Source organism: Spinacia oleracea, chromosome 4 (assembly GCF_020520425.1).
Source record: "Spinacia oleracea cultivar Varoflay chromosome 4, BTI_SOV_V1, whole genome shotgun sequence".
NCBI lineage: Eukaryota > Viridiplantae > Streptophyta > Magnoliopsida > Caryophyllales > Amaranthaceae > Spinacia > Spinacia oleracea.
In genome coordinates, this window is record NC_079490.1 from 69,151,972 (window position 1) to 69,224,060 (window position 72,089).

Sequence of the window (72,089 nt, forward strand, 5' to 3'; positions counted from 1 at the left end):
AATAGAGAGATATGTGTGTAATACACATAGGACCAATTAAGTTTTAAGTACTCCCACTAAACTTCTTATATATCTATAAGAATCATGTATATTTTATGAAACTAAAATGCTTATTAGCTTCACTTAAAATACAGTTCCAATTCCCAATTGCTTGCTTAAATCTGTACTTAGATTTTATAAGCTAGCTTTCCTTTTCAAGCATTTATTTGGATCCACAAATTCTATGACATACCATGTACATATTATATTCCAACATTTGATTGAGGAATACGTTTTGTCATCCAATTGCCATATGTACCAATATGCAATCATTGCTTGAATTATAGACTTAAGCATTACGATTTTGCATGAGGTTTCAACACAATCCATGCCATAAATTTGCTTGTAACCTTTAGCAACTAATCTAGCTTTGTGTGTGAACACAATTCCATGTTTGATGGTTTTTTTCCTTAAAACAAACTTGCAACCAATAGGTGTGAAACTATTCTTGCAAATCAACAAAATTTCAATTTTGTCATCAAAACATTGAGTATGTTTTATGGCCTTTAACCAATTAAACATATAGTCTATATATGGCCTCTAACCATTTTAGGGAATCTGGGTTTCGTCATAGCTTTCTTACAAGTCACTTCTTTTAGTTTGACTGCAAGTTGTAGGTTTCTTTACTATCTAATAGAAGAATTGCATAGTTTCAGTGACCTGAACTCTATGTTTCTTCACTATCTAATAGAAGAATCTCATAGTTCCAGTGACTTGAACTCTATGCCTACTAGGGTATAGAACATCAAACAATAGAATATCAATAGCCACTTGAAAGTCCTTTGAATATTCTGTTCTCCTTGAAGCACTTGTAAAGTCTTCTAAGAGATGTCTATTCTTTAAAAGCCACTTCTAAAGTCCTTAAAGAATACGTTCGGGTTTTCTGAAGCACTTCGAAAAGCCTCCGGAATGTCCGTTTATGTTTGTTGTTCGCCTCGAAGACTTTCGAGGTCTATTTTCTCCCACTTGTCATTTTGGAAACGAATCTCCAAAAGGACATTATTTCGAGCAAACAAACATTATGTTCTCAAAAATTCGTGGTAGAAACAATACCCTTGTGTTTCATTTGAATAAATCATAATGAAACATATATCTATACTTGAGCCTTAGTTTGTCGAATGACAAACACTAAGATCCCACTGAGTTTTGCAACTCTCTAGATATATTTTATGAAAAGTTATTCTGAAATTACTTTTCAATAGCTTTGACGAATTTGGTTTAGTTTGGTGGTAGTTGAGCATTTTGTTTTAGAAATTATAGGAAAAGTCTTTATGATCCATCATTGATCGAATCAAGTACTAATTGACTTCGATTATTCCAACTAAGATGTGCCATATCTTATGGACCTAGATTGTGAAATTACAACACACAATCATTGATGATCATATTTGGTCTCAAGTAATCATCAACATGATCTAACCTAGATCTTTATGATTTCTTGCCAAGTGGATTTTATACTTCTGAATCTTTGAACTAGCCAAACAGATTCAACTTATATCACATTTGAGTAAATAAACCTATATTCACTCAAATCCATGTGAAATAATAAAGTCATAAAATCTTTCTTTAGCTTTGAACTCTATTGTCTAGGCGTTCTAACAATAGTTCATATCTTTTGTTACTTTCAACAAGTAAGACTAGTTGTCTTAAAATGATCTAGAAATCAATCAACTTTCAAAAGTCCATCAAAATAGAGCTTATGAATGTTAACTTGTTGATATGGTCTAAGCAACAATGCCAAAGATTAGTGGAACTCAAATCAAGGGGTTGATTTGAACCTAGTAAAGTTCTTTAAAGAGTTGTTTGTTTTAATCAAGCATATTGACTCATTCCATAAATGACCATTTCATTCAAATAAACAAACAAACAAGCATTGTTTTTGTTCTTCTGAATGTGAGTCTTTCTGTGTTTGAAGCAGAAATTTAGGTATGCTGATTATGGAACAAAATAGCCATTTAGTTCCAGCCTTGAAAGGACTTAAAACAAACTAGATGACCCTACAACTAATGTAGCATTGCCATGCTTCATTTCCCACTTGTAGGTCATTAGTGTAGCCTAGCTTCCATTGTTTGAGTTATTACCGAAGTAAGAACCTCAAGCGGTATATGATACCAAGGAAGTTTGATTGCTAGGTCACTTCTCTTTAAACATAAACTTATAGGTAGAAACGGAATCGTAAATTCCTTTCATTTGTTCCTCGTTTTCCTATTTCTTGTACCCTTTCTTACAGTCTTAAGAATTGAATTCTCTAGTGTTGACTTTTATATTTAGACATGTCCAATGTCACTCCAACAAGGTTCTTACCATTTAATTTATGTTGAATATTAAGTTTCAACTAGATGATCTTACCAGAAGCTTCTAAAGTTCTCTAAGTATCGATCTATTCGAATATCTAGGGACTAGACTCATTCGAGAATTAAATGGACAAAGATATTAGGTTGTTAACCATTGGTAAAGCTGAGCGTATTAAACTCAATGCTTTATGATCTCAAAACTACAGTGTATTTTGAATTCACAAGCACCAATTGGTTTGCCATTCGACTTTGATGTTCGAAAACAACCATAAAAGTCGCTATAAGAAACGTACATTTTAAATTGCTCACTTTCTCTCATTTCCGTGAATCGTTCTTGGATTCACTACCAATCGAGGAAATTTACTGTTACCTTTCTAAAAGGATTTATTGTAGTGCAAGATATTTAAATATAAACAATAATTAAAACATACATTGAAGCATGCAAAGTCTAAACATTTATCATGAATAATAACTTGAAAATTAAAGCAATCATGCAATTTCAACAAGTTATTAGCATTTTATTCGAGTTTATTGTTCCGGCAGGTGTGAATAAAATGATTCCAAGATCCTAAAATCATTGAAGAACTAAGCACGGTTTGTCGACTTAATCCTAAAACATCTTAGGTAAGCAAAAGCCTTTTGCTAATAGTCTAGAAACTATTCTTGGTTGATAGGTACGTCTAAGAACTTATTCGGTAAACCTATCAATTTTGCCACGACATAAAAGGACTCCTTACTTATATCGTTGAGTTTCACCAAAACTAACATGTACTGACAATTATTTGTGTACCTTGCCCCTTTAGGACCAATAAGTAACACCTCGCTGAGCGAAAACTATTACTAGATTGATGTAAAGGATATCCAAGCAAGTGTATATTTTGGCATGGCACCTTTTAACTCAATTTTTAAGTTTGGAACTTAAGGCTCTTACTATGTTGGTTAGATTTTAAGTGAACTAAAGTCCTTAATCATGCAACATAATCAAGCCGCAATCTTATGCATAATTAAGACATATTTAAAGCAATAAATAACTTAAAGCATGCATAAGATAAATGTGATCTAGTATGGCCCGACTTCATCTTGAAGCTTTGACTTCAAAGTCCGTCTGGAAAATCTCCGTGGGAGGCACCATTTTCTTCAAATAGGATAAGCTATAATTAAAACTAATTACAACTATTTGATGGTACGCAGAGCATATTTGAATTGAAAAATAACTTTGGTACTTTAGACCAATTACATTCAAATTAATGGTGCGCAGACCATATTTTCTATCCTATTTGGGCCATACTAGTCACTTCATAACCTGCAAAACAGTACATATACAATATATACCATTCACCCATTCATTATCATGAATGGCCCACATAGCTGGTTAGTAAAACACATTATGCATCACGTAAACATTTGCAGCAATTAATCAATGGCACCAATAATCTACCAATTATTCAGTCCTTATTAATTCTAATCAAGTTGTTTTAACCTTAAGGATTTGTAGACCTAATCAAGAGTTTATGACTAAAAGGGCTCCCACTTAAACAAATAAATTTATATGCTTTACTAAATTTTAAACATAAAAATGTATTTCTAGTCTAACCGGAAACATACAAATTTAATTAAAATTTAAAGCTCATATAAATTCATAATTGAATCCAAAAAGTTTAATTTAATTTCAGTCGTATTTAAATTAATTCATGATTTTAATTTTAGTAAAATAATTAGAATAAATAAAATTTATTATAATTACAATATTCAAAATTAAAATCCAAGAAAATAATTTAAATTATTAATTTTAAAATTAATTAAAATTACGTAAACTGAAAATTTCAAATTAAACATTCAAAACGATCTAATCGCAACGCAAACACCCTACGCATCGCACGCCCATGGGCCACACGCACACAGCCATCGCTGGCCATGTGCGCGCAGCCCATGCGCTCGTCGCATAGCTGCTGCATTTTCCCATCGCAAGCCATCGCACAAGTGGTGCTCGCTGCGCGCGCGCCAGCGCTCGACGCACGCGAGCCATCGCTCGCTGTGCGCGCTCGCCAGCGCTTGCTGCGCGCGCTCCAGCGCTTGATGCACGCGAGCCATCACTCGCTGTGCGCGAGCAATTGCGCGCTGCGCGCGATCAGCGCTGGGCGCAGCGCTCGTGGCACGCGAGCTTGCGCTCGCTGCGCGCGAGGCTGCGCGTGCTTGCGCGAGGCAGTGCGCGTTGTGGCGCAGCTCGCTTGCTGCCCACACGCGACTGCCATGCCTTGCCTTCGCCCATGCCCATTCATCCATAGCTCGTGGCCCACGACACAAGGCAGGGCTGCTGCCTTGTGCTCGTGCACCATGCCCCTGCTCATTGCATTCGTGCCGCACGGGCGACGAGCTCCCTTGCTCGTCGTCGCATGCCCGCACTATACAACACCCCTTAAGGGTAACACGAAGCGTCCATTGCTTTGTGCGTGCAAGTTATATGAACGAATCGCATAAAAATTTAAAATTTATATTTAAAATTAATGACAAATTAATAAATTAATATTAATTTCACAATTTTAGGGCGAAAAATCGAAAATTTATTATTCAATTGATTTCCGATTATCATGGATTCAAGCCTAAGTCATAAAAATTTAAAATTTATCATAAATTTACAATTTTTATGGTGGTTTTTAATCATAGGTTTCTAATTAAATTATAATTAATTATGAGAATAAAATTAATTCTAAATTATTCTAATTTTCAACAAATTAATCATAATTACAAATTAGATTGCATAATTAACAAGGCTAGGCATTCAAACTTGTTAAACATATACAGTAGGTCTATCAAAAATTCAAGATTTATCAACAAGAATCGCAAATATTTAATTTAACATCTTAAATTTACGAAATTTTGCATTCGAAAAACTAAAACCTTCGAAAAGTCATAGTTAGGCTTCGAATTTGAGAATTCTGGGTTCGGCAGAAAAATAATATTTTTGTCAAAATTTTAGAATGCCTTTTACATGCGGAATTGACACAAAAATCACTCGATTTGGATGAGTAACGAAGAAACTGCCGAAAAACTGCGTACGTATAATTAAATAAACGCAATTTGCAATTAATTAACAATTACGAAAATTAATCACCCCTTTTAATTCTTGCAAATTTGTAATATTTAACCATGTTCATGCAATTTAGATTATGAAAATAATAAGAGGCTCGTGATACCACTGTTAGGTTATGATACATATGACAATTCATAAATCATGCGGAAAAAACCATTAAGCCAGGAATACATATTATTTACACATAATCATATAGCATAATTTAGATGCATACTCTTTGTTGCGTGCCTTCCCTAGCTGCGCCCGAACCGAACAAGAACAAGTCTTTAGGACTCCAAGTGTCGTCCCTCCGTAGATAGTCCACAGTACGTCCGGATCCGCCTTAAGATTGACCAACTAGAATCGCCCTTAAGGTACTATTATTTTCGGCTAAATGGGCAAGAGTTATGGCTGATTTTTCTGCTTAAAAATCCTAGTTTTGAATACTTGAAAACTTATGTATAAATAATGACCCCTAGGCCCTTATTTATAGAGGTATGGAAAAGGAATTGTAATCCTACTAGGATGTGGATTTGCTAATTAGAACTTTATTAGGACTCTAAATAACAAAGCAATTCTAATAAGATTAGGATTTTAATCTTCGCACGAATCCCAATAGAATTAGGATTTCCGGCATACGCATCGCACAAGCCGTGCACCCGCGCAGGCCTTGCGGCCCACGACAAGCGCACAGCCCATGTGCGGTGCTGCGTGCGCGCGCGCGCCCTTGGCTGGGCCTGGCCTTGCGCTGGGCCTGGTCGAGGCGTGCGTTGCGTGCGGCTCGCTGGGCGATGGCCTGGCTTCGTGCTGGGCCTTCGTCTAGCGGGCCTCGTCCGATGCTAATTCGTACGATACGCTTCCGATTAAATTCCCGATTCCGGAATTCATTTCCGATACGAACAACATTTAATATTTCCGATTCCGGAATTAATTTCCGTTTCGAACAAATATTTAATATTTCCGTTTCCGGAATTATTTTCCGATTCCGATAATATTTCCGTTTCTGACAATATTTCCGTTTCCGGCAATATTTCCGATTCCGGCAATATTTCCATTTCCGATAATATTTTCCGATACGTACCATGTTTCCGTTTCCGGCAACATCTACGACTTGGATAATATTTATATTTCCGATACGATCCATATTTCCGTTTCCGGCAATATCATCGTTTCCGGAGTATTCATTTCTTGCCTGTGACGATCTCAGCTCCCACTGAAACCAAGATCCGTCGATTCCGAATATCCATAGATGGAGTATTTAATGCCATTAAATACTTGATCCGTTTACGTACTATTTGTGTGACCCTACGGGTTCAGTCAAGAGTAAGCTGTGGATTAATATCATTAATTCCACTTGAACTGAAGCGGCCTCTAGCTAGGCATTCAGCTCACTTGATCTCACTGAATTATTAACTTGTTAATTAATACTGAACCGCATTTATTAGACTTAACATAGAATGCATACTTGGACCAAGGGCATTATTTCCTTCACGCCCGTCTCAAAAGTGACGAGGCGTACCTTATCAATCACAAGCCACTTGTGGAAAAGCAGCTCGTCACCTAAGGGACGCCCGTCTTAAAAAGTGACGAGGCGTACCTTAGCAACCACAAGTAAATCACTAAATTAATGGCACGTCATTAAAAAGTGACGAGGCCTACCTTAGCAAACACGAGTCACATGTCAAGATAACGGCTCGTCACTAAAAAAGACGTCCATTGTAAACACTGGACGGGAAAAAGCTTAACTTACAAAAACAACGACCTAAGAGAATACTCACCTTCTCCTCCAACTCGGCCTTGGCTTTCTGCATCTTGGCCTCATAGATGTCGGCCATCCAGTCGGTCATGTCGCCCTTCCCAATATCCGCCGCCGACAATTTTCTCATTCCTTCCTCTGTGAGCAAAAAGAAACCTAAAATTAGAAAATATGAATAGATCAACACGGAACGGCACACAATTTGGCATACAACCTCGAGTCATAGAATATCCTAGGCCTACGGCTGCTAGAAAGGCCTCATTCCGAAACTGGCTAATGTGCGGCAACCACTCGGCCGGCACATGGAAAGTCTTGTCAGTGGTTAAGTGGTGAGTGTTGGCCCTGAACAAGACCATTATTTGATCCCACTCCTCGGCAGTAAGGGGTGTAAGAGGCTCGTCACGGTCCATATAGTTGGCTTTGCGATTCCAGCGGCTCATCCTGTCATACATCTCCTGGTCGTCCGTGTAAAACACGACCCACCTTTTCCTCCACATGTGCCATTTGCTGAGCTTGCCGACCACTGTCTGGTATGTACCACGGCTGCTCAGATTAAACCACCCTTTGGCGGCACTGGGGGAACGAGAGAGGGAGACCAGATGCAGAAAGGCGTTGAACGACGGCTCCACATTGTTCAGCGCACATTTGGCAATATAGCCAAAGATATCAGCCCACGAGTTGGGGGTCAGCTGGGCCACCCCAATGTTGAAACCATCTAACACTTCCACGACGAAGGGGTGTGGAGGGAATCTCATGTCGAGCTTAATGGATGCGGCATACACTGGGAACTCTCCCTCAGCAAGCAGGCTGACGGTTGAGTCCAGACCGGGCGGCACGCGCATCCGGTACCCTTCCCCCACGCAGAGGTCGTCCCTCATCTTGGCCCCATGCCTGTCTAGCCACCGCATCCAGCCTATGTCTGGGTGAATCTCCGACGGAAGCAGCTGGGCCTCCTCCCGTCCTCTGGGCCTAATAGGCTGGGGAGCAACCTCTTGCCCTTCGGCGGCCGACGGCAATGGAGCGACGCTCGACTCCCCCACTGCCTGGCTCGCTGTACCCCCTGACGAGCTTGCCGTTTGTTCCTCCGCCTCGACATATTCGTCGATCTCTTGAAAGAGATCGGCATATTCTTCGTCGGCTGCCGGGGCGGTGGAAGAATATCTCTCCCTAGGGGGTGTGGATGCTTCCTCCCGCAAGCGCAGGCGCGTGGGATCTGCCTTTTGCTTGGTTCTAGCCATGCCTTCTGCATAGTGAACGAAGCACGGCTTAGGAGTGACCAACAATGAAGAAAAAGACGCGATTGGACGTCCGCCCCGACAAAAGGCGAACGGCGAAAAAATCTCAATTAAAACCTTCAAACCCTTACCTAGTACTAGGAGGACGGCCGCCAACAAGGAGAAAAATGACGAGAGGATAACAAAAATAAGAAAGAAAGGCGAAAACTAACCTTGAAAGATCTGCGAAGTACTCGGTGAAGAACAGGATGAGTTTCGCGAAGAACAGGATGAGTTTGACGAAGAACAGGTTGAGTCTCGCGGTGGCCGGAAATCGCCTGATGGTGGTGGGAATACGCCGGAAATCGCCTATAAGACAGCTCTGTGAAAACAAAATGTAATAAATGAAATTTACCCCCCTCTATATATAGGGAGGGGCAAAATGGAGAAAGGTGACACGTGTCACCACCTCAACACCTGTCCCAAAGACGAAGATGCAAATCAAAGGTCAAGAAGCGATACCCGGAAAGTGTTTCCAGAAATGCCCTTCTTGAGGGGCAAATGTTGTGGTCAAAATTACCATGCCTTCGTGTACCAATGAGGATGTGACACATGGCACGTATTACGCCCCCTAAGCAGAAACCGTATGAAGTCTACTCCGGAGCATGGGTATCAATCTATGTATCTAAAATGTATATGTATTTGTATTTAAGTGTGTATAAATGTATGTAATGTACCTATACCTGGAAAAGGGCTTAAGTAGTAAGTATCCCAAGAAGTATGAATAAGCACAATAGGCCCAAATAGCCCACTATTGCCAAAAGGGGCCAGAGAATTGTAAAGAGAAAGGACACATGTCCTCCTCCCATACCCTAACCAATCATGTAAAGGGAATATTAGGTCATTCCCACAAAAACCTAGTACTATAAATAGTCCCACTTCCCTAGAAAAAGGGGTCACAATCAATACAATCAAGAGCAATTGCTGCTCTTCCTTCTCTCTACTTTCTCTTTCTATAAAAATACATTCTTGTTAAATCCTCAGAAGTTACCGGAAAACCTCCAAGGTATCTCACCGGAAAAACCCCACAACACACACTACCATTGATCTCCAAGCAAAGGAGGTGGTTGCTCTAAAATCGAACAAGGCGGAACTTCTTAAGACAATCCTTGAGCAAAACGCCCCGTTAACCAAATTGGCAGCGGAGAACAAGAAGGTGGCGACGAAGGTGGAGGAGTTGCGGCCTTAGCTTGAGGGTTATCCTCAAGCTATGGAGCAGGCAAAACAGGTCGAGCAACTTCAAAGTGAGCTGAATGCAGTCAAGTCCCAAGTCCAAGCTATTGGTGAGCGTTTACAAGAATCATACGCCCAAGGTGAGCAGGTTGTTCGTGACGTCGCCCACCTAGCTTGGGAGACGCACATGGAGGGGTCTGACTTTTCCTAGTTCAAGCGGCGATTGGAGCATAGTGTTGACGTCCTTGCCACAGAACGATTTGGTAACCCTGCTCCTGAGTTTGTGCCATCAGATGACGAGGAGGACTCTCCTGCCACCTGATACTCCAAGCTTGTGTTAGTATATGCGCCGCTGACGCTTTTTAAGAACTTTTTTATTTGCGCTGCTGGTATGTATCTTTATGCATGCTGAGCACTTGAACAACTTTTTCTTTGATTTTGTGTTGTTTAGGCATTGGATGCATTTGTGTCGTTGTGAACTTTTTATTATAACTTTTGTTGCCTCGGCAGTACTTATCTGGATGTGTGTCTTCGTCTATTTTATGTCCTTATAAGTATGTCTTCTATGCCCCAAATCAGTGATTTATTTTAAATTTGGTGCAATACTTTGAGTGCGCATGGTACACAATGCCGCCGACTCACTTAAAAGATGGTAGTCCTGATTTTGTGACCTGTCTATAGCAAGAAATCCTTGCTTTTAAGGATTAATTTTTCCGCGGGTTAATTGAAACGGGCTCGTCACATTTTTGACGGGTGTGTCTATAATGAGATTGATTGACGCAAGTCAATCAATAGGTATGATTGCCGCTAGACACGATCGTCAAAAATGACGGATGACAATAACACGCACGACACCAAATAGTGTTGTGGCGCCCTATAGCAACCAATCCTTGCTTTTAAGAATTAATTTTTCCGCAAGGCATAACTGAATGTCGCCGTGTAATTGAAAACGGGCTCGTCACATTTTTGATAGGTGTGTCTATAATGGGATTGATTGGCGCAAGTCAATCAATACGTATGATTGCTGTTAAACATGATCGTAAAAAATGACGGACAACAATAACACCCACGACACCAAATAGTGTCGTGGCGCCATATAGCAAGAAATCCTTGCTTTTAAGGAATAATTTTTCCACTCCGCCGCTGTCAAGGGAGCAAGCACCTCTTCATGGTCCATATAGTTAGCCATGGTACTCCAGCGACCCATCCTATAATACATCTCTCCGTCTTCGGTGTTAAAAATGACCCACCTCTTTCTCCACTTGTGCCATTTAGAAAGCTTGCCCGTGACTGTCTAATAAGCACCTCGGCTGCTCAAAGTAAACCACCCATCAGCAGCATTGGGAGATCTGGAGATAGATACTACGTGGAGAAAAGCCGAGAAGGATGACTGAACCCCCTTTAATGCATATTTCGCAATATAGCCAAAAACGCTGGCCCAGGAGTTCGAAGTTAGCTGAGCTACCCCAATGTTAAACCAGTTTAGAACATCCACAAGGGATGGATGAGGAGGGAATCTCATACCAAGTTTGATGGCGGCGACATAAATTGGAAAGTCTTCCGCTAGAAGACTCAATGTCTACTCCATGTCCGTCGGCACTCCCAACTCATACCTCTCACCAACGCATAGACCATCCCGGTAGTCAGCGCCGTACTTATCTAGCCACTTCATCCATCCCTGGTCTGGTTAAATTTCTTAGGAAGAAGGTTAGCCTTTTCTTGGCCGCCCGTCTGACCTAGGCTAGAGGAGGGTCCAAAACCTCCTCTAGGTTAGCACAAACCCCTTGGCGTGCCTCATCTACATGAGTACGCTCAAAAGAAATAGCCGCCCCTTCTTCTCCTTTGTCGACATAGTCGTCAATCTCTTGAAAGAGCTCGGAAAAATCGCCATGTAAGCGGGTAGGGTCGTCCATTTGTAGATAAATTTCCCTCAGAAGGAGGCATTAAAGCCTTGTCCCGCAGATGTAAGCGGGTAGGGTCGGTCGTTTGTTTAGTTCTCACCATACCGTCTGCATAATATAACAGAATACAACTTAAGGAGGACCGGTAAAGACAAAAGAAGGAGGTTGGTTGTATAAACACTCGAAAAGTGAAAAAACGACACTCTATTACCCGGTCTCTACCACACCTATCACTCACCTCTCGCCGGCTAGTTACTAAAAATCCATGCATGCAAGAATAGCTAAAGAAAAAGAAAGAAAACATTAAAAGGGGATAGGTTTCATACCTCAAATATCTGAAGCCGAAAGGTGGATGAGTTTAATGAAGAACAAGATGAGTTTGAGGAAGGATAGGTTGAGTCTGGCGAAGAACAGGTTGAGTATTGCGGCTGCCGGAAATCGCCTGTTGGTGTTTCTCTCTCACCGAAAATTGCCTATTTCAAAGAGCTCAATAAATTAAGAAAGTAAAAGTGAAAAAATGAAGAAACTACCTCCATATTTATAAAGGGGCATAATTGAGATTAGTGACACTTGTCACCATCTCTCGAAACGGCTCAAATCACATCAAGAATACCAAGGGTCAAGAAGGGTTATCTAAAATATCATTTCCAGAAATACCCTTCTTGAGGGGCAAATGTTGTGGGCAAAATTACCATGCCACTAGTACCAATTGGAAAGCGACACGTAGCCTGAATTATGCCCAGTAACCTATCCCACGTGGACTATCACCTACTACGTGTCATCGCATCCAAGCATGACAAAGATAAAACGATGTATCTAAATACTGGTCATACGCATGGTCCTAGGTTCAATTAATCTAGGACACCATGATTGATTCAGCCTGCTAAACTTTCCTTTATGCACAAAAGCCCATTTATGTCATCAACTCAATATGGTTGCACAAGACAGATGACACATTTCCTATCCTCCAAGCTCGGCCAATAATATTGTAGAGATTCTAGGTCACTTCTTAGATAACCAAGTACTATATAAAGCTCCGAATCCTAAGGGATAAGGACACATTTGTTGTGGGCAAAATTACCGTGCCTTCGTGTACCAATGAGGACGTGACACATGGCACGTATTGCGCCCCCTAAAGCAGAAATCATACGAAGTCTACTCCGAGGCATGAGTATTAATCTAGGTATCTACAATGTATGTATTTAAGTGTGTATAAATGTATGTATAAAACCTATACCTGGAAAGGGGCTTAATTAGTATGTATCCCAAGTGAATGACTAAGCACAATAGGCCCAAACAGCCCACTATTGCCAAATGAGGCCAGAGAATTGTAAGGAGAAAGGACACGTGTCCTCCTCCCATTCCCCAGCCAATCATGTAAGGGGAATATTAGGTCATTCCCCCAAAAACCTAGTACTATAAATATTCCCACTTCCCTAGAAAAAAGGGTCACAATCAATACATTCTAGAGCAATTGCTGCTCTGCCTTCTCTCTACTTTCTCTCTCTATAAAAATACAATCTTGTTTAATCTGTAAAAGTTACCAAGAAACCTCCCAGGTATCTCACCGGAAAAACCCCACAACATTTGGCGCCGTCTGTGGGGAGGTACGGTAACATGGAAGATCAACGACAGGACAACGATGCTGGGCGGCCTACACGCGTAGAGCGGCCACCCCTCGAAAGAGAAATGCCGACTGAACATCATACGCCGGCCACAAGAATCACTGAAGATGCCGCACGTACATTTGCGGCCGGGCACACCCCTCGTCACACTGCCGAGGTAGAGGTGCTCAGCGAGGAGGACGACCAGGCCAATCGCACCCCTCCTGGAGGACACCTGGATCCTCGGGTGGATACGGTAATAGAGGAGAACCCTGATATGCCTGTCTCTGTGGGTGCTCTTTGGGCTATTTTGGCTGAGTTCCAAGCTGATGTAGGGAAGACAGTTAATGCTGAGGTACAGAAGAGTATGCTGATTTACACCACTGCTGTGGCTGCAAATCATGAGAGGCCGGCAAGCAATAGGCCAACACTTTCTTTGCGCCCCCCAAATGTCTGGACCAGACTGACAGGCGAGGACCTAAGGAGACAGCCGCCAACAAGTCAGCCAAATCAGACCATGTCTTACCTACCACGCCGAATGCCACGGCGGCTGATCGGAGAAACGTCCCGAGGACGTGAGCAGCCACGCGCAGAGCGGTTGCCCGACTCTGAGTCGGAACTTTCTGACACTGGGTCAACCCCCGTCATGCCGGATAGACCTCTCCCTCATCCAACTTATACGCATCTGAGCCAGGCACGTCCAGGGGCCACCCGTCCAACCCGTCAAACTCGCGGACGCGAGTCCTCCCTGCGGCTACCTTACTCCAGGCGCCAAGACCCTGTATATCACATTCAGGAGGGGGTGTCCAACATGGCCCTAGGGCACACCACCCCTTTTGCAGACTCTATCATGAGAGCCCCGAGGGAACCCAAAGTCAAGCCGCCCAACATTGATGCTTACGATGGTACCACAGATCCGGACATGCACCTCTTGGTTTACCGGCATCACATGTATGTCCAAGGAACAACTGACTCAACTTGGTGTAAGTATTTCCCGGGCACACTCAAAGGAGTAGCCTCTAAGTGGTTCGAGAGACTTCCAGCCGGAACTATTCGCTCTTTTTCGGAGCTCGAGCTATTGTTCTCTACTCGGTTCATGGCTCACAAGGAAGAGAAGAAGACGAGCATGCATCTGAGTAGGATTCAGCAAGGGAAGGACGAGTCCCTGAGGAGTTATGTGAAGAGATTCAATCTAGAGGCAGGGCAAATTCCGGATTTGCCAGATGGTGTTGCATTCGATAACTTCATTCGAGGGCTTAAAAAGGGCTCTTTCAAGTTTGATCTGGTAAAGAAAAGCGTCCGAACAATGGCAGAAGTGCTGGATGAGGCGGAGGCCTTCATTCATGCAACAGAGATTTGCAGCGTCCCGAAAGACCCCAGAGGAAGTGATAACGCCGAGCTAGCGGCAAAAAAGGAGAAATTTGAAAAGAAGAACCGGCCTAACGGGACGTGGGCTATTGCAAAAGAATCAGACAGGGCCCCCGGAGCGGCAGGTCAGAAACGGCCCAGAACTTATGATCGGGAGCGTTTCGAGTATAACACAGACATGTACACAATCCTGATGGACGTCGGGTCCAAATATGACATTGATCGTCCATTTCCCATGAAGTCACCACCAGAAAGTAGGGACCCCAAACTGTACTGTCACTTTCACAGTGACATTGGGCATGACACCAATGAATGTAAGAGCTTGAAAAGGGCATTGGATGGCCTAGCCACCAAGGGGTTCTTAAAAAGTTATATCAGCAGGAACACGGGAGGTTCTGGCAAACCCTTCTACAAGAAAAACAAATCCCCTCCCTCGGAGGAAGATGGGAATCGTACCGACCCAGAGTGCGTGGCAGTCATTTCAGGAGGATTGGCCGCCGGCGGGCCGACCATGAGGGGCCAGAAGGATTATGCCAAGCGATTGGGACAAGTGATGCTGTCCGGCAAGGCCACAGTTGACCCGTTTCCAAAAGTTGAAATCGGCGAAGCCGACCGTGGGAAAATCTCCACCCCGCATGACGATCCTTTGGTAATTGAGTTAAAAGTTGCTAACCTAAGGGTTAGGCGTATTTTGGTTGATACAGGAAGTTCGTCGGACATAATTAGTCTAGAGTGCTTGAATCGGCTGCAACATGATCCCTCAAAAATTGAGAAAATCCACTATCCCATTATAGGCTTCGGAGGTAGTGTCATCCACCCAGTCGGCATAATTACCCTTCCTCTGAGGATGGGAAATAAAAAGGAATCTCGGCAAATGGATGTCCGTTTTCTCATAGTGAAAGATCTGACGGCATATAACATCATCTTGGGGCGTCCCACGTTGAACAGGGCAAAGGCTGTCATTGTGACTCATCTGATGCTTCTTAAGATCATTTGTGACGATGGGAGCGTCAGCACTATACATGGTGACCAGCAACAAGCTAGAGATTGCTACCTAACCACCTTGAGTCCAGAAGCATGGGGGACAGGTGAAGAGAAAGGGACGTCGAGCAACAAACGAAAATGTGGCGACACACAACCCAAGGTCGTCAAAGAAACATTAACTATCTCAGCAGGGCACATGGAAGAGAGACGTCCAGAGCCTGTTGGGGCCCATTTCAATGTGGTTTTAAACACAGACAAACCTGACAGAGTAGTGCCCATCGGGATTTCTCCTGACGACCCGCTGGCGGCAGAATTGGTCCACCTTTTGAGAGAATTTGAAGATATCTTTGCTTTCACGGTGGACGAAATGCCGGGTATTGACCCGGCTGTGGCCGTCCATAAGCTGAATGTGGACCCAAACTTTAAACCGGTTCGTCAGAAGAAAAGGAACCATGGGGAAGATAGAAATCAGGCGGCAGCCGCGGAAATACAGAAGTTGATGGAGGCTGGGTTCGTCAGGCCTAGTCAGTACCCCGACTGGGTTGCTAATGTGGTCCTCGTCAAAAAACCTAATGGTACCTGGAGAATGTGTGTTGATTACACCAACCTCAATAGGGCATGTCCAAAGGACAGTTTCCCATTGCCCAAGATTGACCGGCTCGTCGACTCTACAGCGGGGCATGCCATGATGAGCTTTATGGATGCCTACTCAGGGTTTCACCAGATTCCGTTGTGGCCTGACGACCAGGAGAAAACGTCATTTGTTACTGAACAAGGCCTTTACTGCTACAAGGTGATGCCGTTTGGGTTAAAAAATGCACCGGCCACTTTTCAGCGTCTTATTAACACTGTGTTCATTAAGCAGCTCGGCAGGAATATTGAAGCTTACATTGACGATATGATCGTAAAAAGTAAGCTGAGGGCGGCGCATATAACTGATCTCAGAGAGACATTTGAGACTATTCGAGCTTACAACATGAGGTTGAATCCTAAGAAGTGTGTGTTCGGGGTGACGGCAGGCAAATTCTTAGGTTTCTTGATTGATGAAAGAGGAATTGAAGCCAACCCAGACAAAATCCAGGCAGTAATTGATATGAGCTCACCAAAGACAGTGAAGGAGGTCCAGCGGCTCACAGGTTGCTTGGCCGCCCTGGGCAGATTCCTTTCCAGGGCTGGAGACAAGTGCCACTACTTTTTTAGATCTGTCAGAAAGAAGGCCAAGTTTGAATGGTCGGACGAGGCCGAGGCGGCATTGGTCAGATTAAAGGATCACTTACACACCTTGCCTCGTCTTGTTAGTCCCTTGCTAGGAGAGACTTTGTACATGTATCTCGCCGTGTCCGAGCACTCGTTGAGTGCCGTTCTACTGACAGAGAGGGAGGGAATACAGATGCCGGTATACTTTGTCAGTCATGTTCTTCAAAATGCTGAAGTTAGATATCCTACAGTGGAAAAGTTTGGCTTAGCTCTGTTCATGGCCAGCAGAAAGCTCCGTCCTTATTTCTTAGCTCACAAAATAGTGATCTACACCGATCAGCCGCTCAAACTACCCTTCACAAAGCTGGAGGCGTCTGGACGAATGCTGAATTGGGCAATAGAATTGAACGCCTTTGATATCACCTATGAGCCGAGGAAAGCTGTCAAGGGGCAGGCATGTGCCGACTTCATTGTTGAAATGACGAGGCCAGACTTTGCCAAGAATACAAGCACAGTGTGGACAGTGTATGTAGACGGCTCATCCACACAGAATGGATGTGGAGCAGGGATAATCTGTCACTCCCCAGAAGGAGATACTTTTGAATATGCTATGCGATTTAACTTCCAGGCGTCAAATAATGAAGCCGAATATGAAGCCCTGCTTTGTGGCATTAAAATGTGTAAGGCGGCAGGCGCCGAGGAGATTGTAGCACTTTCTGACTCCCAACTGATTGTGAGCCAAGTTAATGGGACCTACGAAGCTAGGGATCCGACTATGGTCAAATACATGCAGGCCGTCCATCAGGAAGTAGAGCCACTGAAAAGCTTTGAAGTAAGGCAAGTCCCTCGCTCGGAAAATAACCAAGCTGATGCCCTGTCAAAGTTGGCAAGTTCCGCGTCTTGTGATACCCCTCGGCACGTGTTCTGGGAGGTAAAAGAGCACAAAAGTGTTGAGCAAATGGAAGTAGAAACTCTTGACAGAACGTCCACATGGATGGATGACATAGTAAACTTCAAAATGAATGGAGTCTTGCCCGAAGACTCAAGGGAAGCGGCAAAACTTCAAAAGAAATGTTCTTGGTTTGAAATGTGGAACGGCACCCTCTACAAAAAGGCCTACTCCCGTCCTTTGTTAAGATGTGTAACACCTGAGAAGGGGCAGGAAATTTTAGAAGACCTTCATCAGGGGTTGTGCAGCTCGCATATTGGTGGAAGGGCTTTGGCTGAAAAGGCACTTCGAACCGGCTATTACTGGCCGACCCTTAAGGAGGACGCAATCTCACTGGTCAAGAAGTGTGACAAATGTCAGCGCTTTTCTCACCTAATACATCAACCGGCACGAGTTCTGACGCCCATTATAAGCCCAATTCCATTTGCTAAATGGGGGATGGATCTCCTAGGCCCATTCACGACCGCACCAGGAGGAAGGCGTTATGTCATCGTTGCCGTAGATTACTTCACCAAATGGGTGGAGGCAGAAGCGCTCAAAAACATAAAAACTGCTGATGTGAGAGCATTCATTTGGAAGAACATCATGACTCGCTTTGGGATTCCACAGGCTATCGTCTTCGATAATGGGCCCCAGTTTGAGACACCTAAGCTGAAAGAGTGGCTGGCAGATCACGGCATACACACCTGTTTTGCATCAGTCGGACGACCCCAAGCCAATGGTCAGGTTGAGGCGTTCAACAAAATTATCTCTGAAGGAATTAAAAAGAAGCTTGACGAAGCCAAAGGCCTATGGGCTGATGAGCTGCCAAATGTCTTATGGTCCATCCGCACCACGGCTAAGAATTCAACCGGTGAAACACCCTTCTTGCTAGCCTATGGCGCCGAGGCTGTCCTACCCATAGAAATGTGTGAGCCAACGTTGAGAGTCATGCTGTATGACGAAAATGCTAACTGGGAGACAATGAAAGCAGCCTTGGACTTTCTGCCCGAGGTTAGAGGAAATGCAGCGCTCAGACAACAGCTGTACAAGATAAGGATGGCAAGAGAATACAACAAGAGAGTCTCTAATAGAGTGCTCAAAGTGGGAGATTTTGTTCTCAGAAAGATGGAGTCCACAGGACGAGCAAATGAACAAGGTAAGCTGACGCCCACTTGGGAGGGACCTTACGAGATCTATGATGAAGTTAGAGATGGAACCTACCGCATTCAAGACATGCAAGGCCGCCCTATTTCACGCACTTGGAATGCCGACAACCTCAAGAAATATTTCTTCTAGATATGTGCTAAGCCTTGTCTTACTTACCACGATCCATTGCCCAAGGGGCGGCCTCTAATGGTCATAGTAGGGTAGTAATTACTTTTGTAACCGGCTAAATTCGCCTTGCAAAGTTATAAATAATACTACTCTATTTGTTTCGTAATATTTATTGTTCGCACAATGAATATAAACATACACACTCCAATGCATAACCAAAGCCTAATTGTATGACGGCCTGAGAAGTGGCCCAGATTAGCAAAAACTCAGCAAGACTAATTGTTTGAAGCCTAAGAAGTGGCCCAGATTAGCACCAAGTTGTAGGCTGATCACCTATCCAACTCCCCTCCTAATATAAGCAAGCCGCTGGCCGACCAGTACAGCATAATACGTGCCAGCGGCACTCACAACTTTGAAACATAGGTTGTTCGCTAAAAAGCCCAGCGGCATGAACAACTTTGAAACATAGGTTGTTCGCTCAACAGCCCAGCGGCATGAACAAACTTTGAAACATAGGTTGTTCACTCAAAAGCCCAGCGGCATGAACAAACTTTGAAACATAGGGTGTTTGCTAAAAAGCGCGGCGGCACGCATGTTTGGCCGGCCAGTCCATTTGACGAGCATGTCTAGCGGCAATCATACCTATTGATTGACTTGCGTCAATCAATATCGTTATAGACACGCTCGCCAAAGAAAGTGACGACCAAAGTAGGGCCTAGCGCATGCTCAGTTGCCAGCGGCACCAACCACTTGGAAACAAAGGTTGTCCGCTCAAAATTTCAGCGGCACGATTAACTTCGAAACGAAGGTTGCTTGCTAAAAAGCGCGGCGGCACGAATGTTTGGCCGGCCAGTCCATTTGACGAGCATGTCTAGCGGCAATCATACCTATTGATTGACTTGCGTCAATCAATATCGTTATAGACACGCTCGCCAAAGAAAGTGACGACCAAAGTAGGGCCTAGCGCATGCTCAGTTGCCAGCGGCACCAACCACTTGGAAACAAAGGTTGTCCGCTCAAAATTTCAGCGGCACGATTAACTTCGAAACGAAGGTTGCTTGCTAAAAAGCGCGGCGGCACGAATGTTTGGCCGGCCAGTCCATTTGACGAGCATGTCTAGCGGCAATCATACCTATTGATTGACTTGCGTCAATCAATATCGTTATAGACACGCTCGCCAAAGAAAGTGACGACCAAAGTAGGGTTTAGGGTACACTCGGATGCACCTTGGCAATCATACCTATTGATTAAGCCTATTAAGCCTATTGATCAAGGAATAATCAAATTATGAAGAGCAAGTAAATGCGAGATAGGAGAAACATCAAAAAACCTATTTACTTATAAAACAACGCCCGTAGAAAGGCGTGTGAAAGTAGCTCAGAATTCCTGATCAGGAAAAAGAAAGAGAATTGTTGTGTGCTCAGCAGGCACAATGATACAGACGCCATCAGCGCCAAAACTTTACAACATAATTGTTTTTGCCCTTAGGCACGGGAGCGCTTGAATAAAATTTTTTAAAAAAATAGGAAAGGAAGCAAATCAGGGGGCGGCCGCATCGTCCTCGTCATCAGATGATACAAACTCAGGGGGCGGCTGACCAAGACGTTCAGCAGCCAACACAGCGGCACTGTGCTCCATTCGCCGCTGGAACCACCCAAGATCATACTCTGACATGTGGCTCTCCCAGGCGTGCTTAACAGCGTCCTTGGTCGCTTGTTCCCCCTGATCATAGGATTCCAGAAGACGCTCACGCAAGGTGCGAACTTGCGATCTGGCCGTCTCTAGCTCCCCACGAAGATGCTCGGCTTCCTCAGCCGCCTCTTTGACCTGAGGGTACTCCCGCAACTGGTCCTGAAGCGCCCGTATTTCCGCCGCCGCTGTCTTGGCCTCCTCGACCATTGCCACCATGTCCTTGTCCTGCGCCAAGATCTTCTTAAGCAGCTCGGCCTTGTCAGATCTCAACGCAGCCACCTCCTTCGCTTGAAGGTCTATGGTCGTCTGCATCTGCAGGCGGACCTCTTCAATGGACTTGAACGCATAGTCACCATGGTGGGTGGACTCAGCCACCTGAGCTTTGAGCTCCTCAGCAGTGCGGGTCTTCCAGCTCTTGCAGAATTCCATGCGGCAGAACAACTGCAGAAGAAGCTACATATTAGTAAATGACTCAAAGGGAAGACAAGTACAAGCAAGTTGGAAATAGACTTACGTCGAGAAGAGTGGCCTGGATCGCACCAAACTGGGCGTCAGTCTTGCGGCCAGGAAGAGAAGCAACATACTCTGCGGGGACGGCCTTAAAAACCTTGCGGCATATAGCCACCCTATCCTTTGACGAATAGTGGGGAGTAGCAGGTACGTTCTCATCCTCGGCAGCAGCTGCATCCTTCCCTTTGTCTTTGGCTATAGGAAAAACAATGGCCTTAGGATGACGCGGAGAGTAAGAAGAACTGCCAGAGGAGGCTCGATACGTCTGAACGACGTTCGAATAATACTTACCGCCCGAAGACCTAGCTCGGCGGGCCACCTCCGCCGGTATCTGAGAGCGGACGTCGGCCGGGATTCCCGAAAGATGGTCCTCCACCAAGTCCACCACCAGAGACGGCTTGTCCACGCCCATCTCTTCGTCATCAGGGCATCCCCCCTCAGCAACCTTCGACTCGTCTTTCTTCACGAGACGGCGAGGTAGGGGTTTTGGCTTCTTGAAGGTACTCGGAGTCTCCGAGCCAGCCGGCACAGCTCTCTTCTTCAGCTGGGACAGAGTCGTCCCCTTCTTCTTCCCTGACGCCCTAGCCGCGTCCTTAGCTTGCTAAAAAAGAAAGGACAGTCAAATATTAGGCCTCGTCATCTATCACAAGTCACTCACAAGACAGTGGCTCGTCATTTAAAAGGACGCCCGTCTTAAAAATAACGAGGCGTACCTCATCTATCACAAGTCACTCACAAGACAGTGGCTCGTCATTTAAAAGGACGCCCGTCTTAAAAATGACGAGGCGTACCTCATCAATCACAAGTCACTCACAAGATAGTGGCTCGTCATTTAAAAGGACGCCCGTCTTAAAAATGACGAGGCGTACCTCATCAATCACAAGTCACTCACAAGATAGTGGCTCGTCATTAAAAAGGACGCCCGTCTTAAAAATGACGAGGCGTACCTTATCAATCACAAGTCACTCACAAGATAGTGGCTCGTCATTAAAAAGGACGCCCGTCTTAAAAATGACGAGGCGTACCTTATCAATCACAAGTCACTCACAAGATAGTGGCTCGTCATTAAAAAGGACGCCCGTCTTAAAAATGACGAGGCGTACCTTATCAATCACAAGTCACTCACAAGATAGTGGCTCGTCATTAAAAAGGACGCCCGTCTTAAAAATGACGAGGCGTACCTTATCAATCACAAGTCACTCAATAAATAGTGGCTCGCCATTAATAAGGACGCCCGTCTTAAAAGTGACGAGGCGTACCTTATCATGTGCAAGTCAATCGCAGAAAAGTGGCTCGTCATTAAAAAGGACGCCCGTCCCAAAAATGACGAGGCATACCCTATCAATCACGAGTCACTTGAAAAAAAAAAAAAAAAAAACACTAACTAAGGGGCCCGTCAATAAAAAGTGACGAGGCCTACCTTAGCAAACACGGGTCAGATATCAGGATATCGGCTCGTCACTAAAAAGTCGTCCACTGTAGACGCTGGACGGGAAAAGTTTAACTTGCAAAAAACAACAACCTAAGAGAGTACTTACCTTCTCCTCCAACTCGGCCTTGGCTTTCTGCATCTTGGCCTCATAGATGTCCGCCATCCAATCGGTCATATCGCCCTTCCCAATATCCGCCGCCGATAGCTTGCTCATTCCTTCCTCTGTGAACAAAAGAAATCCAAAGTTAGAAAAAATGAAGATAAAATAGACCAACGCGGAACGGCACATAAATTGGCATACAACCTCGAGTCATGGAATATCCTAAGCCTACGGCCGCTAGAAAGGCCTCGTTCCGAAACTGGCTAATGTGCGGCAACCACTCGGCCGGCACATGGAAACTCTTATCCACTGTTAAGTGGTAAGTGTTGGCCCTGAACAGGACCATTATCTGATCCCACTCTTCGGCAGTAAGGGGGGGAAGGGGCTCGTCACGATCCATGAAGTTGGCGTCACAGTTCCAACGGCTCATTCTCTCATACATCTCCTGGTCGTCAGTGTAAAACACGACCCACCTCTTCCTCCACATATGCCACTTGCTGAGCTTGCCGACCACTGTCTGGTAGGTACCACGGCTGCTCAGATTAAACCACCCTTTGGCGGCACTGGGGGAACGAGAGAGGGAGACCAGATGCAGAAAGGCATTGAAGGACGGCTCCACGTCGTTCAGTGCACATTTGGCAATGTAGCCAAAGATATCCGCCCATGAGTTGGGGGTCAGCTGGGCCACCCCAATATTGAAACCATCTAACACCTCCACAACGAAGGGGTGTGGAGGGAATCTCATGCCGAGTTTGATTGACGCGGCATACACAGGGAATTCTCCCTCGGCAAGCAGGCTGACGGTCGAGTCCAGACCGGCCGGCACGCGCATTTGGTACCCTTCCCCCACGCAGAGGTCATCCCTCATCTTGGCTCCGTGCCTGTCTAGCCACCGCATCCAGCCCACGTCTGGGTGAATCTCTGACGGAAGCAATTGGGCCTCCTCCCGTCCTCTGGGTCTAATAAGCTGGGGAGCAGCTTCTTGTTCCTCGGCGGCCGATGACAATGGAGCGACGCTTGGCTCCCCCACTGCCTGGCTCGCTGTACCCTCCGACGAGCTTGCCGCCTGCTCCCCCGCCTCGACGTACTCGTCGATCTCTTGAAAGAGTTCGGCAAATTCTTCGTCGACTGCCGAGGCGGTGGAAGAATATCTCTCCCTAGGAGGTGTCGATGCTTCTTCCCGCAAGCGCAGGCGCGTCGGATCTGCCGTTTGCTTGGTTCTAGCCATGCCTTCTACATAGTGAACGAAGCACGGCTTAGGGGTGACCAACAATGAAGAAAAAGACGCGATTGGACGTCCGCCCCGACAAAAGATGAACGGCGGAAAAATCTTAAATAAAACCTTTAAACCCTTACCTAGTACTAAGAGGTCGGCCGCTAACAAAGAGAAAAATGACGAGAGGATAACAAAAACAAGAAAGGCGAAAACTAACCTTGAAAGATCTGCGAAGTACTTGGTGAAGAACAGGATGAGTTTCGCGAAGAACGAGATGAGTTTCGCGAAGAACGGGATGAGTGTGACGAGGAAAAGGATGAGTCTCGTGGTGGCCGGAAATCGCATGATGGTGGTAGGAACACGCCGGAAATCGCCTATGAAAGCTCTGTGAAAATGAAATGTAAAAAATGAAATTTACCCCCCTCACCTCTATATATAGGGAGGGGCAAAATGGAGAAAGGTGACACGTGTCACCATCTCAACACCTGACCCAAAGATGAAGATGCAAAACAAGAGTCAAGAAGCGATACCCGGAATGTGTTTCCAGAAATGCCCTTCTTGAGGGGCAAATGTTGTGGGCAAAATTACCGTGCCTTCGTGTACCAATGAGGACGTGACACATGGCACGTATTGCGCCCCCTAAAGCAGAAATCATACGAAGTCTACTCCGAGGCATGAGTATTAATCTAGGTATCTACAATGTATGTATTTAAGTGTGTATAAATGTATGTATAAAACCTATACCTGGAAAGGGGCTTAATTAGTATGTATCCCAAGTGAATGACTAAGCACAATAGGCCCAAACAGCCCACTATTGCCAAATGAGGCCAGAGAATTGTAAGGAGAAAGGACACGTGTCCTCCTCCCATTCCCCAGCCAATCATGTAAGGGGAATATTAGGTCATTCCCCCAAAAACCTAGTACTATAAATATTCCCACTTCCCTAGAAAAAAGGGTCACAATCAATACATTCTAGAGCAATTGCTGCTCTGCCTTCTCTCTACTTTCTCTCTCTATAAAAATACAATCTTGTTTAATCTGTAAAAGTTACCAAGAAACCTCCCAGGTATCTCACCGGAAAAACCCCACAACAACATTCAATTACAACCACCCTAAAATATTATGCTCTACTTTCTCTGTAATTTATCTCTCTGAATATCCTTACTTACTTAAGCATCGGAGAAAATATTACGAAAGGAATATTCTTGTTTTACAAGTCGGACTAGAAATCGTGCCGTGTCGGACAGGATACCTCCTTGTCATCAGCTCATCGGAAAACCCCATAACTGCTGATAGTCTCCATGAGTTAATAGATACAGTGGGTTAGACTTGTTTTAGAAGGGTGGTTATAGTTTGGATCACTCTTGTTGTTAATATTACAAAAAAAAAGGCACTTGTAGCAAATTAACCCCAAGACTTAATACTCATGTGCAAATTAGTCCCCTTACTCTTAATTAAAGCAAATCAACCCCATATCTTTTGTAATATGTACATTTAACACCCATATGAAATTTTCCGGCCACTTTAACCTAATTTTTCTTGTTTAATCGAAATACCACCATATTTTTTCAACATCAACGGAAAAAAACTACTTCGTACATACTTAATTAGATAAAATAAATCAAATAATAATAATAAAAAAAAAAACCAGAGCAGCAACATAGGAGTCGATTCACGATTCACGGCAAAATTAGAAGTCATGAAAAAAATTCAAACATCAACTTTTCTTTCTCTTTTCGGAATGTAATATGCTCATCTTATAGAGTTTCTTCCCGAATTTCCATCTCCCCTCCCTATTTTTTGATATTTTTTTCCTCAAATTGCAAATTGTTGTTTCATATATTAGCATGTTTATGGCGGAGATGTAGAGCTACAAATTGTAGTATGTAGAGACGAGAGAAGTAACTTTTACCATGTAAATGGAGGAGAGAGATAAGAGGCTTCGCCACTTCGTATACGTGTATTATTTATGGGTATACCGTATATGTTGTTTTCCGGTGAAATTTCGTGTATTCAGATTAAAATTGACCGGAAAATAAGACTAAGGAGTTAAATTGCACAATTTTTAAAGTTATGGGTTTAATTTGCTACACCTAATAGTAAAGGGGCTAATTTGCACATAAGAATCAAGTGTAGGGGCTTATTTGCCACATTTCCAAAAAAAAAAAAAAGGTATTAGGTGTTATACCGGTGATAGGGATTGGGGATTGAGATAGAGAGAAAGAAGAAATGGAGACAAAGTTGAAATTAAAAGCCATAAACAATGTTTTCTGCAAATGCATCCGATTTCAACCGACTTGTGCTCGTCCATCTGCTCTCTCCTTCCCATCGCCTGCTTCGCTCTTCTCGCCACTCTCCACTCACTGTAATAGTCTCCTTTCTTATTCTTCTTGCCATTTCTATGTATGTGACTTTGTATTAATTACTTTTTTTTTTTTTATTGTTTGACATTACAGCTGTTAAGGTTTATGGAAGTGTTGTCGCTCATGGAACGGAACCAATCGCTTATAACAATGACAACAACAAGAACTTGCTTCAAGTAGTTTTGGTGTCTCCTCAGGTACCCATTTTCTTATCCAAATTCTGTACATTGTTGTTCATATTAGGCAAAATTGTCAAAATGTATCTTGTAATAGCTTGAGTTCGTGAACTAGAGTTTTTTTTTTTTCGTCAAAGAATATTTTGAATCAACAAAATTATTAAAAACAGACCTTAATTCAATTTTTTTATTTTTTTCCTAATCAATTCTAGTCCAACTTTGTAGCTTCTTTCTTGTATTCTTGCAACTTCAAATGCCATTAGCTTTTAATTGAATTTTGAATTAAGTGGCATTTTGAGATTGCAAAAGGTCTTGCGGCACAAGTTGTACACCAAGATAACTTTTACCCATATTTTCGTAACTTTAACCTAGTTTTGATTAACTTTAATATTAATAAAAAAAAATGTTGATAGAAATGATTAAATGATTACTGAAATATGTTTTGATAGAAATTTTATACATTATTAGCCCAAGAACGGGTTGTATCCTTTTAAACATTTTGACTATCACTATGCTTCCGAGCCACTATCCTAAAATTGCAAGAACTCTTTGTTTTAAAACAGTGGAGTTAAGAAGTTGACTGCCCACTCGACTAATTCATGCTTAAATGGCGATAAGTAATCACCATCCTCGGCCAAACCTAGGGCATCAACCGCCAATCTTCGTCTTCTGCGGGAACTTCCGGTTTTTCCTCATTGCTGCGGTGCTGCGATGAGTCTTCATCTGCTGACGCTTAGAACCTGACGAGTTGGGGTTCCGGAGAATGTAACTATTCTTAGTCGAGGTGACTTCGAGTGTGGACAACTTAACCTTGAATAGCATAACCAAATAATTGCACCGCAGCAATTACCGCTCTTATTCCGCAGCCTTTAGCCCAAAATAGCATAACCAAATAATTGTTTCGCCAATGACGGATTTCGCGCCACGGAATGGATCGAGGAACTGAGGATTCACTTTATAGTCCGACAAGCGCAGCAGGCAGACCTTCAGGCACGTATCGATGTGCAAATGATGGGCAATTGACTCTTTTCACCAGGCAGTCAATCGGACATTCGGATTACAAGATTGACTTTGTTTACTTTAATGAGTTTGCAGGCTTAGAAGAGACACAAGTAGCACGTCGGCGAATCGGAGGTCTTCGAACCTCGTGCCAATCCAGCCGCGGAAGAGGCAGGGCCATCTAAGCGGACCACTGAATCCCCAATCCTTTGCTTGCTGCGTAGTGGCCGGGGCGGGGGGACGAGAAAAGAAAGGGCTCCGAAGAGAGAAATTAGTGGTTTTGAAGAAATATATTTGTACTGAAGTGAAAAAATTTATCACTAAAAAATAGATAACTTTCACATATATAAGCTTAACTTTTAAACATTCTGAGTTAACTTTTACTCCGGTGTACAATATTTATTGTACACCCTTTGTAAATAAGAATTTGTGTTGAGATTATAGGATGTTAGTTTTGTGATTACGTTCATTGTCGTTAACAGCAATACACCGCAGCCTATAACACCTCATTTATGGTAGAAATACTGCAATTCACTAATTGCTGGAGACATAATTTTATCTATGTGAAAATATCAGAGTCTTTTATGAATCCATCACAATGATAGTCAGAGATTTCGAACTAACAACTTCCAAGTTTGTGCTTTACTCCTAGTGGCCTTTATAAATTCGAATATCAGGAGATGTAATAACTAATAACTATGAAAATAATGTAGCAGTAGAGTAAAAGAAATACTTCATTTAAGTTTCCAAATTGTCATACGATCCGCACCTCTCCGGTTTTTTTTTAAATTGTTCACCCTTATCAAGGAGCAAATGAGAAAGCAAGAGTGATGGCCTCTGATGGGAATATTATAACAATTTCTTTTGGTGCATTCAACACAGATTGACATAATGCAATGATGAAATATTGTATAAATGGAACTTACCACCTGGATCCTTTTCAAAGCCTTTGAGTAAAAATACCCTCTTATCGAAAATGTGTTGACGTGCTGAAAATATCTTTGAAAATATTGACCCCTGTTCCATGATCTGCCCTTCCAGCTTATAGCTTGATGAACCCTCACAACTAAATCAGTAGGAAAAAGAATGGTCAATGGAACAATAACAAAGAAAATATTTAATACTGCCACTACAGATCTTTTATGGAGTTTCAATGGACATTTTTGCTTGTTTTGCTTCCTCAAGTCATAATTTCCCCATGCAAAGCAAGAGTGTATGTTGATTATGAGTTGGTATGAAAACTATTATTCAGTACCTTCTCAATAGACAAAAGTTTTTCTTCCTTTGCTAGCATAGGTTCAGTTTATGGAATAGCATGCTAAATGCCTAAAATTGGCTTGTATATTAATCATGTGAGTTTGAGCTATGATGTGTGGATTTGAAAACTGTGCAACAAAGTCTTGTCGATTTAACCTTATATTGTGGGTGAAGCTTGTTTCACATTGTGGCAATCAACCTTAATTGAGTAGGGTAGTTATCACTAAACAATTGTGTTTTGGCATGTAGATTCCTGGAAATACCGGGTGCATCGCCAGAACATGTGCTGCATCAAGTGTTAAACTACACCTTGTCGAGGTGATGTGTATCATCTTTTTTTGTATACTGATGTTGATGATTCTTTAACTAATTTGTTTCTTTACTATGATCAATTCTTCGATCTTGTGCTGCAGCCATTGGGATTTCCCATCAATGATACCAAACTCAAACGTGCTGGACTGGATTACTGGCCGTATCCACACTAATTTTCACAACATTAATCCTTTTTGTATGCTGTTTTTTATATTTTTTTATGAAAATCATTTTTGTATACTATTTTTTCATATTTGCAAAATTCTAGTCCTGACCCTTGAATGGAGAAGCTATTAAGTTGTACATCATAGTAATTTTCCAGATGTTTTAGTAATTAGTGCCATAATTCAGAATTTTGATCTACAGTTTCCACAATATACTTGACGGAGCTGTTTTTCTTTTATAGTATTAGATCTATAAACACTGTAGCAAACCCTTAACTGTAGCATAAGGTATGTAGTTGTCAAAGTACATTCTTCCTGGGCTGAGTTTCGAGAGTATTTCTCACTTCAAGTAAGTTTATTTTTCCGTATATTTCCCTATCTATTGCCCCATTCCCTTGATTGTCTCTTATACATGGTTGTCCGTTATCTTACACATGAAGGATGGAGAGAAACGACTATTGGCTTTCACAAAGAGGGGGACATCAATACATTCAGTAAGTATGAACTGGTCTGATTTATAAGTTTCTTGATCATTTTGCGGTTTTGAAGTTCATATCTTATTTGTATCGTACTTTCTCTGTTGGGTTGTTTTCAACTTTGTCGCAAGCAATCTATTCTAGATTTATCTGAATAATTTATCACTTTTGAGAGCAATACTTACATGTAAATATTGAATAATACGGAGTACATCATATTTCTACTGTATTGGGAGCTCTATGATATTATATTCTTTGTATGAACTTTGTATATTCCTTTTTTTGTTTCTTGGGGTATGGTTAGATAACCTGGGTCCGGCATATGCCCTAGCTCAGCACATCTCCCTTTGACAAATCCACCTAACCCATCCTGTGGCCATCCATGATGAGGTGAAAAGTAGATTTTGGTGTATGGCCCTGAGAATAGGAAAGTCACTACCAGAGGCGTGTCTATATTAGAACCCCCTCTGAAAAACATTTTGATGCATATATAAACGAAGGTAAAGGTGTGTGTGCAATTTGAATTACTTGCATTGAGGTAGTCTGTTTAGTCTCAGATCGAACCTCACGCCCAGCTTTTTCCCTTTTCACATTGTTTTCTACTCCTTTTTCCTTTTTGGCGCCTTTGCATCACGCATGCTTGATCACCACTAACACTGTAAAGAAAATCATGCTTGATTACACATCAAGTGGTTTCTTTATCATTTCTTTAAATTAAGAGTTGAATTTTGACTAAAATAAAAGTGATGTACTATATATCACCAGAACAAGAAACAGAGAAGTTGTCTTAAAGGGTTTGTTAGTGTGTATTGTCTTATTAAAACCAAGGCCCTGTCCTGTTCCACTTACTTTGATTTTTTTCAGATAAAGTTAATACTTCAGTTTAGACAATATAATTTTTTCCCCCAACAATGTCAGAGAAAATAAGTTTGCACTTTAATGTTTTCACCTCTTGTAAAAAGCTTATCACTTTGATAAAGGAAGATGACACAACCACATTTCATTTTAAAAAGCTATGATCCTTTTTTCAATGTAGCGTTGCTGCGCTGGTGTTTATTCCTCGTGGTCTGAAGAGAGCAACAACTACTTTTTGTTGATAAAAGACTAGGGCTCTGTTTGTTTCAACAGAAAACATTTTCAAAGGAAAAATGGAAAACAATTTGCAAGGGAAAATATTTAGTTTGCTTACAAGAAAAGTTATAAAGAAAAAGCACATAGAAGTAGAAATGAGCGAATGGATATAAGGAGAGAAAAAGAAATGCAAGGGGTTAGAGAGGAAAATGTGGCATTCCTTCTTTTCAAAGGGAAAGTTCGTTTTGTTCACATGAAAGTTGTTTTCCACCTTTGTGAAAATTTGTTTTCCGCCCTTAACAAAATGAACAAAGGAAAATGGGAAAAGCATTTTCCGGGAAAGTGTTTTTTGTCTAACGTAGCCTATGTGTATGTGCTTGCCATTGTGTAGTAGTGTTTCCATAGTAGTTCATCATTATGAAGAGATACTCCCCATAATTTTCTCAAATTTCTCCATTCCAGCATGCTGCATACTGCTGGGCTTTTTTATGATAAATTTTATGGTATTGTTGTTATAGCTTTGGTCACTTATTTATGCAGGACTTTTCATATAGACCTGGTGATTGGCTTGTGTTCGGATCAGAAACTAGCGGGCTGCCCCCTCTTGCACTGGACGACTGTACAAATGAAGCATATGGTGGTGCAACCATTAAAATTCCTATGGTGGATACCTATGTCAGGTGTTTAAATCTTTCTGTCAGTGTAGGCATTGCTGTTTATGAAGCTTCGAGACAACTAAACTACGAGCAACTCCAATCTTCGTGTGAAAATCCATTTATTACAGAAGATATTTTTGCTTAGTCACTGTCACAATATTATTTGGTTTTCTATGGAAGCAACGACCTCATTATATTTGAAAATCCACTTGTTATGTTTGAACATTTATCATTTATGAAATCATATTTCATACATCATTTAATCTTGGTTTAATATTAAATGATGAAATCCAAATGTTTCAAAACATTCAAATGGGATGTCAAGATGGATTCTTTGACAAAGAAACACCCATAAGTGAACTTGAATATTGAAGTCACAAAAGGATCCCTAATCCAGGTCATTGAAAGGTTGGACGACCAGTCGACCAATGACTAATGAAGAATAGATTGCAAGTTGATTTATAGTTCAGTTTCTTGAACTAGATGGACCGGATGTCAGAAATCATTTGCATACATACTTATTGGATCTTGTATCGGATTGACCATGAGAACACTTTAAGAGATTAAAGTCATGTCATAAGTAGTTCTCATTAATGGTGATTGGAACCTATTCCTCAGAACCTGAGTAGTTATGGCTGCTTGTTTGAGAATTAGTTCGCTTTGATGCTCGCTAAACGTCGCACCGTAAAAGGAGACTATAAAAGCAGTTATTAAGCGTACTATGAATCAAAGTAAGGTGTTCATAAGTTACAAAAAGGGATTGCCCTCCTATCTTTGATAGGATATGGTGTTGTTGTTGTTGTACAAGGCCTCTCGAATAGTTAGATACTGTGAAAATGCATGGCCGTGCTCGGAATGGTTAAGGCTTAACCTTCTGTAAAGGTTTAACAGTTGAACTCAGTAATTCGAGAAACACTTCTGGACCTAATAAGAATGGCTTGGATCTTATCTTATGTTCAGTAAGTAACACCAAGAGACAAAGGAATCGGAATGCACACTTGTCTGAATGACAAGTGGGAGACTGAAAGAAATATGTCCTTCACCCAAGGTGCATTAGTCCAATACCAAGGTTCAGATTAATTACGAACAATTAATTCAGTGAGATCAAGTGATCGGAACAGCTAGTTGGAGCAATGCTTCCGATCAGTGAGTTCTAATCTATATTAGGCTCACATCGTACTCTTGACTGAACATATAAGGTCACACCATTGGCATGTAACAGATCACCGGATTAAATGAATCGGAAATTCATTTAATAGCTTTTCGGGAAATTAGTTCAGAAAACATAGTTATACGATTAAACATTGGATCGTGAAATCGTATATCGTATTGCGTATATTCGTATGCTAGGCGAGACGAATAATCGTATCGTACGACATTAGATCGTCAAGTACGAAACGATAAATAAATTGTCGAAGGATAATTTAATCGCAATACGAAAGCAACCCACGAGCAGGAGCGCACAAGCGCAAGGCCCATGGGCGCAGCGTGCATGGCAATGCAGCGCTGGCCCATAGGCCTCGCTGCTGTGTGGCGCGCGCGGACAAGGCACAAGGCAAGCAGCAGCTCGTGGCCCGCGGCTCATGTTGCTGTGCGCGCATAATGCCCCTCTTGGGAATGCTGGCCGGCCAATGGCCTTAGGCCTTGGTCGGTTAGCTAGCTTAAATGTTTAGGTTATTCTAATAACCTAAATACATGCTTTTCCATATACAATTCAGTTTTACATCAAACCCTAAAGAGGAGAGAGAAACCTTAATTCTCTCTTAGCCTCCATGGATCTGTTCTTCCCAAAAGCACAAACTCTTGAGTGACTTCTAAGCTACGAATCTCAAGACGGATTTGAACGTGTCGGTGAACCAAATAGAGGAACGACAATTGGAGTTCTTTGTTCATGTTCCTGAATCGTTGAACTAGGGAAAACACGCTCCGAATGTAAGTTTGCTTAATCTGTGCTTTATACATGCTTCCTAGCTTTGGGGATTGTTCCGCACATGTTAATATGTTTTAACTATATTCCCCTACAGTGGTATCATGAGCCTTATGTATTAAAGTACCTTTTAGCATGAATTATATGTTTTTGCATGCTGTCGAAATTTTTCGGATTTTTATTGAATTTACGTAATATTTTGATTATTGGATGAATCGCGTAATATGTTCCGAATTCATAAAGTGTCGAAATTTCAATTTTTCTAACCCTAATCTGATTGAAAACGATTTTCTAAGATCAACCCATGAGAACAGAATCGCAAAACAGGCCTCGAAGTATGAGTTTTTGGGCGTTTTTCTTAATTAATGAATTAAATTAACAATTCCGGAAAGTATGTCAATTAATTGCACAACCTAAACTACTCGGAATTGATTGAAAATTTTCCCTACTGTTGTTGAGTATATTTTAAAATTATAGTGAAATTTTCGGCCATAAATGTTAAGTATAAACCCTAATTTTATTTTTCCTAAATTTGTAATTTTTAGATCGCAAATTGATTTTAAAATAATTTAGATCTTGAAATTTGGTTAATTGGGAAAGGGAATATAAAGTGGCAGTTTTTAAAAATTATTGGATTAAAATTTTGATTAGATTCGTCAATTTTAATAATCACTTAAAACAAATTGGTAAAAATCTGAAACTTAAATGTTTAGAACGATTTAAAATTTTGGATTCGATTATCAAAATGTTCAAATTTTGGTTGACATTGTTCGTTCGTTAAATTTGAATATTGTCTTAGATTTAATATATTTTGCAAAATAGGATTTATGTAAAAATTAATTAAATCACCAACTTGTTATTTTTCGAAAATAAAAACGATTAATTTTTTTAATTTTATGAAAAATAACTAATGAAAATATGGTTTCGTGAAATTAAAAATTATTATTTTTTAATTAGTTGGTTCGTATGGCACGAACCAAAGACACGAGACGAGGGGTGTGCGGTGCGTGTGGCTCGTTGTAGCCCATGCGCGCTGCCTCCCCGCAACGCTGGCGCAGCAACGTGGGCAGCGAGCGAGCGAGCTGGTGTGCCAGCGTGCGCTGGCCAGCAGCGAGCAAGGCATGCTGCTGCCTTGGCTTGCGAGCTGCGAGCAAGCAAGGGGCATCGCTGCCTTGCCTTGTGCGCAGCGACGAGCAGCACGAGCACAACGACGAGCCATCATCAGAGATGGGGCTGCAGTACGTGCGATGGGCTTTGCGAGGGAGGGGCTCTGCTCCTCGTGGCCTCGTACGGCCACATCGTACTTGGCAGTGCTGGGCTGGGAGAAAGCCTAGCCCGTATTGCACAAAATTTGACACTTTTGTTCGTTTGGACTTTAAAATTAATATTTGCATTAAATGGCTAACGTTGGATAATTAATTGATTATTTTATTTAACTTGGGTCGGGCCATGAGTTTAATTAAATATTTAATATTAAATTATCTGAAATAAAATATTGGTTTGAGTGGGAGCCGCTTAATAAAATTAAAATGAAATAATTATTTTAATTATTTTCGTAGGGCACTTTTATTTTAATTAACTTAAATTTTGATTAGAATAAATTCTAAGGATAAATAATTCGGAATTGATTAATCTTTTAGGACGTGTTTTATGTGAACGTGATTTTTAAATAAATCATGTAAATACTTTCATATTTATTTGGGTCATTCGTTTTAGGATACCAATGGATGAATGCATAGAATGTATATTTTATGTAATGCAGGTACTGAGGTAACTAGTATAGCCAATCTAGGATAGTTAAGTACGGTATGCGAACCGTTTTATCTTTGAATGTAAAGTTTTGAATATGGTCTGTGTACCATTGAAATTTTGATGTAAGTTTTAATTATTTCAAGTATTTCTAGTTTAGAACTTTAAGTTAGCATATTGAATGAAATTCAAGACGATGTCAAGCTAACAAGGTGAAGAAGATTGGATGCTTCAAGACAAAGTTTTTGACCATAATAGTTCACCAAGTTTATGCACTATATATATTGTGAATGAATGTATATTATGCATGAATGTTGTTTGTATGCTCGATTAGATTTAGTTCACTAAATAATCGAATCGACATAGAAACAACTAGGTCCAAAGTAATATTGAGTTTATAATTGCCTTCCAAATCAAGCACTTACAAAAATCTAAGGATCTAAGGTAGTAGATTTCTAAAGGAAATAATTCCCTTGGTCCAAGTATGCATTCAATGCTAAGTCTAATAAATGCGGTTCAGTATTAATTAATTATGCAAGTTAATAAATCAGTGAGATCAAGTGAGCTGAATGCCTAGTTAGAGTCCGCTTCAGTTCGAGTGGAATTAATAATATTAATCCACAGCTTACTCTTGACTGAACCCGTAGGGTCACACAAATAGTACGTGAACGGATCAAGTATTTAAGTGAATTAAATACTCTAATTATGAATATTCGGAATTGACGGATCTCGGTTCCAGTGGGAGCTGAAATCGTCAAAAGGCAAAATATGAATACTCCGGAAATGATGATATTGCTGGAAACGGAAATATGGATCATAACGGAAATATAAATATTATCCAAGTCGTAGATGTTGCCGGAAACGGAAACATGGTACGTATCGGAAAATATTATTGGAAATAGAAATATTGCCAGAATCGGAAATATTGCCGGAAACGAAAATATTACCGGAATCGGAAATATTGCCGGAATCTGAAATAAATTCCGGAATCGAAAATATTAAATATTTGTTCGAACCGTAAATAAATTTCGGAATCGGAAATATTAAATATTGTTTGAATCAGAAATGAATTCCGAAATCGGAAAACAAATCGGAAGCGCGACGTACGAAACGATCGTCGGACGAGCTTGCTAGACGCAAGGCCCAGCACGAAGTCAAGCCCGCACCTAGAGAAGCCCGCGCGCAGCGAGCAGCAAGGCCAGCGAAGTCCGTGAGCAACGAGCAAGGCAAAGCCAAGCCCGCAGCAAGCGAGCCAGGCAAGGCCCAGGAGCAGCGCCCACGGATGGGCCGCGTGCTGCCAGCGCCTACCTTGGGCCGAGCCGCGCACCACGCCCATGTGGGCTGTGTGTGTGTGTGTGTGTGTGTGCGCGCGCGCAATGCTACGAATCCTTGGTCGCTTAGGATTTCTTGATTAATCGTTTTCCTAATTCCACAAGAATTAAATGTTTTTGTGTTTGATTAAACATTAAATTCTAATGGATTAATTTAACTAGAATTCTGATATAATTAGTTAATTGAAACCTAGTGGAAATTTAAGTCCGATATTTCCTCCCTATAAATAGGTGATTCATAATCACAATTGATACACCACAATCAATAAGTATTTATATAGTTTAAGTTTAAGAACGGATTTAATAATTTGCCTAAAACTAATAACTAAACTTTCGAATAAACATATATAATACCTTAGATAATATTCTAGTTAATTGAATCTAAGACGGATCCGAACGTGCTGTGGACTATCTACGGAGGGGCGACATTTGGAGTCATAAACTTGTTCTTGTTCGGTTCGGGAGCAGCTAGGGAAGGCACGCATCACATTTATGTACCTAAATTAAGCTAATTGACTATGTGGCAATTAATTTGGATTCCTCGCTTTATGGTTTTTCCGCATGAAATGTATGTTTTATATTTGTCATAACCTAACAGTTTTGGGTTTGGTTTTTCCCCTAAAATTTAAATTTTTGTTGAGTTAATTAGATTTGGTTTTAATTTCATTTTTCCGTCAATGTTGATAGTACGCATCTACGACTACCGCTTTATATGTTATGGGTCATATATATGTATTTATTAATTTTAATTATTTTTTTATTATGGTAAAAAATACGAAATGGTTAATAAAGTCAAGCGCTCTATATGCTATTTCCCATGCAACTGTTATCCGGGAAAGGCGTTCTATATTTTCCTAGGAAACGCCTACCACACTTAAGCGTTCTCTATCCATGGTGTAACTTATTCCGACTTTTGTAGTAGTGCTAATAAATTCTTAGACGTACCTATCAACCAAGAGTAGTTTCTAGACTATTAGCAAAGGATTTGCTTACCTAAAATATATAAGAATTAAGTCTAAATACATAATGTGCTTAATTCTTCATGATTTAAGGATCTTGGATTCATTTTATTCGCACCTGCCGGAACAATAAATTCGAATAAAATGCTAATGACTTGTTTAAATTGCATGATTGCTTTAATTTTCAAGTTATTACTCATGATAAATGTTTAGACTTTGCATGCTTCAATGTATGTTTTAATTATTGTTTACAATAATTAAATATCTTGTACTGCAGTACATCCTTTTAGAAAGGAAATTCCCTCGATTAGTAGTGAATCCAAGAATGATTCACGGAAATGAGAGAAAGTGAGCAATTTAAAATGTATGTTTCTTTTAGAGACTTTTATGGTTGTTTTCGAGTATCAAAGTCGAATGGCAAACCGATTGGTGCTTGTGAATTCAAAATACAATGTAGTTTTGAGATCATAAAGCATTGAGTTTAACACTCATCTTTACCAATGGTTAACAACCTAATATCTTTGTCCATTTAATTCTCGAATGAGTTTAGTTCCTAGACATTCGAATAGATCGATGCTTAGAGAACTTTAGAAGCTTCTGGTAAGATCATCTAGTTGAAACAGAATATTCAACATAAATAAAATGGTAAGAACTTTGTTGGAGTGACATTGGACATGTCTAACAAAGTATAAAAGTCAACACTAAAGAATTCAATTTTTAAGACTATAAGAACGGGTACAAGAAATAGGAAAACAAGGAACAAATGAAAGGAATTTACGATTCCGTTTCTACCTATAAGTTTATGTTTAAAGAGAAGTGACCTAGCAATCAAACTTCTTTGGTATCATATACCGCTTGAGGTTCTTACTTCGGTAATAACTCAAATAATGGAAGCTAGACTACACTAATGACCTACAAGTGGTAAATGAAGCATGGCATTGCTACATTAGTTGTAGGGTCATCCACTACTACAAAAATAGTCTAAGAAACCGGGCAAAATCAGGCAAAGAAACCTCACTTTATACGGTGCCTAGGTAGTAGGTCTCTTAGCATAAGAGACCGGAATTTTCGTCTGGTTTCTTTGATATATGTAAGAAATCGATTTTGATAGAAAACTGGTTTCTTAGATTCTTTTCTGTGAATTTAAATACAAAGAATAAGGCACCGAATTGATGAAATATGCGGTTTCTTTGACTGCACTAAGAAACCACTTCCTTACAAAGTGCGGTTCCTTTGATTTTTTTTTAAGAGACTGTATTTTAAGCATCTACTGTTTCTTTGATACTCCTGGGTTAAGAACGTGTACAGTCTAAGAAACCAGATTTATTAAATATCTGGTTTCTTTGATTTTTAAAATTGTTTTTAATTAAATTTTAGATGGATGCTAACAACCAATAAATTATTGGCAAATAAGATATTTTCAAATTACATGGTACCTGTTAGATTCCATCCAATATCTTGTGGTATAATAATAAATTAATAATCCATCAACTCTTATATATGCATAAAAATTCTCCAAACTGTCCAATGTAGCAACTTCTTGTTTTCCAAAGCAATAAACTAAATAAAACTAATGTAACATCACATTCTCCAAACTCCAATCACAAGTTCAAGTTGACAGAACACAGACTCTCTTATGTACATCGGTATGTTGCCTCAGCCACATTCTCTACTACCATGATGACAGGATAACTATCACCACATGCCCCTACGCAAGCTGCAACCATCAGGATCTGAGCAAATATTACTTCTACGATATCTCCTGTAGTCTTGAAAAATCTTCATGAAATTCGTAATAATGTGTGAGAAAAGACCTCAAAAATTCAATGCAAGCTTCAAACAAAAAGGAGAGTACATACACAATTTTTTAAATACAAAAAGAAATATTTTAGCAAACAATGCCCTTAATCCAGTGGAATTTAAGGCTGCAAGATGAATTGGCATTCAGAACGCAAGAAAGATGAAGATATTGTCAAGCCCATTGGTTCGCTTGATATTATATGAGGCAAAATATGCATGCTTCATTGCTGGAATATAATCAGAATCAACGAACCTTGATAGAGTAAATTGTTACATATTAATGTCTATCTGTTATTAGCAACACGACCAACAATACAATGAGTTTAAAAGACTGTAAAATGTAACATTGCAGCATAGGCATCGATTTTCCCATGATGTGTAGATTTGTTGTCACCCTTGAAGGAGTTGAAGCAGTATCAACCAATACATATGAATCATGTGGATCGGATCATAAACTTATTCAAAATCCATAGGCATTGACCTTTCTTGGTGTTTGGATGAAAACAGAAATGTTTAATCTACAGAAAGGAACTCGACACTAAGGAAGAACACAAAATGAATTGAGGAACAAATAATATAACAACTTGATCCTTAACTAAAGAAGAACAACTCCTTACTCAAGTCAGAACGCCATTTTCAATGTCGAAATCAGTAAATCACATATTCCAACAGACCTCTGCTATAACTTCTGATTCATCAACATAGAATGTGGAATGAAATTCAAAAGATAAGCTCAAACACTAGTCCTTTAATTGATATGCATTCAATCTGTTTGCGAAAGAAGAAGTTGGTATAGCCATTGTGACAAAATCTTCTTCAGCACACTCCTTTTTTGATCAGTAAGCAAGAAATTTAATAGCTCCAAAGTCATACAATGTTGAAAACCACCTAAACAAACAGGAAGAACCCGACACCCCTCCTTATCCTAGGAGCTCCGATCTCAATTTTTCTAACCACTCAATCTCCCTAGAAGGCACCTTCATAGGCAAACAAAAAAAAACTCTACTGTTATAATTTTTTGAACTACATTAAGGAGGACCAATAGCTAAATTCCAGATGGCGTTACAGTTTTGTCCTTCATGAAGAGTTTAGTAACAGTACAACAATGGAAAACAACTAGTTTTTTTGCCCGTGCAATGCACGGTTTTTTTCCCCCTTAAAACTCCGCAGGACCATTTGTAATCATATTTTATATATTTTTTTTAAATGTACAATGATGTTTGTGATTCCATGTTTTCAAGTTATTCCCAAAATTTTCTTTTGACCCTTTGCTACAATAGGATTTCCAATTTCAAGTTATATGATCAACAATTCAGCATCGAGCCTTTTTTTTGTGCTCCTCAAATACTCATGCCATGGACATTGTGCCTTCATATCTGATATAGACTCATTAAAATCTTAATTAAATTTAAAAATCTCTACAACGAAAAGTTCCTTTCAAATTACACATAACTTTGAAATGAATTCAATGAATTGATTGGAATGGTTTGGTTGAAATAATTAGCCGATACAAAACAACTTTATTTATGTGTAATATTTTAGAAAATTGAGACCTGGAAAGGGTTTATCCATATTTGTTTGATTGTAGTTGAATAGATTTATCATTTATCAGAACAAAACAGCATGTATACAATGGACAATTTTACAATAGCTACATCAATTTTGCAGCCATTATAAACTTTTAATCTTGACTTTTTATTTAAATTATTAAATCTACACCATTCATTTTCTGTTGACTTGACTTTTAAAATAATTTATTTTTCTTTATAAAAATAGACTAATTAATAAAAATATAACTTTTCTTTTAGGGTAAATAAAAATATAAATTAACAATGAATAACTTAACCGATCTATGCATTTATTTTTATACAAGTATTAACTTGTGCAAATTTCTTTTTTTAATGTAATTGCATACTCTGCTGACTACTCATGAATAGAAGAACACCATGATATTCATTCACAATAAATCGGAACACCATGGAAAGGAATTCAATATAATTATATAAAACTCAAAAAATCCCTAAAAAAAATATGAAACTCAAAAAATGATTTCAAGGGTTGTGCAACTGTTATTAGATGTTACTTTGCAGTTTTTAAGTGGGATAACCAATACTTCTTATTTTGCCAGGTTCTTAATGTTGATCATAATCTAATTCGCTACTGATTGTAACTTGGGTGACAGATGACGACAATGATAATTATGTTTTGCTTTGATGTAAAACTATAAAACTGTTTTTTTTATTTGATAAATTATAAACCGTTTTTTGTAAAATAATTTAGTTTCTTTTACATTTTTGAAAAATGGTGGTCAAACAATTAAACGGATAAGATTAAGTTCATAAAATTAAACGGTTGAGATGGTAGCCATTGAAAAACCGTCCGTTATACAATACATCAATGAAGTAACTGCAAAGAAAAATAGAGGCTATATACCTTTGAATTCGATATCATGTACTCCATATATAGTACACTTCTTGTCCAAAATTCTTCTATTATAAACTCTGAATTCATTAATGACAACTAAATCAAACCAACAAAAACAATCGCCGCTCACAAATCAGTTGGAAAAAGAACATAAAATCAGAAATTATATCAAGATATTTGTATCATGAGGTAATGCAATTGTAGAAGTATTTAAGGCAATATAAAACTACTTGTGAAGAATCACGAGATTCTTCCCTAAAATACAAAATTGATTGACGTAGAAAATAAAAAGAAGTATTAACGGAGAAATAAAAAGGGGGAAAAGAATGCAACAGGAAGACTCAAGAGAGTACGTTTCACTAAAATGGCCTTCAATTGTAGTGCTTGAGATAAAAAGGGGAGAATATCAAAAGACACAATTCATAAGACACGTTTGATGTTTGTAAGAGTAACTGGGAAAAAAACCGGAAAAAAAACAGATACGTAGTATAGAGATTTTAAGATAAATTTTTTATTCTAAAAAATAAAATAAAATGTGGAAATTTAAAGAGAGGACATGTGGCAATTAAACTGGTCTGTTATTAAATAGTAGTATAGATGACAAAAGAGGAGTCATGAACACCCTATCTAATAGATACATTATCATCCAATATCAGGGGATTTCTTCCAAAATGAACCTCTATTTGAGTCAGGAAAGTCCCAATGACTAAAGTGTACTATTGTTTTATGCTGCCAACATCATAAGAGTAACAGAAAGAATATTTCTAACCTACAAAAATACCAATTCCACCCTACCCCCTCCGTCCCTATGAGCATTTATAATAATGGGACAATACCTTAGGCACCAGACTAAAATGGAAAATGGGACAAACAATAAGGGACAGAGGGAGTGTCTATGAATCATAGTCAAAAGGACAAGCAACCAATATATGTAGAGAACTAACAAAAAGGAACAACATCAATAAAATAACAAACCTGCATGTCATAAGTAGAGAACAATTTCCTTATAGCGGGACGAGACTTCCTAAAATCTGCTACAAACTCTTTCATCTAGGTAGAAACTAAAGACATCTTGATCATGCGTTGATTCTGCCCAAATACAATATACTTAGTTGATTTACAAAACAAGAAACTTAAGACCATAACTCAAGAAATTAAAAGAATCAGGAGAAATAAATGAAGTGCATAGACTGCAAACATACCATCTCCAAATCCTTAACATGGGGATATTGCTTGTTCGTAGGGATTTTTTCCATGGCAAGTATGATGCAAATTTCTAATGTTGAATGATATTTTACCTGTTGCGAGTCACAGTACAATCGAATAAGAGATAAGTAACCTATTCTAGGAAGCCAGAACATAGTTGAATCAAAATTTACTCTTGCACTGATTGCTTTTTGAAAAAAATACATACAATGGTTGAGGTTAGAGGATTCAAGGCCAGCACCGACCAAAGCTTGAGTCACCTGCAAGATTAAGTAAAAAACAATGTTATTGTATTAGGAATTACTTTTAATTTAACTCTGCTCAACAAACCTCTTATATTAATCAAATGGCGTAATTAAGAAATTCATTTACATGCAATCAAGATAAATAATCGCACAACTAGATTGTTACTACCATATTCTCAAATTAATTATCACTATCCACCAACCACGCACCACAGGGAACACATACCATACAAAAATACAAGTCTATAACAACATGTAGCCCGGATCTCCGCACACACTTTTGAACACCATAAATATCATAAATCATCTTTTAATCAACAGAACCGTGCAAAATAACATAAAATTAACAAATCAAGCAATCTGCACAACTCAATTATAGTAAGCATAACTTCAAGCACATGTATACAATCTGTATTAGTCAAGACCATAAGCTTATGAGGTCCCCTTATTCTTGTTGAGTAATATAGAGGACGGTAATAGGAAAACTGAACAAGATCAACATCAAACCCCACTGAATTTCACTATTAATCAATAATCACTTAAATCCATACACGTGAAGATACATTGAAACGAATTAAGATTTTAAGAAAAAAAAAAAGATAAGCACAAATTAACGCTATATAATATATACTCAATCTATACAAATCAAAAACTAATTTAAAGAGTGAAATAAAAATTGAACAGATCTAAACCAATAATATAAAAAGAACGAAAGTCAAACGAAAAAATTAAATTGCAAAGAAATTTTTAAAAACCCTAGACATTCAGAATATGAAAAAAAGAACGAAAATTATAAAATTGGAGAGGAGAGACAAAGGAACAAAATTGCAAGGGAAGACAAACGAGAAGCTAGGTGAAAGATCTTACAATATCACTGAGAGGATACATTGAAATTCAAATTGAAAAATTTGTCGTGAGAAGGGAAGCGCCCGCCAGTCAAGGAAAGCGCCGTCGAGTGAGGGGCACCGTCGCCGTGTGAATGTTTTGGTAGGATGGTTTCGCCGCTCTGGTTATTGAGAGTCTTGACAGTAGACTCAAAGGGTTTTGAAGCCAGGGAAGGACGAAAAGATAATCTTAGGAGTAGGCGGTTTTCTTAATTTTTTTATCTTATTTTTTTTTAAAAATAAATTACTGCTTTATTGCTTTTTAAGGGTTACGCTATGAGTAAGAAACTAGTTTTGGAAGATCTTCGGTCCCTTTGATACTTTCTTAAATATAATATTATCTAAGAAACCATATATTTAGGTATGCGATTTCTTATATTTTACCAAAGAAATCACACTTCTAAGATAATTGGTTTCTTTATATAAGAAACCCAATAAGTGACTTATGCGGTGTCCTATTAATGGTTCCTTAGGCCATTTTTGTAGTAGTGATCTAGTTTGTCTTAAGTCCTTTCAAGGCTGGAACTTAATGGCTATTTTGTTCCATAATCATCATACCTAAATTTGTGCTTCAAACACATAAAGACTCACATTCAAGAAAAATAAAAACAATGTTTGTTTGTTTATTTGAATGAAATGGTCATTTACGGGTTGACTCATGTGTGCTTGATTAAAACAAACAACTCTTTAACAATAAGAACTTTACTAGGTTCAAATAAATCTCATGCTTTGAGTTCCACAAACTTTAGCATTGTTGCTTAGACCATGTCACCAAGTTAACATTCAAAAGCTCTATTTTGATGGAATTTTGAAAGTTGATTGATTTCTAGATCATTCAAGACAAAGCAAGTCTTACTTGTTGAAAGTAACAAAAGATATGAACTATTGTTAGAACGCCTAGACAATAGAGTTTAAAGCTAAAGAAAGATTTTATGACTTTATTATTTAAAATGGTTTTGAGTGAATATTGGTTTATTTACTCAATGTGATATAAGTTTGAATTTGTTTGGCTAGTTCAAAGATTCAGAAGTATAAAATCCACATGGCAAGAAATCATAAAGATCTAGGTTAGATCATGACGATGATTACTTTAAGACCAAAAATGATCATCAATGATTGTGTGTTTTAATTTCACGATCCAGCTCCATAAGAAATGGCATATCTAAGTTGGAATGATCAAAGTCAATTATACTTGATTTGATCAATGATGAATCATAAAGACTTTTCCTATAATTTCTAAAACAAAATGCTAAACTACCACCAAACTAAACCAAATTCGCCAAAGCTATTGAAAAGTAATTTCATAATATCTTTTCATAATATATATCTAAAGAGTTCCTAAACTCAGTGAGAGCTTAGTGTTTGTTATTCGACAAACTAAGGCCCAAGTTTAGATATATTTTTCATTGTGATTTATTCAGATAAGACACAAGGGTATTGTTTCTACCACGAATTTTGAGAACATAATGTTTGTTTGCTCGAAATAGTGTCCTATTGGAGATTCGTTTCCAAAATGACAAGTGGGAGAAAATAGACCTCGAAAGTCTTCGAGGCGAACAACAAACATAAACGGACATTTCGGAGGCTTTTAGAAGTTCTTCGGAAAATCCGAACACTTATTCTTTAAGGACTTTAGAAGTGGCTTTAAAGAATAGACATCTCTTAGAAGACTTTACAAGTGCTTCAAGGAGAACAGAATGTTCAAAAGACTTTCAAGTGTCTGTTGATATTCTATTGTTTGATGTTCTATACCCAAGCAGGCACGGAGTTCAAGTCACTGAAACAATGAGATTCTTCTATTAGATAGTGAAGAAACATAGAGTTCAGGTCACTGAAACTATGAGATTCTTCTATTAGATAGTGAAGAAACCTACAACTTGCAGTCAAACTATTATCATGTAGATTAATGAGTTTGTGACTTGTAAGAAAGCTATGACGAAACCCAGATTCCCTAAAATGGTTAGAGGCCACATATAGACTCAAATGTTTTAAATGGTTAGAGGCCATAAAACATACTTAATGTTTGATGAAAAAATTGAAATTTAATTTGTTGATTTGCAAGAATGGTTTATGTTGTGGGGTTTTTCCGGTGAGATACCTTGGAGGTTTTCCGGTAACTTTTAAGGATTTCACAAGATTGTATTTTTATAGAGAGAGAAAGTAGAGAGAAGGCAGAGCAGCAATTGCTCTTGAATGTATTGATTGTGTCCCCTTTTTCTAGGGAAGTGGGATTATTTATAGTACTAGGTTTTTGTGGGAATGACCTAATATTCCCTTTACATGATTGGCTAGGGTATGGGAGGAGGACATGTGTCCTTTCTCCTTACAATTCCCTGGCCCTTTTGGCAATAGTGGGCTTTTTGGGCCTATTGTGCTAATTCATACCACTTGGAATACCTACTACCTAGGCCCCTTTTCAGGTATAGGTACATTACATACATTTATACATTCTTAAATACAAATACTTATACATTGTAAATACGTAGATTGATACCCATGCTGTGGTCTAGTCTTCGTATGGTTTCTGCTTAGGGGGCGTAATACGTGTCATGTGTCGCATCCTCATTGGTACACGAAGGCATGGTAATTTTGCCCACAACATTTGCCCCTCAAGAAGGGCATTTCTGGAAACACTTTCCGGGTATCGCTTCTTGACCTTTGATTTGCATCTTCGTCTTTGGGACAGGCGTTGAGGGGGTGACACGTGTCACCTTTCTCCATTTTGCCCCTCCCTATATATAGAGGGGGGTGAAATTCATTTATTACATTTCGTTTTCACAGAGCTATTCACAGGCGATTTCCGGCGAACTCCCACCACCAGCAGGCGATTTCCGGCCACCGCGAGACCCAACCTGTTCTTCACCAAACTCAACCTGTTCTTCACCAAACTCAACCTGTTCTTCACCAAGTACTTCACAGATCCTTCAAGGTTAGTTTTCGCCTTTCTTCCTTGTTTTTGTTATCCCCTCGTCATTTTTTCTAATTTTGGATTTATTTTGTTCACAGCGGAAGGGATGAGCAAGTTATCGGCGGCGGATATTGGGAAGGGCGACATGACCGATTGGATGGCCGACATCTATGAGGCCAAGATGCAGAAGGCCAAGGCCGAGTTGGAGGAGAAGGTGAGTATTCTCTTAGGTTGTAGTCTTTGCAAGTTAAGCTTTTCCCGTCCAGTGTCTACAGTGGGCGTCTTTTTTAGTGACGAGCCGTTATCTTGGCGTGTGACCCGTGTTTGCTAAGGTAGGCCTCGTCACTTTTTAATGAAGGGCCCCTAAGTTAGTGTTTTTCTTGCAATTGCCAAGGTGTGCCTCGTCACCTTTTAAGACGGGCGTCCCTTTGGTGACGAGCCATTTTTTTTTTCCGCAAGTGACTCGTGATTGATAGGGTACGCCTTGTCATTTTTGAGACGGGCGTCCTTTTTAATGACGAGCCACTATTCTGTGAGTGACTTGCACTTGGTAAGGTACGCCTCGTCATTTTCGAGACGGGCGTCCTTCTTAATGACGAGCCACTATTCTGTGAGTGACTTGCACTTGATAAGGTACGCCTCGTCATTTTCGAGACGGGCGTCCTTTTTAATGACGAGTCACTATTCAGTGAGTGACTTGTGATTGATAAGGTACGCCTCGTCGTTTTCGGGACGGGCGTCCTTTTTAATGACGAGCCACTATCTTGTGAGTGACATGTGATTGAAAGGGTACACCTCGTCATTTTTGAGACGGGCGTCCTTTTGAATGACGAGCCACTATCTTGTGAGTGACTTGTGATTGAAAGGGTACGCCTCGTCATTTTTGGGGCGGGCGTCCTTTTGAATGACGAGCCACTATCTTGTGAGTGACTTGTGATTGAAAGGGTACGCCTTGTCATTTTTGAGACGGGCGTCCTTTTGAATGACGAGCCACTATCTTGTGAGTGACTTGTGATTGAAAGGGTACGCCTTGTCATTTTTGAGACGGGCGTCCTTTTGAATGACGAGCCACTATCTTGTGAGTGACTTGTGATTGATAAGGTACGCCTCGTCATTTTTGAGATGGGCGTCCTTTTGAATGACGAGCCACTATCTTGTGAGTGACTTGTGATTGATGACGAGCCACTATTCAGTGAATGACTTGTAATTCATCACGAGGCCCAATATCTGACTGTCCTTTACGCTCTTTTTCTTTTTAGCAAGCTAAGGACGCGGCTAAGGCGTCAGGGAAGAAAAAGGGGACGACTCTGTCCCAATTGAAGAAAAGGGCCGTGCCAGCTGGCTCGGAGACTCCGAGTACCTTCAAAAAGCCCAAACCTATACCCCGCCGTCTGGTGAAGAAGGGCGAGTCAAAGGTTGCTGAGGGGGGTCGCCCTGATGACGATGAGATTGGCGTGGACAAGCCATCTCTGGTTGTGGACTTGGTGTCCAAATCAAAGTCTGGTGGGCATCCTGACGAGTTGGAGGACCCTCTTTCGGGAATTCCGACCGACGTCCGTTCCCAGATTCCTGCGGAGGTGGCCTGCCGAGCTAGGTCATCAGGCGGTAAGTATTATTCGAACGTCGTTCAGACGTATCGAGCCTCCTCTGGCAGTTCTTCTTACTCTCCGCGTCATCCTAAGGCCGTTGTTTTTCCTATAGCTAAAGACAAAGGGAAGGACGCAGCTGATGCAGAGGACGAGAACGTACCCGCAACTCCTCACTATTCGTCAAAGGATAGGGTGGCTATATGCCGTAAGGTATTTAAGGCCGTCCCCGTAGAGTATGTTGCTTCTCTTCCTGGCCGCAAGACTGACGCCCAATTTGGTGCAATCCAGGCCACCCTACTCGACGTGAGTCTATTTCCCACTTTGCTTGTACTTGTTTTTCTTTTCTTGTACTTGTTTTTTCTTTTCTTGTACTTGTTTTTTCTTTTCAAGTCATTTAGTAACATGTAGCTCCTTTTGCAGTTGTTCTGCCGCATGGAATTCTGCAAGAGTTGGAAGACGCGCACTGCTGAGGAGCTCAAAGCTCAGGTGGCTGAGTCCACCCACCATGGCGACTATGCATTCAAATCCATTGAAGAGGTCCGCCTGCAGATGCAGACGACCATAGACCTTCAAGTAAAGGAGGTAGCTTCATTGAGGTCTGACAAGGCCGAGCTGCTTAAGAAGATTTTGGCGCAGGACAAAGACATGGTGACAATGGTCGAGGAAGCCAAGACAGCGGCGGCGGAAATACGGACGCTTCAGGACCAGTTGCGGGAGTATCCTCAGGTCAAAGAGGCGGCTGAGGAAGCCGAGCATCTTCGGGGGGAGCTGGAGACGGCCAGGTCGCAAGTTCGCACCTTGCGTGAGCGTCTTCTGGAATCCTATGATCAGGGGGAGCAAGCGGCCAAGGACGCTGTGAAGCACGCCTGGGAGAGCCACATGCCAGAGTATGATCTCGCGTGGTTCCAGCGGCGATTGGAACACAGTGCCGCTGTGTTGGCTGTTGAGCGTCTCGGTCAGCCGCCCCCTGAGTTTGTACCTTCTGATGATGAGGACGATGCGGCTGCTCCCTGATTTGCTTCCTTCCAAGTTCTTCAAAATTTTATTCAAGTGTTCCCATGCCTAAGGGCAAAAACAATTATTTTGTTAAGTTTTGGCGCTGCTGGCGTCTGTACCATTGTGCCTGCTGAGCACACAACAATTCCTTTCTTTTTTGTTTTTGAATTCTGGGCTACTTTTACACGCCTTTTCTACGGGCGTTGTTTTATAAGTAAATAGGTTATTTTTGTTGCTTCTTTTATCTCGCATTTATTTGCTCTTCGTAATTTGATTATTCCTTAATCAATAGTCTTAATCAATAGGTATGGTAGCCAAGGTGCAACTGAGTATACACTAAGCACGTTGGTGCCGCAGGCAACTGAGCATGCGCTAGGCACTACTGTGGTCGTCTCTTTCCTTGGCGAGCGTGTCTATACCGATATTGATTGACGCAAGTCAATCAATAGGTATGATTGCCGCTAGACATGCTCGTCAAATGGACTGGACGGCCAAATGTTCGTGCCGCCACACTTTTGAGCAAACAACCTTTGTTTCAAAGTTATTGGTGCCGCAGGCAACTGAGCATGCGCTAGGCACTACTGTGGTCGTCTCTTTCCTTGGCGAGCGTGTCTATACCGATATTGATTGACGCAAGTCAATCAATAGGTATGATTGGCGCTAGACATGCTCGTCAAATGGACTGAACGACCAAATGTTCGTGCCGCCGCACATTTGAGGAAACAACCTTCGTTTCAAAGTTATTCGTGCCGCTGAGGTTTTGAGCAAACAACCTATGTTTCAAAGTTGTTCATGCCGCTGAGCTTTTGAACGAACAACCTATGATTTAAGGTTATTTGTGCCGCTGAGCTATTGAGCAAACAACCTATGTTTCAAAGTTGTTCATGCCGCTGAACTTTTTGAACAAATAACTTATGATTTAAGTTTATTTGTGCCGCTGGCACTTACTATGCCGTACTGGTTGGCCAGCGGCTTGCTATACTGGGAAGGGAGTTGGATAGGTGATCAGCCTACAACTTGGTGCTAATCTGGGCCACTTCTTAGGCTTCAAACAATTAGTCTTGCTGAGAGTTTTTGCTAATCTGGGCCACTTCTCAGGCCGTCATACAATTAGGCTTTGGTTATGCATTGGAGTGTACATTTTTATATTCATTGTGCGAGCAATAAATATTACGAGACAAATAGAGTAGTATTATTTATAACTTTGCAAGGCGAATTTAGCCGGTTACAAAAGTAATTACTACCCTACTATGACCATTAGAGGCCGCCCCTTGGGCAATGGATCGTGGTACGTAAGACAAAGCTTAGCACATATTTAGAAGAAATACCTCTTGAGATTGTCGGCATTCCAAGTGCGCAAAATAGGCCGGCCCTGCATGTCTTGAATGCGGTAGGTTCCATCTCTAACTTCATCATAGATCTCATAAGGTGCCTCCCAAGTGGGCGTCAGCTTACCCTGTTCGTTTGCTCGTCCTGTGGATTCCATTTTCCTGAGGACAAAATCTCCCACTTTGAGCACTCTATTAGACTTTCTTGTTGTATTCTCTTGCCATTCTTATCTTGTACAGCTGTTGTCTGAGCGCTGCATTTCCTCTAACCTCGGGCAGGAAGTCAAGGGCTGCTTTCATTGTCTCCCAGTTAGCATTTTCGTCATACAGCATGACTCTCAACGTTGGTTCACACATTTCACCCATTTGGTGAAGTAATCTACAGCAACGATGACATAACGCCTTCCTCCTGGTGCGGCCGTAAATGGGCCTAGAAGATCCATCCCCCACTTAGCAAATGGAATTGGGCTTGTAATGGGCGTCAGAACTCGTGCCGGTCGGTGTATTAGGTGAGAAAAACGCTGGCATTTGTCACACTTCTGGACCAGTGAAATTGCGTCCTCCTTAAGAGTTGGCCAGTAATAGCCGGTTCGAAGTGCCTTTTCAGCCAAAGCCCTTCCACCAATATGCGAGCTGCACAACCCCTGATGAAGGTCTTCTAAAATTTCCTGCCCCTTCTCAGGTGTTACACATCTTAACAAAGGACGGGAGTAGGCCTTTTTATAGAGGGTGCCGTTCCACATTTCAAACCAAGAGATTTTCTTCTGAAGTTTTGCCGCTTCCCTTGAGTCTTCGGGCAAGACTCCATTCATTTTGAAGTTTACTATGTCATCCATCCATGTGGACGTCCTGTCAAGAGTTTCCACCTCCATTTGCTCAACACTTTTGTGCTCTTTTACCTCCCAAAACACGTGCCGAGGGGTATCACAAGACGCGGAACTTGCCAATTTTGACAGGGCATCAGCTTGGTTATTTTCCGAGCGAGGGACTTGCCTTACTTCAAAACTTTTCAGTGGCTCTACTTCCTGATGGACGGCCTGCATGTATTTGACCATAGTCGGATCCCTAGCTTCGTAGGTCCCATTAACTTGGCTCACAATCAGTTGGGAGTCAGATAGTGCTACAATCTCCTCGGCGCCTGCCGCCTTACACATTTTAATGCCACAAAGTAGGGCTTCATATTCCGCTTCATTATTTGACGCCTGGAAGTTAAATCGCATAGCATACTCAAAAGTATCTCCTTCTGGGGAGTGACAGATTATCCCAGCTCCACATCCATTCTGTGTGGATGAACCGTCTACATACACTGTCCACACCGTGTTTGTATTATTGGCAAAGTCTGGCCTCGTCATTTCAACAATAAAGTCGGCACATGCCTGCCCCTTGACAGCTTTCCTCGGCTCATAGGTGATATCAAAGGCGTTCAGCTCTATTGCCCAATTCAGCATTCGTCCTGACGCCTCCAGCTTTGTAAATGGCAGTTTGAGCGGTTGATCTGTGTAGACAACTATTTTGTGAGCTAAGAAATAAGGACGGAGCTTTTTGCTGGCCATGAACAGAGCTAAGCCAAACTTTTCCACTGTAGGGTATCTAACTTCAGCATTTTGAAGAACATGACTGACAAAGTATACCGGCATCTGTATTCCCTCCCTCTCTGTCAGTAGAACGGCACTCAATGAGTGCTCGGACACGGCGAGATACATGTACAAAGTCTCTCCTAGCAAGGGACTAACAAGACGAGGCAAGGTATGCAAGTGCTCCTTTAATCTGACCAATGCCGCCTCGGCTTCGTCCGACCATTCAAACTTGGCCTTCTTTCTGATTGCCCTAAAAAAGTAGTGGCACTTGTCTCCAGCCCTGGAAAGGAATCTGCCCAGGGCGGCCAAGCAACCTGTGAGCCGCTGGACCTCCTTCACTGTCTTTGGTGAGCTCATATCAATCACTGCCTGGATTTTGTCTGGGTTGGCTTCAATTCCTCTTTCATCAATCAAGAAACCTAAAAATTTGCCTGCCGTCACCCCGAACACACACTTCTTAGGATTCAGCATCATGTTGTAAGCTCGAATAGTCTCAAATGTCTCCCTGAGATCAGTTATGTGCGCCGCCCTCAACTTACTTTTTACGATCATATCATCAATATAAGCTTCAATGTTTCTGCCGAGCTGCTTAATGAACACAGTGTTAATAAGACGCTGAAAGGTGGCCGGTGCATTCTTTAACCCAAACGGCATCACTTTGTAGCAGTAAAGGCCTTGTTCAGTAACAAATGACGTTTTTTCCTGGTCGTCAGGCCACAACGGAATCTGATGAAACCCTGAGTATGCATCCATAAAGCTCATCATAGCATGCCCTGCTGTAGAGTCGACGAGCCGGTCAATCTTGGGCAATGGGGAACTGTCCTTGGGACATGCATGCCTTATTGAGGTTGGTGTAGTCAACACACATTCTCCAAGTACCATTAGGTTTTTTGACGAGGACCACGTTAGCAACCCAGTCAGGGTACTGACTAGGCCTGACGAACCCTGCCTCCATCAACTTTTGTATTTCCGCGGCTGCCGCCTGATTTCTATCCTCCCCATGGTTCCTTTTCTTCTGACGAACCGGTTTGAAGTTTGGGTCCACATTCAGCTTATGGACGGCCACAGCAGGATCAATACCCGGCATTTCGTCCACTGTGAAAGCAAAGATATCTTCAAATTCTCTCAAAAGTTGGACCAACTCTGCCGCCAGCGGGTCGTCAGGAGAAATCCCGATGGGCACTACTCTGTCAGGTTTATCTGTGTTTAATACCACATTGAAATGAGCCCCAACAGGCTCTGGGCGTCTCTCTTCCATGTGCCCTGCTGAGATAGTTAATGTTTCTTTGACGATCTTGGGTTGTGTGTCGCCACATTTCCGTTTGTTTCCCGATGTCCCTTTCTCTTCACCCGTCCCCCATGCTTCTGGACTCAAGGTGGTTAAGTAGCAATCTCTAGCTTGTTGCTGGTCACCATGTATAGTGCTGACACTCCCATCATCACAAATGAACTTAAGAAGCATCAGATGAGTCACAATGACAGCCTTTGCCCTATTCAAGGTGGGACGCCCCAAGATGATGTTATATGCCGTCAGGTCTTTCACTATGAGAAAACGGACGTCCATTTGTCGAGATTCCTTTTTATTTCCCATCCTCAGAGGAAGGGCAATTATGCCGACTGGGTGGATGATACTACCTCCGAAGCCTATAATGGGATAGTGGATTTTCTCAATCTTTGAGGAATCATGTTGCAGCCGATTCAAGCACTCTAGACTAATTATGTCCGACGGACTTCCTATATCAACCAAAATACGCCTAACCCTCAGATTAGCAACTTTTAACTCAATTACCAAAGGATCGTCATGCGGGGTGGAGATTTTCCCACGGTCGGCCTCGCCGATTTCAACTTTTGGAAACGGGTCAACTGTGGCCTTGCCGGACAGCATCACTTGCCCCAATCGCCTGGCATAATCCTTCTGGCCCCTCATGGTCGGCCCGCCGGCGGCCAATCCTCCGGAGATGACTGCTACGCAGTCTGGGTCGGTACGATTCCCATCTTCCTCCGAGGGAGGGGATTTGTTTTTCTTGTAGAAGGGTTTGCAAGAACCTCCCGTGTTCCTGCTGATATAACTCTTTAAGAATCCCTTGGCGGCTAGGCCGTCCAATGCCCTTTTCAAGCTCTTACATTCTTTGGTGTCATGCCCAATGTCACTGTGAAAGTGACAGTACAGTTTGGGGTCCCTACTTTCTGGTGGCGACTTCATGGGAAATGGACGATCAATGTCATATTTGGACCCGACGTCCATCAGAATTGTGTACATGTCTGTGTTATACTCAAATCGCTCCCGATCATAAGTTCTGGACCGTTTCTGGCCTGCCGCCCCGGGAGCCCTGTCTGACTCTTTTGCAATAGCCCACGTCCCGTTAGGCCGGCTCTTCTTTTCGAATTTCTCCTTTTTTGCCGCCGGCTCGGCGGTATCACTTCCTCTGGGATCTTTTGGGACGCTGCAAATCTCTGTTGCATGGATGAAGGCCTCGGCCTCATCCAGCACTTCTGGCATTGTTCGGACGCTTTTCTTAACCAGATCAAACTTGAAAGAGCCCTTTTTAAGCCCTCGAATGAAGTTATCGAATGCAACACCATCTGGCAAATCCGGAATTTGCCCTGCCTCTAGATTGAATCTCTTCACATAGCTCCTCAGAGACTCGTCTTTCCCTTGCTGAATCCTACTCAGATGCATGCTCGTCTTCTTTTCTTCCTTGTGAGCCATGAACCGAGTAGAGAACAATAGCTCGAGCTCCGAAAAAGAGCGAATAGTTCCGGCTGGAAGTCTCTCGAACCACTTAGATGCTACTCCTTTGAGTGTGCCCGGAAAATACTTACACCAGGTTGAGTCAGTTGTTCCTTGGACATACATGTGATGCCGGTAGACCAAGAGGTGCATGTCTGGATCTGTGGTCCCATCGTAAGCATCAATGTTGGGCGGCTTGACTTTGGGTTCCCTCGGGGCTCTCATGATGGAGTCTGCAAAAGGGGTGGTGTGTCCCAGGGCCATGTTGGACACCCCCTCCTGAATGTGATACACAGGATCTTGACGCCTTGAGTAGGGTGCCCGCTGGGAAGACTCGCGTCCGCGAGGTTTGACGGGTTGGACGGGTGACCCCTGGGCGCGCCTGGCTCAGATGCGTATAAGTTGGATGAGGGAGAGGTCTATTCGGCATGACGGGGGTTGACCCAGTGTCAGAAAGTTCAGACTCAGAGTCAGGCAATTGCTCTGCGCGTGGTTGCTCACGTCCTCGGGACGTTTCTCCGATCAGCCGCCGTGGCAGTCGGCGTGGTAGGTAAGACATTGCCTGATTGGGCTGACTTGCTGGCGGCTATCTCCTCAGGTCCTCGCATGTCAGCCTGGTCCAGACGTTTGGGGGGCGCAAAGAAAGTGTTGGCCTATTGCTTGTCGGCCCCTCATGATTTGCAACCACAACAGTGGTGTAGATCAGCATACTCTTCTGTACCTCAGCATTAACTGTCTTTCCCACATCAGCTTGGAACTCAGCCAAAATAGCCCGAAGAGCACCCACAGAGACAGGCATATCCGGGTTCTCCTCTATTACCGTATCCGCCCGAGGATCCAGGTGTCCTCCAGGAGGGGTGCGATTGGCCTGGTCGTCCTCCTCGCTGGGCACCTCTACCTCGGCAGCGTGACGAGGGGTGTGCCCGGCCGCAAATATACGCGCGGCATCTCCAGTGATTCTCGTGGCCGGCGTATGATGTTCAGTCGGCATTTCTCTTTCGAGGGGTGGCCGCTCTACTCGCGTAGGCCGCCCAGTATCGTTGTCCTGTCGTTGATCTTCCATGTTACCGTACCTCCCCACAGACGGCGCCAAATGTTGTGGGGTTTTTCCGGTGAGATACCTTGGAGGTTTTCCGGTAACTTTTAAGGATTTCACAAGATTGTATTTTTATAGAGAGAGAAAGTAGAGAGAAGGCAGAGCAGCAATTGCTCTTGAATGTATTGATTGTGTCCCCTTTTTCTAGGGAAGTGGGACTATTTATAGTACTAGGTTTTTGTGGGAATGACCTAATATTCCCTTTACATGATTGGCTAGGGTATGGGAGGAGGACATGTGTCCTTTCTCCTTACAATTCCCTGGCCCTTTTGGCAATAGTGGGCTTTTTGGGCCTATTGTGCTAATTCATACCACTTGGAATACCTACTACCTAGGCCCCTTTTCAGGTATAGGTACATTACATACATTTATACATTCTTAAATACAAATACATATACATTGTAAATACGTAGATTGATACCCATGCTGTGGTCTAGTCTTCGTATGGTTTCTGCTTAGGGGGCGTAATACGTGCCATGTGTCGCATCCTCATTGGTACACGAAGGCATGGTAATTTTGCCCACAACAGTTTACATCTATTGCTTGCAAATTGGTTTTAAGGATAAAAACCATCAAACATGGAATTTTGTTCACAACACAAAGCTAGATTAGTTGCTAAAGGTTACAAGCAAATTCACGGCGTGATTGTGTTGAAACCTCATGTATAATCGTAATGCTCAAGTCTATAATTCAAGCAATGATTGCATATTGGTACATATAGCAATTGGATGACAAAACGTATTCCTCAATCAAATGTTGGAATAAACTATGTACATGGCATGTCATAGGATTTTTGGATCCAAATAAATACTTGAAAAGGAAAGCTAGCTTATGAAATCTAATTACAGATTTAAGGAAGCAATTGGGAATTGGAACTGTATTTTAGTGAAGCTAATAAGTATTTTAGTTTCATAAATGTACGTGATTCTTATAGATATATAAGAATTTTAGTGGGAGTACGTAAAATTTAATTGGTCCTATGTGTATCACACACATATCTCTCTATTGTGAAATAACATTCAAATGCTAATGACTTAGATTTGAAATTATTCATCAATGATGGACCAAGGCGAAACTTAGTACATACTGGGTATTAAGATCAATATTCAAAAGATCTTAGAATATTGTTTTGGATTAAGTAATGGCATTTACTAAATCAAACATGAAAGACTCCATTGGAGATATTGAACCCATGTGAATAAATCTAAGTAATGAATGTTTGAACTATGTATAAGCATTTACTAAGGTAAACATCAAAGCACCTAATGAGATTCTTCACCTATATTATATGTCGAAGAATTTAGCTGGATTCAGTATCTACTGAAACTAGATGAGCTAAAGTTACATGAATAGAATTCAATTGAGAATTATTCTGCAAACGAATTTATCATGTATGATATAATATGAGGATCGCCAAAAATGTATCGTATGGCTTTAGGCATGACGAACATATACCAATCTCTATTGATCTAAGTGAAGATCAACTAGATTGAGATCAAGGAAAACTTATGGTACTTGAAAAGGTTTATAAGATTAGTTCTTGATTCAAGGAAATAAAGATATGCTAAATAATTGATGCTACACGCATAAACACTAGCAAAGGATCAAGCAAGATCCCTTTGGAGTTAACTGTAGACACCTACTTTTGTCCCCGTTCCCGCAAGGGAAAGGTTCGATGATGAAAGCATAAAAACTCCAGTTGACAACGCATCTCCTATAAAATAAACGAATCTCGATTCCCCATTTCATTTCACCCGAAACCAGCTATTTATGGAAACCTGCTAAAAATAGTAACTACCGTAAAAGGTAGCGTCTAAAAGTGGTAAATCATAAAAGATAGAAACCTGTCAGAATTAAGCGTTGCACTCCAACATAAATCCTAAATGAGATAGAAAACCGCGAGAATCCTATTCCTAATAGGATTCGGAAATAAGAGTTACGTATTAATTAAAATCCTAACGAGCCTAGAGTTCGTAACGGACCCAGACGCATTCCGTCACAAAATTGATACGCGCTAAAAGACTCGAATTAATCTCAAACTCTACGGATTTTAGGAATCCGAATCTGACTAAACAAAACTGCCCAGACCCTATTTTCAACGCCTGGCTCTGGGCGCTGAAAATACCTGGGTACGTCTCTTTTCCTAATTCTTTGTGGATTAGAACTCTGCAATTCTATCTTTTCACGAACTCTTCCCTATAAATAGGCCTCTAGTTTCGACGTGAAACAACACACAACAACACATAATATATTATGAGTATTGACTCTAAACCCCTTAGCCTAAGCCTCGCCCTTTTTATGAACTGTTAAACTAACCTAATATGATTGTTCTATCACGCCTAACAAATATAATATTTTTGGGAAATCGGATTATCATGCTAGGTCCCTTAATGCTATTTAAATCAGATAATCACGATCGAATTAGTATTATATGTTGCATATTGCTAAAATCAATTCAGATTAGTTTAATAGTTAACGCATGTCCCTTCAATTATTTATGCTGAGCTAGTAAGGATATCCTGCCTCTGGAGTTATCGACGAGCGAATTACTCCTCTCGGTAGTTACAGTCCCCCGAACCCTCAATCTCTACCTTGCGGGTGTATATTGAGAGATCCCCACACCAGGGATCACAAGGGAACCTACGGCCGTCGTGGTCAAACATAATTGCACTCCCTTTATGTCACGATAACCGGGTTTTGTCAGTTTTTCTCATTGTCGTTAAAAACTGAATGGCGACTCCTATATTACTAGTCAATTGGGTGTATACTCACAGGAAATCCAATTACACTTGATTGAATAAAAATAATCGTCAGACCCACGAGGGACAAGGTCACGCATTAGCCTCGCGCTTTTTCGACCCCCTCACAGTGGCGACTCCGCTGGGGATAGTGAAGGAAATACTCGTGCTTGTAGGTAATCAAAATAGCCGAAGGGTGAAACGATCCTACCCCGCGTTTATTTCCCCATCAAGTTGGGACGACCTGTAAATCAGCATATTAATGTGAACGGGCAGAACATCATAACGAATCTCGGCTCCCTCGGGAGTTGGGACTAAGGATACCTTTTTTCGCCAATAGGGGGGTGCATACGCCGCGCATGTTTCCCACTCGGTACTTGTGCAGGTAGTACACCTATCCCGAACCCAATCGCTTGCCCATTAGGTCCCTCTCGCCTGCATGCCCCCTTGGCTTGCACTTGCGGGTTGGCCTCTTGAGCGAAATTCGTCTGTTGAAGACACTAACTCGACCGGGGCATGTGTTGGATCTACGATAGAAGCGGTACCAAGCCAGGCGCAAATAAACTACCCATAGAAGCCTATCATAAAACTACGTGGCATATTTAATTTTCAAATCCATGTTTGTAATGTAGTTATGTGTAGCTAAATATGTGATTGTGTGTGACAAACTATCCTAGAAAACCAATGACCTTAAAAACTGCCCAAACATTCATAGACTAATTTGCCAAAGAGTTATACCGAAACACGTGTTCCGCAAACCCGAATGATCGCCACAAAAATAAGCAACGCTCGGGATGGCCGTAATGAATCCCACAAACGCTGCACAACGCGTAAAGGACGTTATAAGGAAAGCTCGCAAAATTTAAGTCGCAAAAACAAAAGTAGACGAAAACTGAAAACGAGTACCAGTCAGGGACGCATTTTCAGCGCCCCTGGCTGGGCGCCAAAATTTCTCACGCCCACTTCTGGGCGCCGAAGTTGCTGCCTGGCCTTTTGGTCAGGAACAGCAGCCTCGGTGCCCGCGCATAAAAAATATATACGTAGAAAAAAAAGAGACTTTTCGAAAAAATTGCTACGAGGGCGTAAGAAAAGCACTCGATTTCAAAAGCGACTCGTAAAAAATTAATAACTCTTTGCGTCGTTGTTAGGCCTCTTACGACGACAATGCTCGGCACTAAAAACCGAACATGCTAATAATTATGAATGTCACATGGGCGAAGTATTCAAAAAATAATGTTCGAATAAAGTCTTCAAGAAAAAATAAATGTTCAAATAGAAAATAAATAAATCCGAGTCTAGACTAGGCTATGCCAAAGTACAATCTAAATCCTAAGTCTTAGTTGTCTTACCCATAGAATCGGTCCCAATGCTTGGTGTCGTTCTGCGAGTTAAAAGGTTAAACCATATTGAGTCTCCCCTCCTAACATTTAAATCAATAAGCACCCATATGTAATTGTCATCCCGTGTTAAGAATCCACGGCCTCAATACTCTCTCACCAATAAAAGAATATACTATAGTATTTGCAAAATGGAAACAGTCACATTCTGGAAATCATCCCCCATAGTCGCACAACCCCAAAGTGAACCTAAGGTGTCAATACCATTGGCAAGAAAAATTAATGGCCTCAAGGCTTATAATCACATTGGGTCACGACTATCATAGTCCTCTCGAGTCACTCGCTCCTTGAAATACTATTAAGTACGGACTAAAAGATTTTCCATGAATGCAACATGACCAACCATAAAAATACCCAAATCGGCATACCAATAGGGCTACCATTGGGATAAAGCAATACACACTAAGAGAGAAGCCGCACTAATGATTCTAGTCTTGCAAAAATAAAAATTCGATCTCCCCAATTAACTACCTTGCCAACATTAAACAAAATGGCGCATGACAAATGAACACCCAAGGGTTAAAATCTAAAGTGTCAACCAACGAAAGTCATGGTCCAATTAGCCTAAGTCTGAGAGTTGCTTGGTCAAGTATTATAGGCTTACGCCACGTCATTATTTTGAGTCTAGGCCACCTCCTTGTATTCATACACGGGTTATAATCAGAAAGATTAATGAAAGTTTGAGTCTAAATCATTAAATCCCAGAAACTGGAGTCTGAAAAGAAACAAAAATATTTTCGATGTAATTCTTTCGTTAAATTTCAATAAGGTAAAAACAACATTTTGAATCTACGCTATTTGCACCTTTTAAGAAACGACTAAATACGCTTGCAAAGTAAGACAATTTAAAAGGTCCACCCTAGGCCTACTAAAATTAAAGGTCCACCATAGGCCTACCAAACGAGGCTCACTCAGTCTCGCCTCGTGACTCAAAGACCACAACCATCTACCTTTTAGCCCAAATTAAAAATTTGAAGAATTTATGTTGGGGAGAAATCCCAAGCAAAATAAAAAAGGGAAAGAGAAAAGGGAGAGCGAAAAGAGCCATGAAATACTTAGCCCATACCTCTCAAAGTGCGAAATCTACCCAAGTAAACGAAGGAAAAGAAGTGAGTCAACCAACCCAAATCATAAAATTCTACGATGTCTACCCTTTCCAATCCTTATGCTCTTAGGCGCCTTCGCTCTGGGGTCCCTGTTCAGCTCATTTAACCTATCCATGTTCTCATTGCCATAACCCAAGAAATCATTACCTCGACTCTTGTTCTTGAACTCGTTGTCAACCGCACACCACGCACGGCCATTGGCACGTGCGTCATACCCCTTAACCTGCTCTTACACCACCATTAGCACAAGGACCATATAACTTGTTTGAATACAGCCAGTTGATATACCCTTGAGCCGTCCCTATGCTACTCGTTGGCCTTGATTGATGTAAACTCGTGACACTAGCCTGAGGCCGTAAAATGTGAGTCCTAGAAGATATAATCCTTATGCTTGACCAATACCTATACAACTCAACTTATCCTATCTCATTCAACCCATCTTTCAAGCCGTCTTGAGTCACGAATAAAAAAGGAAACAAATGAAAAGTACAAAAAATAATAAAAAAGGCAAACTTTGCAAAGCGCCTTTAAAAGTTGGTCTAAAAAGAAAAAGAAGCATTTAGCGCACCAAAAAGATTCGCCCAGAAATAATTTTCAACGCCCACAGCTGGGCGCCGAAATCTTTAGCGCCCCAGTCTGGGCGCTGAGTCTCTCTGATCGCCAAATTTTGTCCAGAAGTGCTCGTCATTTTATCCGCACATGCACGGAAAAATAACGAACACTTGGAGGGGTACAACACGTATTCAGACATACGTACCACCAAAAAATACATGTACTCAAAAAAATATATAAAACAAATTTTTGGCTTACGGCAAAGCAGTAGATTAAAATAATAATAAACTTCACTTATTCTACCGTTTCAAATAATATGTTTCCACCTCAGAACATACTTATCAAATTCGGCATTCTAAGAAACCATTTTCTAGGCTAAGAACTACGCAAGACCTGATTCCAAATTAAATCTATTAAAGGCGGATACGTAGGCAATCCATGATTCGGTCCAACCAATTTGTAAAAATATTAAAGCCTATAGAAAAACAAGAATAAGAAATAAAGTCCCTTATTGAAATTTAATTACTTGCAACCCAAGTCGAAAGAAAAATTTATGTCAAAGAAAGAATCCAAGTCGTCAAGATGCCAAAATGAGCACACATCGAAAAATAATAAGGGCACGTACCCTTGCCAGAAGGAGCACTCACACTCCTAGGCACTTAGCCAAGACTCAAAAGATCGCTTTGCCTCAATTGAATGGGGGCTAGCGCAAGCGTCCATGACCTCTAAAGTACTCGACTTGACCCCCCCTAAAGCGAACTAACTCACTTAAAGACTTTCTTTCACCACTAGACATAGTCGTTCGCTTAAAGACCTTCTTTCACCACTAAGACACAGTCATAATCGCCAACAAGTAATAAAGGCAGTAAGCTTGCAATAAAGAGGATTGTTCTACGGCGTCGCCCCATCGTTCCTTCGAGCTTAGGGCACCCGTTCATGGTAACTCAAATGCTCGCGAATCCCCTTTGAAAAAAATCAGACATTGTCAATAGGACTTGGCACTTAACCAAGGCTCACCCTACTCAGACATATGACACGGGCATCTAAAATCGAAATCTGAAAACATTATTAATGGGAAGACATAACAGTAACTGGGGGCTAAAAATTGAAATGAAAGAGATAGGGAAGGAACTAAGTATACCTCGACCTTTTATAGAGACATACACCAAGTAAATCTAAGTCAATTTGAAAACGGTTTATATTCCCGCAATTTTGGAAAAGATGGCCCTAAAAGCCTAAAGCATATGCCAAACGGGCACAAGTATGTCTTGACGCCTGCACCCTGGCTTCCAGCAAATCCTTAGACAGCATTCCAAAAATCGTAACAGTATTTTGATTCACTCATGTAATCTTGTACGAACCCTTCTATAAGTCAAACTTACTTAGGACACCTCGGATTGTACATAGTAGGACTCGGATTTCAAATAATTTTCAAAGACTTCTTCGAACATAATAAAGTATCATTGGTTTAATCTAAGTATGCATTTATCTCGATGTTGCAAGTGAGTCAGAAGATTTCCAAATATGATTATGGGTAAAGAAAGGCACCTAATTTTTGGTCAAGGCACACTTCAACATGTGACTACCTTGACCATGGCAATGTCGCACAATACGACATTTACAAGAGAAGCAGCAAAATCACTACTCGAACGTACCTCGCACTAAACGAGTCTGGTTCAAACTATTCATGATCCGTGTCACCATGAATGCATAAAAACGTATGCAAAGCATTATAGCACCAAGCCAATCCCGTAGCTACAATTGGGGGGCTTGAGAAAAACACTCTAAAAATGCTCGAAATGACGATTTTATCGCAAATTCTCGACGCTAATGCTATACATACATCATAGGGGCACAATCCTAAGCTTTAATCATGTAAAACGAACCTTAGAATGGCTGCAACCCCTCCCAAATTCTAAGCACTACTTAGAATATATAAAGTCACCCCACTAACAAGGGTAACTGAAAATCGCGAGTCACCAAAACTCCGATCAAGCTACTGCACATAACGCTCGCCCTACAAGCGCCCGTTACACAGTCTACCTCGTTCCAAAGCAAGAGCGAAAGAAAAAAAATCATCAAAATATACCCAGAAATCGATTTCAACGCCCAGAGCTGGGCGCCGATATCTTTAACGCCCCAGCCTGGGCGCTGAATCTTTCTGCTAGCCAAGTTTTGCCCAGATACAAAAATAAGAAAGAAACACCTATGAATCATCGCATCGAACGAAGTAATAAGCCGTGCAAACCCACGCAGAAGGTGTTACACTTGTTCGAGCACCTGAACGATTCAGCACGATGAAGTACTCCAAGTAATGATATCCCAACACTTGGAGGAATGTTCTAAGACACGCCGTTAGGCCACACAAGCCTGCGTTGCACCATAATCCCACAGTACAAGTCTAAAAAAGGGTAAGGCACATTGCACTAATGCAAGCACGACCAAGAGTAAGAGGCAAAGGCTACTTATCGCCCAAATGCAAGCCACACGACTTCTACATTAAAGATTAAAGGTAGCAAAACATTACCTACCACGGAAGGGATAGCTCGCACCTACACGAGCGAAACCCCAAGGAATCTTTCTCGAAAGAACCTACAAAATCGTACGCCAAAAGGAAGCATCCCAACATACATACTTGGGGGCTCCAAGCTACGAAACAACCATAAAAAAATAAAAAATCTCGAAGCAAATGTTTGAACAATCGAAAGGGAACGATGTTTGAGCCCACTTCATGAATGGACCTGACCCCTATCAAGCTTCTTAGCAAACTATTCAAAATCAGTCATTGCTAAAAAAAATGATTCAAGCAAACTGATTAATGGACCGAACACAAAGACCATTCTATGAACGCTCGTTCGCACATACATATCATCATTCACGAACACGTTCAAAAAATATAAGAGCGGTCAAAGTCTTACACCTCAAGATATATTCCTCGGGCCATATAGACTCGCCCAACTACTGCAATAACTGTACGCCTTAAGAGCAACAGTTCCTTAAAATAATCGCCCCAAAAGGACAAGCACCGTAGTCCACCAATCGGCTAGGGCTTCTCAAAGAAAATCATCACGTTCTAAAAACAAAGAAAAAACAAAAGAAAAGAGAATACATAGAACTTCCAAGTGAAATAAACGAATGAACAAGAGGCCAACTGTGTCATCAAAAGACCAGCCCAAACAACACTTTCAACGCCCCACCTGGGCGTGAATTATTTCAACGCCCATGCCTGGGCGCCGAAAATGAATCCAGGCTGAAAAGGCCCTAACTTCTATTGGGCCCTGCCCTATTCATTCGGCTTGAAAATTGCCGATTTCTTCACTGAAAGTCGCACCTCACGGCTTTGTTAAGAGTAGCACACTACTATAGAAGGTCGCTCGCACATACGAGCATGACCCCAAACATGATTACAAGATGCGAAAAACAACCGACGAGCCCCAGTGCTTGGGGGCTCGCAAAAAATGGACTCCAACAAGGAGCGCGCAATCAAAATCACATTCCCAGACTGCGCCACGCACCATATCATGTTTGGATATCTCAAAAAAATATATTGTTAAACAAAAATATACACAATGTGGACCCACTTATAGGACACATCTAATCAGGAAATATTACGACCCACCAACAGGTTGTAATCACCAAAAGCTCTTCTACATAGGCAAAATAAGAAATTCAAAATGGGCTCGCCCACCCTCAGCGGGCGGGGTCTGCGTCACTAGCCGCGCAGGTCCTCAGTTTTTCGAAAAATAAAGTCTTCAAATTTAAAATAGGCTCGCCATCTTCAGCCGGCGGGGTCTACGGCGCAAACCACGTAGGTCCTTATTTTCAAAAAAAAACAAAAATTTCAAAACAGATTCGTCCACTTCTATCGGACGGGGCGTCCACCCTTAGCGGACAGGTTCGCCATCTTCAGCCGGCGGGGTCTACGTCACAAATCGCGTAGGTCCTTATTTTCAAAAACATCAAACAGATTCGTCCACTTCTATCGGACGGGGGGTCCACCCTCAGCGGACAGGCTCGCCCACCTTCAGCGGGCGGGGTCTGCGTCACTAACAGCGCAGGTCCTTAGTCGATGCAGCGATAACTTTTATCGGTTTTCCCTTTTTCCGAAAATCAAAGGATCGGTTTTCCCTTTTTCCGAAAATCAAAGGATCGGTTTTCCCTTTTTCCGAAAATTAAAGGATCGGTTTTCCCTTTTTCCGAAAATTAAAGGATCGGTGTTACCTTTTCCGAAAATTAAAGGATTGGTTTTCCCTTTTTCCAAAAATTAAAGGATTGGTTTTTCGTTTTTCCAAAAAAGAGCGATGTGCTGGATTTTCCTTCGTTTTACGTCCTATAAAAAACGGGGGTTTTCTCGTTTAGCTAGTCCTGAAAATGAGAATCTTTAAAAACGTTTTACCTCGTGATTGGGCTTGGCCAGGCCCAATTACACTTTACAGCTTTAATTTCGAAAACATTTGTAGCTACTCCCAATGACAAAGTGAGGGAGTTTCTACGCATCTTTAGATCCTTCCAATGACAAAGTGAGGAAGTTTCTATACTATCAGTTGACAAATCCCAATGACGCGTGAGGGATATGTCGACTCTTCAAGTGATGACCCTTAAGTCAAATGTTATTACTCTGGGGCTCGCGAGACCCTCGCAAAACAGGTCACATACACCATGGCTTGTGTGACGCACTCCGTCTAATACTTTGACTATCGTCTTACTCCAAGACTCAGTCAAAGTGGGGGCTAACTGTAGACACCTACTTTTGTCCCCGTTCTCGCAAGGGAAAGGTTCGATGATGAAAGCATAAAAACTCCACTTGACAACGCATCTCCTATAAAATAAACGAATCTCGATTCCCCATTTCATTTCACCCGAAACCAGCTATTTATGGAAACCTGCTAAAAATAGTAACTACCGTAAAAGGTAGCGTCTAAAAGTGGCAAATCATAAAAGATAGAAACCTGTCAGAATTAGGCGTTGCACTCCAACATAAATCCTAAATGAGATAGAAAACCGCGAGAATCCTATTCCTAATAGGATTCGGAAATAAGAGTTACGTATTAATTAAAATCCTAACGAGCCTAGAGTTCGTAACGGGCCCAGACGCATTCCGTCACAAAATTGATACGCGCTAAAAGACTCGAATTAATCTCAAACTCTACGGATTTTAGGAATCCGAATCTGACTAAACAAAACTGCCCAGACCCTATTTTCAACGCCTGGCTCTGGGCGCTGAAATCTTCGGCGCCCAGGCCTGGGCGCTGAAAATACCCGGGTACGTCTCTTTTCCTAATTCTTTGTGGATTAGAACTCTGCAATTCTATCTTTCCACGAACTCTTCCCTATAAATAGGCCTCTAGTTTCGACGTGAAGCAACACACAACAACACATAATATATTCTGAGTATTGACTCTAAACCCCTTAGCCTAAGCCTCTCGCTGCGAAACTGTTCACGCGTTCTGTCACAATCGATCCATAAATCGAACAGAACGTATCCTGTCCCATAATTGAGATTCGTTAAATAAAAAGGAGAAATAGCAAAGTCAAAGTGGTTAGTTTTCTGAGAACCGTGACGCACCTCTCAAGGGTGCGTCGTAATGTGTCCCTTTTCGATGATTTAACTGCTTTCCTCGCCCTTTTTATGAACTGTTAAACTAACCTAATATGATTTTTCTATCACGCCTAACAAATATAATATTTTTGGGAAATCGGATTATCATGCTAGGTCCCTTAATGCTATTTAAATCAGATAATCACGATCGAATTAGTATTATATGTTGCATATTGCTAAAATCAATTCAGATTAGTTTAATAGTTAACGCATGTCCCTTCAATTATTTATGCTGAGCTAGTAAGGATATCCTGCCTCTGGAGTTATCGACGAGCGAATTACTCCTCTCGGTAGTTACAGTCCCCCGAACCCTCAATCTCTACCTTGCGGGTGTATATTGAGAGATCCCCACACCAGGGATCACAAGGGAACCTACGGCCGTCGTGGTCAAACATAATTGCACTCCCTTTATGTCACGATAACCGGGTTTTGTCAGTTTTTCTCATTGTCGTTAAAAACTGAATGGCGACTCCTATATTACTAGTCAATTGGGTGTATACTCACAGGAAATCCAATTACACTTGATTGAATAAAAATAATCATCACACCCACGAGGGACAAGGTCACGCATTAGCCTCGCGCTTTTTCGACCCCCTCACATTAACCATTGGCAAGGACGAGATATAGAGCATCGTGTTTCGAAATGGAAACATGGATTAAAGACCATGAGTTGTTGCATGGGAAATTAAATATTAATTTCGATGTTCTAAGATACAGCTAGAAAGTCTTCCACATATCTGTGAACTGCTTGGATAAGTAAATCCAAACAAAGCATCACTAGGAACCTAAACAGTTGAAGTAAAAGTACTTATTGCCTAAGAAGCAATAAAACTGAGTTGTTTATGTTAAAGAGTTCTTCACTGAACTTGGGTAGATCACATGTCTGCTAACTTGATGGTTCTTTATTGCAAAATGCGTAGAACCACTATTGAAGTAAGAAAGACTATATCACATAAACTCAAAAGATCTTATCATCCTATCTCGAAAGACATTCGATTATATTAAGATTGGAAAACCATGATAACTAAACCTATGCAACGAGTGAGAAACAACACTCACATTGTGGCACTGGAAATCAAGCATAGCTTTGAGTTCCGTTAGTTGTTTTAAATATGGGTTAAAGGCCCATGGTTGTAAGACATTGGGTTGAACATTTATCATATTATGAAATGTATTTTCATATTCCATTTAATCTTGGTTTAGTATTAAATGATGAGTCCTTTCAATTTGACAATATATTCTAAGTAGACTATCAGGACCAGTCCTGTGACTAAGAAATGTCTATCAAGTGAACTTGAATGTCAAAAGTTGAAAAAAGGTCCCTGGTCGGAAGTTTTCTATAATGGTGGACGCATAGAAAACGCTAGACGATTAGAATGCAAGATGACCAGTAGTTCTGTTTCTTGAACTATATGGACATGGCAATGTCGCAATCATTTGCATAGATACTTACTTTGAGAAGACTACTATCGGACAGACTTATGAAACTTTACTGTAAGAGATGAAAATATGTCATAAGTAAATTTCATTACATTATTAGACACTAATCCTCAATACATAAGTGATTTGAGATTACTTGTTTGAGAACTGGTTACTTTGACGTTGTCAACCGTCGCACCGTAAAAGCAGGCTATAACGGCAATTCTCAGGTAATCACCTATCAAATGAAGTCTAACCTCAAGATAACAAGATTGGGATTGTCCTCCCATAAACCGGGATGAGATGCTGAAAGTTGTACAAGGCCACTCGGAGAGCTAGAAACTGTAAAATGCATGGCCGTGCTCAGATGAATCATAGGATATGATTATCTGTTTATTTGAACAGTTGAACCCTGAAACCGAGAAATACCTCTGGAAATAATAAGGATGACTACTCTTACCTTTATGCATGAGATTGTGGCTTGATTATGTTGCATGATTAAGGATTTTAGTTCACTTAAAATCTAACCAAACTTTAAAAATTGAGTTAAAAGGTGCCATGCCAAAATAACACTTACTTGGATAACCTTAACATCAATCTTAGTAATAGTTCTTAGACGAGGTGTTACTTATTGATCCTAAAGGGGTAAGGTACACAAATAATTGTGAGTACATGTTAGTTTTGGTGAAACTCAACGATATAAGTAAGGAGTCCTTTTATGTCGTGGCAAATGAGATAGGTTTACCTAATAAGTTCTTAGACGTACCTATCAACCAAGAGTAGTTTCTAGACTATTAGCAAAGGATTTGCTTACCTAAAATATTTTAGAATTGAGTCTCATAATGTGCTTAATTCTTCGATGATTTTAGGATCTTCGATTCATTTTATTCACACCTGCCGGAACAATAAATTCGAATAAAATGCCAATGACTTGTTTAAATTGCATGATTGCTTTAATTTTCAAGTTATTACCCAGGATAAATGTTTAGACTTTGCATGCTTCAATGTATGTTTTAATTATTATTTATAATTAAATATCTTGCACTGTAGTAAATCCTTTTAGAAGGGTAACAGTAAATTTCCTCGATTGGTAGTGAATCCCCAAAGAGGAACCCGGCCCAAAGGAGAATCAAGGTTTGAAGACGCTCGACCTGCGGGAGAGGAAAGGAGTCCACTGGAGAGGGAGCTAGAACCTGCATTTGACGGGCGTGTTCAACCGAACCCATCCCTCTCGAGGATACTCCTACCCGCTTCCATAGAACAATATCGTGGCAACGTAGACTTAAGTGGCGTTGGCGATTTCTGATGTGAATTCGGCCTCACCTCGCCCCACATCTTTGAATTTAAGGGTAAAGAGCTCGCTTGTTATACGGACTTTTGTTTGATCAACTGCCTAATTGAAACTTGAATAATTGAAATCTCTCATAACAAATCCCAGCTTGTCTACACCATCCACCTACCTCTACTCGGATCTCTTTCTAGAACCACCGCTCAGAAGGAAGGAATTCACTACGCGAGAGGGCAAGAGAGCGAGAATTTGAAAGAATTCAGAAATTCATGAACAATGAATCCAAGAACGATTCACAGAAATGAGAGAAAATGAGCAATTTAAAATGTACGTTTCTTATAGCGACTTTTATGGTTGTTTTCGAGTATGAAAGTCTAATGGCAAACCAATTGGTGCTTGTAGATTCAAAATACAATGTAGTTTTGAGATCATAAAGCATTGAGTTTAAACGCTCAGCTTTACCAATGGTTAACAACCTAATATCTTTGTCCATTTAATTCTCGAATGAGTCTAGTCCCTAGACATTCGAATAGATCGATGCTTAGAGAACTTTAGAAGCTTCTGGTAAGATCATCTAGTTGAAACAAAATATTTCAAAATAAATTAAAATGGTAAGAAATTTGTTGGAGTACATTGGACCTGTCTAACAAAGTATAAAAGTCAACACTAAAGAAGTCAATTCTTAAGACTATAAGAAAGGGTACGAGAAATAGGAAAACAAGGAACAAATGAAAGGAATTTACAATTTCGTTTCTACCTATAAGTTTATGTTTAAAGAATAAGTAACCTAGCAATCAAACTTCCTTGGTATCATATACCTCTTGAGGTTCTTACTTCGGTAATAATTCAAACAATATATGGAAGCTAGGCTACACTAATGGCCTACAAGTGGGAAATGAAGCATGGCAATGCTACATTAGTTGTAGGGTCATCTAGTTTGTTTTAAGTCCTTTCAAGGCTGGAACTTAATGGCTATTTTGTTCCATAATCAGCATACCTAAATTTCTGCTTCAAACACAGAAAGACTCACATTCAGAAAGACAAAAACAATGTTTGTTTGTTTATTTGAATGAAATGGTCATTTACGGGTTGAGTCAATATGCTTGATTAAAACAAACAACTCTTTAACAATAAGAACTCTACTAGGTTCAAATCAATATCTTGATTTGAGTTCCACAAACCTTCAGCATTGTTGCTTAGACCATGTCAACAAGTTAACATTCTAAAGCTCTATTTTGATGGACTTTTGATAGTTGATAGATTTCAAGATCATTAAAGACAAGCTAGTCTTACTTGTTTAAAGTAACAAAAGATATGAACTATTGTTAGAACGCTTAGACAATAGAGTTCAAAGCTAAAGAAAGATTTTATGACTTTATTATTTCACATGTATTTTAGTGAATATTGGTTTATTTACTCAATGTGATATAATTTTGAATCTGTTTGGCTAGTTCAAAGATTCAGAAGTATAAAATCCACATGGAAAGAAATCATAAACATCTAGTTTAGATCATGTTGTTGATTACTTATACCAAGAATGATCATCAATGATTGTGTGTTGTAATTTCACGATCTAGCTCCATAAGATATGGCATATCTAAGTTGGAATGATCGAAGTCAATTAGTACTTGATTCGATCAAAGATGAATCATAAAGACCTTTCCTATAATTTCTAAAACAAAATGCTCAACTACCACCAAACTAAACCAAATTCGTCAAAGCTATTGAAAAGTAATTTCAGAATATCTTTTCAATAATATATATATCTAAAGAGTTGCTAAACTCAGTGGGAGCTTAGTGTTTGTTATTCGACAAACTAAGGCCCAAGTATAGATATATGTTTCATTGTGATGTATTCAAATGAGACACAAGGGTATTGTTTCTACCACGAATTTTGAGAACATAATGTTTGTTTGCTCGAAATAATGTCCTTTGGGAGATTCTTTTCCA

The 72,089-nt window shown here is 41.0% G+C and overlaps 2 protein-coding genes and 1 long non-coding RNA gene across 12 annotated transcripts; 1 reads left to right on the forward strand and 2 right to left on the reverse strand.

Annotated features, from left to right (window-relative positions):
- Positions 1-20,369: 20,369 nt before the first annotated feature.
- On the reverse strand, positions 20,370-21,652 carry LOC130459629 (uncharacterized). Its single transcript, XM_056827094.1, has 2 exons — positions 21,073-21,652; positions 20,370-20,999 (listed from the first exon to the last, which is right to left on the reverse strand). The coding sequence occupies exons 1-2, from the start codon at positions 21,478-21,480 to the stop codon at positions 20,406-20,408; spliced, it is 1,002 nt and encodes a 333-aa protein (XP_056683072.1). The 5' UTR covers positions 21,481-21,652; the 3' UTR covers positions 20,370-20,405.
- A 4,393-nt stretch (positions 21,653-26,045) lies between these two features.
- LOC110784757 (uncharacterized) lies at positions 26,046-31,435 on the forward strand. Its single transcript, XM_056841843.1, has 7 exons — positions 26,046-26,181; positions 26,273-26,376; positions 28,861-28,929; positions 29,025-29,083; positions 29,376-29,436; positions 29,528-29,581; positions 31,175-31,435. Exons 1-7 carry the CDS (start codon positions 26,046-26,048, stop codon positions 31,433-31,435), a joined length of 744 nt encoding a protein of 247 aa, XP_056697821.1.
- Positions 31,436-38,722: 7,287 nt separating this feature from the next.
- On the reverse strand, positions 38,723-44,038 carry LOC110784770 (uncharacterized). Of its 10 annotated transcripts, none has more exons than XR_008932773.1 (6): positions 43,799-44,038; positions 42,895-42,946; positions 42,683-42,778; positions 42,456-42,569; positions 39,674-41,557; positions 38,723-39,574 (listed from the first exon to the last, which is right to left on the reverse strand). It is a non-coding gene; the product is annotated as an uncharacterized lncRNA (long non-coding RNA). The 10 variants fall into 10 exon arrangements; XR_008932774.1 differs by having other exon boundaries at positions 38,723-39,035; positions 41,490-41,576; positions 43,799-44,018; XR_002532403.2 differs by having other exon boundaries at positions 41,490-41,576; positions 43,799-44,018.
- Positions 44,039-72,089: the final 28,051 nt, after the last annotated feature.

What these genes read in the sequence shown, in the direction of transcription:
- LOC130459629 (XM_056827094.1), bottom strand. Translation starts at nt 21,480, where the DNA reads ATGGGCGTGGACAAGCCGTCTCTGGTGGTGGACTTGGTGGAGGACCAT. An exon ending in TCCAGGCCACTCTTCTCGAC is followed by an intron (nt 21,000 to 21,072) that starts GTAAGTCTATTT and finishes CTTCTTCTGCAG; the next exon opens with TTGTTCTGCCGCATGGAATT.
- LOC110784757 (XM_056841843.1), top strand. Translation starts at nt 26,046, where the DNA reads ATGGAGACAAAGTTGAAATTAAAAGCCATAAACAATGTTTTCTGCAAA. An exon ending in CTCGCCACTCTCCACTCACT is followed by an intron (nt 26,182 to 26,272) that starts GTAATAGTCTCC and finishes TTGACATTACAG; the next exon opens with CTGTTAAGGTTTATGGAAGT. An exon ending in GAGAGTATTTCTCACTTCAA is followed by an intron (nt 29,437 to 29,527) that starts GTAAGTTTATTT and finishes TTACACATGAAG; the next exon opens with GATGGAGAGAAACGACTATT.